The 72,089-nt window shown below is 45.5% G+C and overlaps 1 protein-coding gene across 1 annotated transcript; it reads right to left on the bottom strand.

The window, feature by feature from the left end:
* Window positions 1–30,435: 30,435 nt before the first annotated feature.
* On the bottom strand, window positions 30,436–70,056 carry LOC115085912 (oocyte zinc finger protein XlCOF6-like). The gene is made up of 3 exons (XM_029592450.1): window positions 69,759–70,056; window positions 69,263–69,389; window positions 30,436–33,074 (listed from the first exon to the last, which is right to left on the bottom strand). The coding sequence occupies exons 1-3, from the start codon at window positions 69,780–69,782 to the stop codon at window positions 31,060–31,062; spliced, it is 2,166 nt and encodes a 721-aa protein (XP_029448310.1). The 5' UTR covers window positions 69,783–70,056; the 3' UTR covers window positions 30,436–31,059.
* Window positions 70,057–72,089: the final 2,033 nt, after the last annotated feature.

Genomic DNA, 72,089 nt, shown 5'->3' with positions numbered 1-72,089 from the left:
ATCCGATATGGTTATCTACTATGAAGGTCGGTATAGAAAACTGCTAAATAAATAAATAAATAAATACTTTTAGTAAATCAGCAGTAGTGCTACAGGATGAACCAAACACTGGGTTAAAGCACCCGAAGTCAAGGCTCGTCAGATGCCAGAAAAGGTGTTGGTTAATACAGACTGCAGGACAGTGGCCATTTAAGACACAATCTGCTAAGGAACGTGTATTAACTCAGTTGATAAATCAGCTATCTACTGTACCTGACTGGAATTCATTTTGAAGTGCCCGAAAGGTAGAATCTAAGTTAAATAAATAAATACATTAGCCCTGTTCTAGAGAATCAGGCTCACACCTGGCTAATCGCTGACTACGAGAGCTGCAGGAGGACTGCTGTGGTGGGCACAGAAGCCTGGATGGAGCCATGGAAGGGGCAGATCTTGGTGAGTAGTAGCAAATATTCAATGGAGAACGTTGAAGGCCGAAGTAAGGATTCCATGTCATGAGCAGTTGAACATGGACCAGTCAGACATGAGAGATAGGCAAGTGGCAAATGGATGGTGGCCTCCTTTGCCCTTGACCCAACAGAAAGGGGGGGGGGGGGTCGGGTTCAGAACCCCAAACCCATCGTGGCAGAGACAGGCGAGGCGTTCACAGCAGCAACCTAACTGGTGAGAGCCCTGGGTAGATTTCTCTTTTGTTTGTGAAGGGCAAGACTCCCTGGAATGGGTTCCCCCCCCCCCCCCAAAAAAAAGAAAGGCCGAAGCCTCGGAAAGCATCGCGGTTCTGAAGGCAGCTGGTGAGCGCTTGCTGGTCCTTGAAAATCTGGGGAAGAGGGCGCAAATCTCATGCCAGGCCCTACACCCAATTGCAGCAGATTTCCAAGGTGCACAGTCTCTGGCATGTTAGAAGAAAGTAGATAAGGGGGAATCGCCTGGTCAAATCCGTAGCTTCAGGCTAAGGGTTGGTTCTCAAGCCTTGGGTCACTAGGGCTGAGGCATGAAGTGGTGCCATGCACCCGCCATGGCTGGATGAGGCACCGCCCATCCCCGGGGATGGTGGGAATGCGGGACGTGAGCTGGGCCCTTCCTGTGGATTGCTTGAGCTGTGGTGGGCCATCTCACCACCCTTCCCTCTCTGGGTGACTGGCAGAGTGTTTGAGACTGGTACAGCACCGACTAAATTAGAAGCAGCTAAAAAAAACCCTTTTTTTTTTTTAATAAACTCCATGGGAGCTCCAAAATACGATATCCCTCTCAGGTCAAGCCTGATGAGGATATGCAGTGCTTCCTGCACATGCTCAGAGCAGCAAAGGAAGCACCCTAAGGTACCAAGACCGGCTCGGAGCAGCAGTGGCACAGGTGACTGAAAACAGAAAAGAGTAGGGGCAAAGCAATGCAGTGAGAAGGGGTAGCTGTAAATCCCCTAAGATGTACCTCGAGGGCTGAGGTGGAGGATAGGGTGTGGCAGATGTGCAAAGCCATGGATGGCCAGGACAAAGGAAGAGCAAGAGTCATCACAGAAATGCTATGTATCATAGAGGAAGGGGAATTGTAAGGAACAACGTCGACAGAAGAGTAGGGGATTCTTGTCCCTGTCAAAAAAAGATATGTAGCTGATCCTACCAGTAGCATATGCTTCTATGAAATAGAATCAGTTCTGGTTCTATCAGTAACCTGTATAACTGGTAATTCTAGAGCTAACACATGTTGAGACAAGCTAACCTCCAATCAGGGACATTGCTAGGTACTGAAAAAAAAAAAATCCAGGTCCCAGAGCCACAGGTCCTTTCACCTGCCTCTCCCCCCCAATCAAGATTTTGATAAATACATTGAAGATTCACAATTACTTCCTCCTTCCATGCGCACTGCATGGGTTCAAAAAGCCGACAAACAAGCAGGAGAAAGGCAGGTCTCAGAGGCAGGAGCAAGCGGGTCACAGGCACAAGGGAGCCAGTGCTAGTCTTCCACCAGCTGGGGCTCACCATTAAAAATTAATCATTTACATATAAAAAGGATATTCAAAGTACAGTTTTCTGAGGTAAAAATATTACTTACAACGTGTATATCATATTTAAACTAGCCATTAAACCCGTAACAACGGGCTACATTTAAAAAAAATTTTCGGTCCATTTCCTTCCCACTCATTCTCCTTCCCACTCCCTCCCACCTCTAGTTTCCCTCCCTCTCACCTTCCCCCCTCCCCTCACTCTCCCCTCAGTCACTCCCCCCTCCCCCCTCAGTCACTCCCCCTCTCTCAATCCCCTCCCCTTTCAGCTCATCCACAACCCCTTCCCTTGGATGGCGCAGACGGAAGATCTCCGGGGGAGGGGGGAGGCGCGTCCCTCCCTCGCACGCGCCGCCACTACTGCTCCTCCCGCCACCACCACGCTACTTCTCCTCCCAGTGCCTTTTTTTTTTTCAGGCACGCTCCGCTCTGACCGACGTGCTTGCCCGTGCATGTGCGGTAGAGCTGCTCTCTACTGTGCATTTGCGGCACGTCGGTCAGGGCTCCTTTATCTAGTAGATGCCTTGCTATGGTGCAAAACTGCAAAAAAAGAAACTCTGAACACATATGGTATTAGGCCTATTTTACAGCAAGTTGGGTGTGGGCCTGGACCTCAGAAAGCTCTGAGTAAACAAATATACTATAGTAGACCTCCGATATCAAAATGTAACTAACTGCCAGAACTCAAACAGTAACAATCCTACCCATGAAAAGGCAAAACTGCAAATATTCTAGCAGGTCCTAACACACCAATAAATCTTCTGTTAGAAAAACAGAACAAGCTAGGCTGCAGATCCCTACACAGAAACTACATGCCAGAATATCTCACTTCAGTCACACATGCAGAACACAGTCAAACCCTCACCAAATACAGAAAAAAGTGATCTTATAGTTTAAATAGAAATATGCAGATAAAAACTGAACTGGAAACCACAAGAAGCCGGACTTTATATGCAATGCAACAATGGAAAAAATAGAACCATCAACATTCCTCATAACACAATAAAATAAAAATAAAAAAAAACCCAGTATAGATGCTTCTCTCTCTCTCATACACACAGGTATAGATGCTTCTCTCTCATATACACAGATATAGATGCTTCCCTCTCTCTCATACACAGATATAGATGCTCCCCAATCTCTCATACACACAGACATAGATGCTCCCCAATCTCTCATACACACAGACACACATAGATGCTTCCCTCTCTCATACACATATAGATGCGCCCCTCTCTCATACACACACATATAGATGCTTCCCAATCTCTCATACACACACACACACATAGCTGCTTCCCTCTCTCTCATTCACACAGATATAGATGGTCCCCAATTTCTCAAACACACAGACACACATAGATGCTTCCCTCTCTCTCATACACACAGACACATAGATGCTTTCCTCTCTCATACACATATATTTTCAAATCCAAATATCTCCAACTATGTCTCGTTTATACTCCCCCAGGTCTGTTAGAAAAGGATTCATTCCCCCTCATTGAATTCTTTGCTAACTCTCTATCCCTTGACGTACCCACGATTATCCTAGGAGACTTTAATTTACATGTGGATACGTCCCCGCAATCCCCCGCCTGTGAAGCTTTCCTGTCATCCCTTGAAGCAATGGGGTTCCAACAAATTGTGACCTCTCCCACACACAAAGCCGGCCATACCCTAGATCTTATTTTTATCAACTCATCCATTAACATAAGCAATCCCCCATCATGCATGGCAATACCCTGGTCCGACCACTCCCTGATTCAGACAAAACTCACCCTCCCACAATGTCCCCCCACCTTGCCCTGTCAGCCCTTATCCTTCAAATATCGCCAAACCTGTTCTGTAGATACCATTACACAAGCTTGCTCTGATATAGATAATCAAATTGACCTCTCATCCCCAGATAACGCCTTCTCCTCCTGGGTCGATCTTACAAGTACCATTGCCAATAAACATTGCCCAATAAAAATGAGACATGTCAACCCCAACCGTAGAAATAGAAAACCCTGGTACACAACTGCCCTAAGAATCCTCAAAACTCAGCTTAGAGCGGCTGAAAGGTCTTGGCGTAAACTCCAATCCCCTGCAACCAAAACTATTTATTACCAACACATGCACGAATATAGAAACTCTATCTTACAAACCAAACGTGAATACTATGCCAAAAAAATACATGGCCTCCAATATAACCCTAAGGCCCTCTTCTCCTTGGTTGCTGACCTTACCTCTCCCTCCCCCATACAACAACCAGCGATTTCATCTAAAAATCGCTCCAATGATTTAGCACATTTCTTTGAAAATAAAGTCGCCTCCATTACAGCACAGTTCTCTCATAATTTTTTCAACCTTCCTATTCCTACTTTCAACTCTGCAGTCTCCCTATCCTTTTTTGACCCCTCTTCCTCCCTGGAAGTAGAGAACATCCTAAAAAAAATGAAACCCTCATCCCATCCTTCTGAAACTATCCCCTCTAAACTCCTTCTATCTATACCTAAAGTGATCGCCAAACCCCTATCAAACATGCTTAACTGCTCCCTCGAGCATGGCACTGTTCCCAACTTTCTCAAGCGAGCGGTAGTGAAACCGCTACTTAAAAAACCCAATCTGGACCCCTCCACCTTATCAAATTACAGACCCGTTTCCAACTTACCTCTCCTAGCTAAGGTCCTTGAAAAATTAGTGAATGCTCGCCTTTCCGATCATCTTGAACAAAACAATATTCTCCCGTCCACCCAACATGGTTTCAGGAAGCATTTAAGTACTGAAACATTATTACTCTCCCTCCACGACACACTCATCAGAGGAACAGACGCAGGTTGCTCATATCTGATTGCCATGCTTGACATAACTGCTGCGTTCGACACAGTTAATCATGATACCCTCCTCAACATCCTCAGGAGTATTGGAATCACTGGCAATGCACTGGCCTGGATACAATCGTATCTACAGAACCGATTTTATACCGTCTTAGTGGATAACAATGAATCTGACCCGATCAGTCTCCCTCAAGGTGTACCCCAAGGTTCTTCCTTCTCCTCCACCCTTTTTAATATCTACATGTTACCCCTTACCACCCTCCTCACCAAACTCCACATCAAGCACTTCATTTATGCTGACGATGTGCAAATCATATTCCCCTTCTCTGACTCCCTCCAGACTGCGCTACGAAATTGGGAATCCTGTCTCTCCTCAATCAACCAACTACTCACCGATATGCACCTCGCACTAAATCCCAAAAAAACTGAACTACTTATCATCTCCAATAGGCAACCGTTCCCTGCCATCCCCCCCACATACTCATCCACGATTTTCCCCACGCACATTCGCAATTTAGGTGTCCTTATTGATAGTCATCTTACTTTTAAACCATTCATCAAATCTATCTTGAAGGAATGCTACTTTAAACTGCAAACGATAAAAAAACTTAGACCCCTTCTACACTTCTCGGATTTTCGTACTGTGCTCCAGTCTATTATACTGTCAAAAATAGACTACTGTAATGCACTCCTCCTTGGCATCCCCACATCACACATCAAGCAGTTACAGCTGCTACAAAACGCCGCCGCCCGGATACTGTCAAAGTCCAAAAAAAGAGACCATATTACTCCCACCCTCATCCAATTACACTGGCTCCCAATTCGCTCAAGAATACTTTATAAAGTACTCTCCCTCATACACAAAAGTCTGCTACACTCCAATCTCAGTTGGATCAACCCCCCCCTCCTCCCACGTACCTCCAACAGACCCACCCGCCCTGCCCTGCAAGGAACCTTACGCACACAACCCATCAAATCTCTCAAACTATCCTCCACCATAAGCAGAGCCTTCTCCCTTGCCGGACCCTCAATATGGAACTCATTGCCCTATGACATACGCATGGAGTCCTACACCCCCAAGTTCAAAAAAAAATTGAAAACCTGGCTTTTCCAGCAAGCCTACCCCCTGACACCATCCAATTCATAATTATTCAGCAACCTACGATTAAGTATGCTCCACGACCTCGACCAAGAATGCCCACGACCACCGATTTATGCCTTGACGTCTTTGACGATGACTGATGCTTTGTATATAGTTTTATGTATGTTATATTTATAGTTTCTCCCTATTTATTGACCTATTAAGTTGCATTGCCTCCTTCCCCGGTTATTTGTATTGTTATCTGTTATTTGTAAGGGCGCTGCCCATAAGTTTTTTGTTCTTTGTGAACCGATACGATGTGCGAACGGCTATCGGTATATAAGAGACGTTAAATAAATAAATAAATATAGATGCTTCCCTCTCTCTCATACACACAGATATAGATGCTTCCCTCTCTCTCATGCTGTGACGTGGTCTATGTCCCAACACAGAGATGTAGGCTAAAAACCCCGGAACCAAAAGTCCTAGAAAAGGGGGGAAGGAAAACACAGCGATACCAAGCCAAAGAAGTACCCTGGTTCCTTCCCCCGGTAACTATAGAGACAGAAAAGCCACAGGTGTGGGAAACAAAGGGTGGAGCTCCAGAAGCCAATCCTTGGCTTCAGGAGGTTGGCCAAATCGAGGGTGGGACTCCACGAGCCAATCTCTTACTAGAGGAAGAGGAATTTACTGAGTATAAAAAGGACTCTATAGCAGAGCAGTCACAGTCTCCTGCCAGGGATTGAGGAAGAAGGACCTTGCTACCAGTTTCTCTAAAAAGACTTGGACTCTGGATACTTCTACTATCGTGGGAAGAAGGACGGCCATCGTGATTTCAAAGAAGATGAGATTTCTACTTGAGTTCCAAGTGTCCAAGAGAGCCCTCTCCAAGACTGGACCCTGGAGAGGCTGAGGTTTGGAGTCTATCAGCCAGAGGAAGCATGACAAGTGTGGCAGCAGTGGGATCTTCAACAATCGCCAGGACAAGAGCTGAAGAGACTGGAGTGACCGCTGACAAGAGATGAGGACCCAAGTATCCAGCTCAAAGCTTGACCCAGCGGCCCTGGGAGGTAAGGGTACCTAAAAGGGGCACTGGAGGATTAGACAGGGCTGGAGGCTGAAACAAACCTTTAGAAAAAAAGAAAAAAGGTAGCGTATTTGGGTCTTGTTTGTTTTTCCTTTGCAGACACCATGGTATCGGAGGAACTGATGAAGTGGGCCGTTGATAAGATGCAGTCACAGCAAGCTGCTACAGCCCAGCTTGTAAAACACACGCTGGATCAGCAACATCAACAACAACAAACTATACTCCAGATGGTGGATGGACTCACTCAAGGTTTTTCCTGGCTAATGACTATTTGGGAGAAAGGAGGGTTCCCCGAGGTGAGACAAGAGCCTTTTGGGGAAAGGCGGGATGGGGACATGCATGGCTGAATCTTACAAAATTGTGTCCCCAGGATGACCTTAAGGCATTCCTAGTGACTTTTGAACAGGTGGCCGAAGCCATGGGATGGCCAAAGACTCAATGGGCCATTAGACTGGCGCCATATTTGTCAGGGGAAGCACAGGCTGCTGGAGTCAACTCAAGCTCTGGATTATGGGGCAATAAAGGCCGCCATCCTAGATAGGTTGGGACTTTCGCCTGGGGCATATCGGCGCCGCTTCAAATCCTCTACATTTCAGAAAACTGATTGGCCTAGGGCCGTAGCCCAACAATTATGCGACTGGGCTTCTCGGTGGCTCCGTCCATCAGAACATAACCCCAGTCAGCTAATACAAATGATAGTGCTGGAACAATTTATGGAAATTCAACCCCAACCCTGAAAGCAGTGGATGGCCCGACAGAATCCTGCTAATTTAAGGGAGGCCATTACACTAGCCGAAAGATATAAGGAGGCCGAAGAAGGTTGGGGTGATAAAAGAGTCGTTTATGTATGGAAAAGAAGCCATGGGGAGGAAGAGGGAGGACAGAAGGATGGAAGACCCATCGTGGGAAGTTTCTATGACTGGATTAAAAAAGGGAATAGCGACCTCCCCACTTCCCGATTGGGACAAAAAGAAACCCACCCAGGAGCCCAAGACCCATCTTCGATGTTTTAAATTTGGAGAGGTGGGACATTTTATAAGAGAATGCCCCCTGATGGAGTGCAATTTCTGTGGGGCAGGAATCATCCAACATGAAGCAGGGATTGGAGAAAAAACCCCAATTAAAAAAGCAGTTAAAATCCTGGGGAAAGTTCTTACCGCTGTTATTGATTCTGGGAGTAACTAATACCTTATGGCTGGGGTATTGGCCAGAGCACTTAAGATACCAAAACAAAAGGATAATTTTGCAGGACAAGTGGGGGGGTGCGTTGTGTACATGGGGACACTAGACAGCAACCCTCTTTTTGGATCCCTATTACTACCGAAGGGAAGACTCAGACCCTAAAGGTAGTTGTGATTGAAGCCCTACCCTACCCTTTACTTTTGGGAAGGGACTGGTTGTTTCTTCAGGAGCCTACAGAAAAGGATGCATGGGTGTCTACTCGGGCCAAAAATTACTCAGAGAGTGAGGAGGAAGAAGTGAAACTTGAGAACCTTTTTCCGTTTGCAGGCCAGGATAAATTAGAAGAACCTGGGAAAACCCAGAAAAGTAAAGCAACCCGGAGGGCCGAAAAATGGAAAGGAATCCTTCCCCGAGGGGAAGGAGTGGAACCCCTGGGAGAAGAGGTCATAAACCAGTTCCCTCAGTTTAAGCAACAACAGCAAGCAGACCCCTCCTTAAGTAACCTATGGGAACAGGCAAAAGGGGAGGATCCTATGCAAACCCAGCAAGGCACTAGCTTTGTAGTAAAAGGTGACCAGCTATTGTATAGGAGGGATAGTCCAACAGAAGGAGGAGAGAAATGGCAATTAATAATTCCCCAACCCTTTAGAGAGGCTTTGTTGAACCTAGCCCATGCACATCCGTTGGCAGGACACATGGGAGAGGCAAGCACTGGGGCTAGGCTCCTTTGAAGTTTATTTTGGCTAGGAGTATATCAGAGTATTAGGAATTTCTGCCGATCCTGTCCACAATGTCAAGTGGTCCCTCAGCGACTGCTGCCGAAAGGCCCCTTGATCCCACTACCAATAGTGGATCAGCCATTAGATAGAATAGCTATGGATATTGTAGGTCCATTAGACCGTACACCAAGGGGAAATCAATACATTCTGGTAACTTTAGATTATGTGACTCGATTCCCCTGGGCAACACCCTTAAAGATGCCCACAGCGCGAGTAATCGCGAGGGAACTGGTACACCTGTTCTGTATGGTGGGATTCCCCAGAGAAGTATTGAGATCATGATTTCAAAGAAGGTGAGATTTCTACTTGAGTTTCCAAGTGTTCAAGAGAGCCCTCTCCAAGACTGGACCCCGGAGAGGCTAAGGTTTGCAGTCTATCGCCAGAGGAAGAACATGCATACAGATATAGATGCTTCCCTCTCTCTCATATAAACACATACACACATGGCTCTAGCCTCTCACTTATGCCAGGCTTCTCTCTCTCATTGGCTGCCAACTGGATGGGCTACTTCAGCAGTCCGAGGACCTCTCTTCTTCAGCCATGGGTGGATCAGCTCTATCCCCTCCCTAGGCTCAACACCTCTAGTTACTTTCTTCCCCAAAGCAAGGCTCAAGTCTTCCAATTCACTTTCTTACCTCTCTATTTGCTCTCTTCTCCCTCCCGAGGCTTGAAAGTCCTCCCCCTCCCCCAGCTCATCTCCTTGAACCCATGAGGTGAGTGTCAAGCGTCAATGGGGATGGAAGAGAGAGCCAGTCTTCCATCGCACTCCCCCTCCTGACCTGCACAGGAAAAGAAAGTGGCTTTTACTTGTAACCCTGCATAGCTGAGCTCCCCGGAGGTGGACATTGCTCCTCTCTCCCTGCCACTGCTGCCTCCTTCCTCCTCTTGCAGCCCATGCAGGTTGACACTGCCTAATCTCTCCTCCTCTGGCCAGATTGGCCTAAAGATCCTTCTGCCTCCCTTCCTCCTCTTCCAGGTAAAGACATTTGTGTCACCCCTCTTTTGGCTCCTTTACCCATGCTGCCTCCAGCCATGGCCCACCCCTGCCACTCTCACCCTTCTTATTGACTGTGTGGCAGTGGAAGCTGTGTGAAACCAGGAAGGGGGGGAAACAATGTTTGGAGTGGGCGCATCTTAAATTTGCTTGCAGCCTCTCTCTCTCTGCCGTGACACCATGTTGACGCCGTTCCACCCTCAGGTGTGTGGCTGATACTTGGGGCATGGACCCCATGTGCCAGGCACTGATGCCCCTACCCAAAGATATCGTGTGGAGAAACACAAACAGCACAGAGACAGGAAACACCCTGAGACATGCCTCGAAGGCAGAGGTAGGAGGAAGAAAGGCAGCAAAAGCCCGAGGAGTGTTGCAGCAGGAGTGCAGAGCAACTGATTGCCAGGGCAAGAGCAAGAGTTGCCATGTACCGTAGGGAAAGGGGATGTGGAAGGAACCTCGTAGCTGTCTGGAACAGCAATTGAAGCACCCTTATGTACCAAGACTGGCTTTAAGCGGCAGCAGAGGCAGACATGGCGCTGGTGATTATTTTAAAAAACTGAAATGGTAGAAGCAGAGCAACCCAAAGAGACACGAAGAAGAGTGGCTATTAAAGCCCGAAGGTGTATGTTGAGCTGAGGTAGACGAAGAATGGTATTAAAAACCCAAGGAAGGGTGCAGCAGGTGTGCAAAGCAATGGATGGCCTCAGCTAGAGCAAGATATACCCAAGTACCACAGAGAACGGATGCTATCGAAAGCCCGAGGAGTGGTGCAGCAAGCATGCAAAGCAATGGATGTCCAGGGCAACACCACAAGTTGGCCAAGTCCTTCAAAGACAGCCGGAGCAGTGGAAGAAGCACCCTAAGGTGCGAAGACGGGCTTGGACTGCTGGCAGCAAGTAGTGGCACTGGTGATTGTTAAAACCCGAAACAGAGAAATGGGAAAACATTCTGCACACTGCTCCAGCGAAAAGAGCACTGCAAGACTAATGCGCATGGATGGGAAGAGGGACCTTGGGGTGATAGTATCCTAGTGATCTGAAGAAAACAAAACCATGGGACAAGGTGGTGGTCAACACCAGAGGGGTGCTGGGCTACACAGAGAGGGAAATAAACCAGCAGGAAAAAGGAGGCGGTGATGCCCTTGCACAGGTCTTTGATGAGGCCTCACCTGCAGTGCTGTGTTTAGTTCTGGACACCTTATCTCAAAAAGTGATAAGGAGAGGATGGAAGCAAGCAGCCCAGAGAAAGGCACCCAAAGTGGTGTGCGGTCTACAACAAAAGCCGTATGAGAAGAGACTGAAGAATCTGAATGTGTATACCCTAAGAGGAGAGGAAGGGCAGGGAGATGTGAACCAGTCCTTCAAATACACGAGAGATATATATATTTTTTTTAATTCTTTATTTTCCATTTTCAATTATACAAACAAATCAATAACATTTGCAGTTTGAAATACATGAACTGGATATATTGATTATAAATAAGGAAATTTCCTTTTATCTTCAATCTGAAGTTAAAACAATAATACTAAAACGTAAAATAAACCATAACCAGTTTCATTAAGTATTAATCATAGTTGAGAGCGTGTTGCATAGTAAAGAAAATAAGTAGGGAGTATATATCATAACACCAAAAAATTACACTTTTAAACATCATATTGACTGCTATTTTTCTATGCTCCACTAATTCGGAATTGGGGATGATGCAGGAATCCTTCTCTGTTGTAAAAATTCTTTGAGTTGTTCAGGTAGGAAAAAGATAAATACATCATTTTCTTTCCTTAATACACATTTACACGGGAACCTTAAAGTAAATGTGTAAGCCAAACCAACAACCTCTTGACGCAAAGCCAAGAAGGCTTTCCTCCTTACTTGGGTTGAATATGCAAGATCTGGAAATATCTTAATAGGCTTTTCCATAAATTGGACAGGATATTTTTGAAAGTAATTCTTCATTATTAAATTTATATCATTAAGTGAAGAGAAGTTAACCAAAAGGGTTCCCCAATCAATGATCTGAGCACTTGACTCTAGAAAATTGGTTAGGTCTCCTTGAAATAACTGTCCTGATCTATTATTTGGATCACATTTTTTTGGTATGAAGTAACAGTTTACTATCCTTATTTTTTCCCCCAGTACAGTGCCTAGTATTTCTATTAGAAAATTTTTTAGAGTGATTGAAGTTAATTCCCCTATCACTCTCGGGAAATTCAAAAATCTTAAATTATACTTTTTGGCTCTGTTCTCTAGGGACTCTAATCTTTTGGAAATCACTTCTCTGTCTTTAACGACAGCTACATGAAACTCCAAGTTTTTCTTTTGATAATTTTCTAAATCTTTTGTCCTGTCTGTTAATTCCTTAATTTGTTTCTGTGTCTGTAGTGTATCTTGTTGGGAACCAGTTATTAAAGTATCTACTTTCCTTTCCAAACCTTTTATATTTGTGAACATTCCCTCCATCATTCCCCAAAGGGCCTCACGTGTTATAACCGCAGGACGGGCGGGTAAGCCAGGACTGCTAGCCTGGGTTGATAGTTCTTTATTCCCATTCAAGGGAGTTATTATCTCCAAGAACTCTCCTCTTTCTCCTGTTCTTGGAATAGCACCCAGGGTAGCAGAAACTCCTTCACTGATAGTCTCTGCTTCAGCTCCTCCAGAGCTTATTTCCACCAGTCTTTGTGCAGGAGGAATACCGAAATTGGGGCTTAAGGAAGCCTCGTCTAAGGGCACACTCAGCCCTCCCTGGCTGGGTGGCTCAACAGAGTCTTTGGTCTTCTCTTCATTTAAAGCAGGAGAGAGTAAGAATCTACTGATTTCTTGTTGTATTGGAGATGGCAAAGGTAGTGGGGGGAACACCCGTACTTTACTTTTGCGTTTAGGAGGCATGATAGTTTAACTTGAAAACAACCAGCAGTTTCACTCAAATATGATGTCTCTTTTACTTGCAACTGTTGATCTACAGAGACTTGAACAATTACTTTAACAAGGAAATAAGAGTACCTGAAGAAAAACACACCATCCGATGTTTCTCCGACGTCCGACGAATCCGGGCGAAGCCGGGCAAAGCGATATTAATGAATTTCAAACATCAAACCTTTTCTACTGGAAAAAAAACCAAACTGTAGAATTAGGGGTCATGATATGGAACTCCAAGGGGAACGACTCAGAAGCAACATCAGGAACTATTTCTTCACAGAGAAGGTGGTGGATACATGGAAGAGGTGGTGAAGACAAGAATGGTGACGGAATTCAAAAGGGGTTGGGATAAAAACTGTGGATTTCTAGAGACTAGAAACGAAGAAATGGGGTAACCTATGTTAATTTTAGGTATAACACTTCTGCAGTGAGGTATTTATTTTAGATTTCGCTTTTTGGCACTTCAAAGCAGACTACATTCAGGTACTGGTAGGTAGAGAGGGCGTTAGTACCCTTAACAGAAGGCATGGGGGTAACCTGCACAGAGTGACGGTTACTACCAAAAGCAACTTTATGGGCAGACTGGATGGACCATCTGGTGATTATCTGCCATTATTCAATATGGGGTAGATTTTAAAAGAAGCGCGATCAGCCTACTTTTGCTTGCGCATCAGACTCAAGCAAAAGTACGCTGGATTTTAGTAGATACGCGCGGAGCCGCGCGTATCCACTAAAATCCTGGATCGGCGCGCGCAAGGCTATCGATTTTGTATAGCCTGTGCGCGCCGAGCCGCGCTGCCTCCCCCCGTTCCCTCCAAGGCTGCTCCGAAATCGGAGCGGCCTCGGAGGGAACTTTCCTTTGCCCTCCCCTCACCTTACCCTCCCTTCCCCTACCTAACCCACCCACCCGGCCCTGTCTACACCCCCCCCTTACCTTTGTCGGGGGATTTACGCCTCCCGGAGGGAGACGTAAATCCCCGCGCGCCAGCGGGCCTGCTGCGCGCCGGGCCGCGACCTGGGGGCGGGTACGGAGGGCGCGGCCACGCCCCCGGGCCGTAGCCACGCCCCCGTACCCACCCCCAAAACGCTGCCGACACGCCCCCGGAACGCCGCGACGACCGGGCCCGCCCCCCGACACGCCCCCCCTCCGAGAACCCCGGGACTTACGCGAGTCCCGGGGCGCTGCGCGCGCCGGGAGGCCTATGTAAAATGGGCTTCCCGGCGGGCAGGGCCCTGCTCGCGTAAATCCGCCCGGTTTTGGGCGGATTTACGCGAGCAGGGCTCTGAAAATCCGCCCCTATGTTTACTCTGCTTTCACCCCAGCTTTCCTTAGGGCAGTTGCTTTAGTATCCATTGCTTTATAAGTGCCAATAAATGGAACCAAAGCTGTGTAGTTAGGTTATTGTCATGTAGCATTTGGAAAACACCTCTGCAGGCAGAATGTGTAGCATTCTTAGGGATTGTTAAGTTTATTTGAGATTTCTGATCCTGATCTTTTCAATACTGTTTCTGCATGGGTGTAATATGGGACCAGAGTCATGGGACCGCATATAAAACTTTGAGAGCTGGCGTGCAGCTCCAACACCAGTCATTCTACATGCAAAGTGAGGAGTGCATGAATCGCAAACAGCACAAAGACCTAGACCGGCCCTTACAGCAAGATATTAAACCATAAAAAGAGATGAAGTGGGAGGAGAGACTTGCAATGCATTTTATTGACAAAATCAATAAAGTTGGAAGCTCGATAGCTGCTCCTGCTAAAAAAAATAAATGATGAATACTGCCCCGATAATGACGTAATGGAGTCAGACATAATTAATTCTCTCTCAAATATGAATTCTTCCTTATGCTCTCTAACTCCTTGCTCCAAGACGTTGTTGAAATCAATAAAATTCGAGAGAGCCATTTTTATTACCCAGCTGATTAATGCTTCACTCAAAGAAGGATCTATACCAAACTCTCTTAAGAGAGCAGTAGTGCGTCCTACCCTCAAAAAATGTAATGCTGATCCTACTGTTTTGACTAATTATTGCCCAATATCCTCTTTGTCGTATATAGCCAAAATCCTTGAAATATCAGCTCTTAAACAATTGAACTCTTTCATTGATTGCAATAACGTGCTGAGTCGGCATCAATTCAGTTTTCGTAACTATCACAGTACAGAATGACTCCCATTATCCAGTTCTGATATAATTAGTCGAGGCTTTAAACACGGTACATCATTCATCATGGTGCTGCTCGACATCTCTGCAGCTTTTGATACAATCGATCGTAACATATTACTATCTCGGTTGAGGGCCTTACGCTTACTGGATACGTTTTAGCATGGTTTACTTCCATTTCTTTCAAATCAGTCCATACAAATTAAGGTAGATTCCCACATCTCATCCTGGAAAATGGTAATACCACTTTGTCTGCTGAATTGTTTAATATTCATATGACACCCTTATGCAGAAGATTAGCGGATCTGGGGTTGCATTATGAAAATGTATGCAGATGACGTACAATTTTTTCCCCAGCTAATTCAACTTGGGCCCAAACTGAACAGACTCTGGCTAATCTCCTTACTGTTATCCAAAACTGGTTAAGTCAAAACAAATTAGGATGAAATGTTTAAAAAACTGAAATAATATATCTGTCAAGATTTCCTCGTTCCAATGTTCCAACTGAGCTTTCTTTCAATGGCCAAATTATTCAAATTTCAGAATCTGTACAAAGCCTCGGCATCCTAATTAATCCATCATTAAGTATGAATACGCAGGTCAAAAGTTTAATACAGACATCATATCGCAAATTAAATCTTTTATAGCACCTCAAACCGTTGCTTGATGCCAAAGACTTCTGTACAATTTTACAGGCGTTGTTTTCTAGTATGGACTACTGTAATTCATTACTTATTGGTTTGCCAAATTATGTTATTTGTCCACTACAAATCATTCCAAATTCTGCTGCTCATTTATTAACCAATGCACCGATACATGAACATGTTACCCCAGTTTTACAACTTCATTGGGTGCCAATATTGTTCCATGTTCAATATAAACTCGCTACAATCATCCACTGTCTCATTAATAATATACATTCCCAAGGATAAACGCCATCATGAAAATACACACCCTGGCAAGATCCCTCCGGTCAGCAAATCAAAATCTACTAGATATTCCCTCCCCTAAAATAGCCCAGTTAGATGAAACCAGGGAACACGCTTTCTCAGTAGCAGGTCTGACCTTTTGGAACTCACTACCAATGAAACTTAGAAATTTGAAAGATCCAAAGTGTTTAAAAAAAAATAAAAAAAAATTGAAAACGTTTCTTTTAGATAAGTGTTTGAAGATTATTTATGCTTTGGTTCTCCTTGTTTGTTTTATGCATTGTATGTTTTAATATTTACTGTAATCCAAGGGAATAGTGCAGTAAAGCAATATACTAAGAGGTTTCGATAACAAACTAAGCCATTTACTAATCCTACTAGACCTCTCCGCCGCATTCGACACAGTAGACCACAGAAGCCTAATATCAAGATTAGCAAGCATAGGTCTCTCAGACAGAACTCTAGAGTGGTTCACATCCTTCCTAAAAGACAGATATTTCAAAGTCACCATCAACAACAAATCATCTGAAGCCATCCCCCTCGAAACAGGAGTACCATAAGGGTCCACTCTCTCGGCCACACTCTTCAATATTTATCTACTCCCAACTCTGCCAGCTCATCTCAAGTCTAGGCGTAACATACTATATGTATGCCGACAATATTCAACTCCTCATACCAATAACTTCCACCATCGAAGATGCACTGACCCTAGCAGCCTCTTACCTTAAATCAATTAGAAACATGCTAAACCACCTAAAATTATGCCTCAACATGAACAAAACAGAATGCATTCTGATCGAAAGAAAAAATGCAGGATCAAAGACCAATCTCTCCATACAAATAGACAACATCAGTATCCAACTAAAATGTAACGTAAAAGACCTCGGTATATGGATTGACAGTGAACTAAACTACAAAAAGCATATAGCAACAAAAACAAAAGGCTTTCATAAACTCCAAGTACTTAAATATTTAAATCCGCTGCTTCACCACCAAGAATTCAGAACCGTCCTACAATCACTTATTTTCACCAGCCTAGACTACTGCAACTCACTCTTGATAGGACTACCAAAAACGGCCTTAAAACCTCTTCAACTACTACAGAATGCTGCAGCTAGAGTCCTATCCGGCAAAAGAAAATCAGACCACTTCACCCCACATCACCCCTGTACTCAAATTCTACACTGGCTACCGGTAGAAAAAAAGAATTGAATTCAAGATACTGACAATCTTACACAATGCAATATACAAAGCAGAGAATACTGCCCTCAACAACATAATACAGATACACAGATCTCAACGCACAACAAGAACCGCTAGTAAATTACATCTAGCCATACCATCACTCCCATTAGCTAAGCTATCAAACACAAGAAACAGAGCCATCTCCATCGCTGGACCGAAACTATGGAACTCACTACCAGACTACCTGAGCTCTCAAAGCAACATCAAATCATTTAAAAAAGAGCTCAAAACATGGATCTTCAGTCAAACTTTCAAAGATGGCATCGGTTAATGTCACTTAACTTATGGAACACGTAACACTCTCGGTTATGCAATGATAACACAATTGCAAATTAGATAATTTTATCACATTCTAATTTGTTTCCAATTTCACATATGCTCTATTTTTTTATCATTACACGGTTTGATCACAGTTATACCCTGTTTGTATCAGTTGTTGACATAATGTACTTAGTTGCTTGTATCAGTTGATGAAAAAATGTACTAAGTTGTTGTATCTGTAAACCAGAGTGAAGGCAGCTTGCTACACTTCGGTATATAAAAACTTTTAAATAAATAAATAAATAAATAAATAATTCACAGAGAGTCAAAAAATTGATGTTGTTAAATTTCTAAGTCAGTACGGCAACTCCACGATTCAGAAATTACATGACATCCAATACTTAAATAGACCCCCGACACGGTCCCGTGTTTCGCCGTGCGGCTGCATCGGGAGGGACAGCAATGAATTTAAATTTCTACAAACAAAAAGAAACTAAATTGTGGAAACGGAAGAAACATATTGGGAAACTTCTTACATGAAATTCTTTAAACATACCTTAATCACAGTTCGGTGCACAACTTAACCGGGAGTGCACCAAAGCAGTACAACAAACAGACCTTTAAAGCTGGCGAAAAGGCGCTAACCAATCAGAAAGCAGTCACTGAGACGGACCTGGCAGAAAACTATAAAAGAATGATCATGTGAATTCACCCACTCGATTTCATTATTGTGCACAGGTACTGATGTTCAATTTTTTGTATTTTTAGACTGGCTAAATCACTGTAATAGTCACCTACAATTTAATTTTGAAATTCATCGTGCATCTATTTCATTTCTGGTTTATACGTATCTCTTCTGACTCCAGAACATTTATTATATCAATTTTCAAGAAGAACACGGATTGCAACACTTTACTCTCCTTTAATAGTCACCATCCCTTAAAACTAAAAACCAATATCCTGTTTGGCCAGTTTTTAAGACTCCGCCATCTATGTTCATCAAAGTCTGATTTCATTCTTCAAGCTCAACAAATGATGGCTCAATTTAAAGTGAGGGGATACCCCTTTTCACTTTAAAAAAAAAGCCTTCAAACGCGCCCTATATGCAAACAGAGATTTGTTTTGTTTTTTTTTACCCCAATTGCATTCCTCTGAAGGCGTGATCAATTGCATTCTGCCATTTTCTACTCAAAGTACCGCCCTTAGGTCCATCACTTGCCACCATTGGCCAATACTTTCTTTACATGAGAGTTTTTCAAACCCGATTAGATTCACTTTTCATCGTGGACAAAATCTTAAGAAACCTCTTAGTACACTCGGGAGTTATCTCCGTCTAGGCTTCCTACACACACTTTTAAGGGTCATGGTCCTCGCGGATCTTGTTCCGTTTGCTCTCATTCATTGTCACTTGACACATTTAGCCATTCATCTTTGCGGGAATCTTTTCCACTACACTTTAATTCAGATTGTGGCACATCCAGAGTTATTTACATTATCATTTGCCCCTGTCAGAAAATCTATGTTGGCAAAAGTACACGTATGATTAAAACAAGAATCATTGAACATCGTTCTAGTTTAAATAACCAATGGGAGAATGCTACCTTAGTTGCTCATTGGCTTGCTTTTGCACATAATATTTCAGATCTCAAATTCTGTGATTGAAGTACTCTCTCCCTCACATCAGGAAGGAAATTTCTCAGAAATTTTAGTCTGCAGGGAACAGAAATGGATATATTTATTGCATAGTTTATCTCCAATTGGTTAAAATAATGAAATCGAGTGGGGTGATTTCACATGATCATTCTTTATAGTTTTCTGCCAGGTCCGTCTCAGTGACTGCTTTCTGATTGGTTAGCGCCTTTTCGCCAGCTTTAAAGGTCTGTTTGTTGTACTGCTTTGGTGCACTCCCGGTTAAGTTGTGCACCGAACTGTGATTAAGGTATGTTTAAAGAATTTCATGTAAGCAGTTTCCCAATATGTTTCTTCCGTTTCCACAATTTAGTTTCTTTTTGTTGTAGAAATTTAAATTCATTGCTGTCCCTCCCGATGCAGCCGCACGGCGAAACACGGGACCGTGTCAGGGGTCTATTTAAGTATTGGATGTCATGTAATTTCTGAATCGTGGAGTTGGTGTACTGACTTAGAAATTTAACAACATCAATTTTTTGACTCTGTGTGGATTCTTCATATAGCTTTACTGCACTATTCCCTTGGATTGTTGAGTATATACGTGCAGTACCTCTCCTTATTTGTCTGTGGATTAATATTTACTGTATAAATGTTTGATTTTTTTTTTCAATTATAAATGTGATATTTTACCCTGCCCTGTACATAGGAAGGGCAGGTAAGAAATATTTTAAATAAATTATATGTTTGTCTTTTTCAACATTTCTTCTGGGGTCAAAATACTCCAGTAGAACCAACAACCAAACAGGATGAGAGAACTAATCTGAGATCCAAATAGCAAACAACATGGAGGCACCAAATCTCCCAAGTTGGTACATAATAAGCATGACAGTTAGGCATATTAAGAGCAAGACTCCCAAGGTGGTATATTATGAGCTGGTAGGGAGTGATGCTAAGTGGAAGAAGGATTCCTAAAGTGAAGTATAAAGAGTATAGCAGCAAGGCAGATTGGCACTAGAGATATCTGCCTGAGAAAATACTTGCTACTTGTCAGATTTAGTACAAAAGAAAGATCTGCCTTTAGTATAAAATTAGTTTTTATTTCATTCTCTACTTGAACTTTAATCTTGCTAATTGGTAAAATTATGGGTTTCTTGTGAACTTTGCTTTTGGAATTACATTTTGTATCACATTCAGAACAGGGTAATGGTTTCTCCCTACAGTGGTTTTCCTGGTAAGTTGTAAGGTTTGTTATATTAAAAAAGGTTTTACTATATTATGTAGCTGAACACAGTCTTTTCCCTTTGTTGATTTTCACAAGTTGCTCTGTCTTCCTTCTGGAACTTTTACATTAAATGGTCTTTAATCTGCATGCATTTTCTTGTCCTTGTGACTGAGGGTTTTGTGAACAAAACACAGCAGTACAACCAACAAACAGTGAGAGAACCAAGCTGGCATTGTAGAGAGGTACAACAAAACGAAGATCCATAAAAGGGGGGAGGGAGAAACATTTCTTTTTTTGTCATTTTTTCACATTTTGTTTCTGGGGACAAAATACCCCCGTCTAATCAAGAAACAAACAGGGTGGGAGAACAAAGCTGGGATTGAGGAAGGGTTACAACGAAACAAAAAACTGTAAAACAGATGAAAGAAGAGAGACTTTTTTTATTTTTTTTCATTTTTCCCATTTTTTTTTTCTGGGGAAAAACCAACACCCTATTATAACAAACAAACTAACAACAGTAAACAAAACAGAGGCACAAAAACACCCATGCTCATACCTAATGGACAGATCAAGCAGGCAGAGAGATTACAGTCGGGTTCCTGTGGTAGCATAAGGGGCATGGCAGGCGCGCGCGCAGATAAGAGAGGTGACAGTCTGGCCCTGTGCTGGTGTACTTGGGGCATAGCCAGGGGCAGAGAGGTTACCCTCTGGCCCCTGTGGTGGTATATTTCAGGGATTGTAGGCAGGCAGGAAGAGAATTTACAGTCTGGTCCTCGTGGTGGTATATCTGGGGCATAATAGACAGGCAAAGAGGTGACAGTCTGGCCCCTGTGGTAGTATATCTGGGGCAAAGCAGGAGGGCCGAGCAGCAGGAAGGCCTTCAAAGGGTTTTCATTCATCTTGCCACTCACATGGAAATTCTGGAAACCCAAGAAAATGCAGATTGTTTTTCCCCAGAAAAAAAATCAAATACCCCAGTATAACAAACAACCTAACAGTAAACAAAACAAAGAACTCTAGCTTTTCCATCAACTGTGGCACCAGCCTTGGGCAATGAGAGCTCACTAGGCACACTGGTTGGTGGGCAGAATAGATAGCTAAGTCTAGAGGGTGGACTTGTGGGCCCAATATGCCCAAGTCCTGTGTCCATGTCCTCAATAGGCTCCATAAGATGGCACGTCACAGACATTTGTGCTGGTGTCTCCTCTGCTTGGGTGGGCCAAGAGTCCTTCTTGCCAGCTACTTTAACTATAGCCTGGGGCAGAAGAGATGATTCTTTATGGGCAACATGGCTTTGATGTCCTGAAGTGGAGGAGGAAGCACCAGCTGACAGGGTGCTATTCCTGCTTGCACTACTCTCTGAGGCGCACACCGTTTTCTCCTGTGCTACATACCTACTCTTCCTCAGGTGCTCCTGTTCACAGTCCTTTTCAGCATGCTCTTCACAAATGTCAAGACAATTGGACTGGAGGGCGAGTCTACCTTTCATACAGGGATCACAGAATGTAGCAAGCATGTATGTACGGTGTTTTGTAAGAGACTGTAGTCTCTCTCTTCCACCTGCAAGGAGTCCAGACAATCCAACTTTTCCTATAGGGAGGACATCAACCCAAGGTGACACTTCTGGCATTCGGCTCATCCAAAGTATCCTTGAAGGGTACCAGCTGATTCATGACTACCCAATCCCGATGCCCTAGGGGACACTGCAAACCTATCTCCTTTTCCAGAGCTTGATCATGAAGTGCTGGCTGCTGCTCCACTAACCTTTGCAGCATCACAGAGGTGGAATTCCAGTGAGTGCCGGTATTTTGAACGAGATGCTTGTGAGGCATCCCACAATCATCCTGCTTTTCACGGAGAAGCTGCTCCACCGTCATGCTTCCGAGGAAGTGCCCTGCTGTTTTACTGCACTTCTGTATTAACTCCTGCAGGTATTCATCTTGTTGCTTGGATTCCAGCCCCAGCGCGTACTTCGCTACCTGGTGCAGAGTGTGTGCAAAACAGCAGATATTCTTAAAGCCCCTATCTGATATTGCCTGTACCATCTTTTGATCATTTGTTTGTGACAAAGAACCCTAGCCGAAGATTCCTGGCTCTCTGGACTAGTCACCAACCCTCCAGCATCTCGATAATAGAATTGTGGCCAAGGTATGGGCATCTTCTCCGAGAACAAGCAGGATGGTAGTCCTCACACATGGGTGACATCGGATGGAGCCTGGCACAGAACTTTGTTCTCATAGAATCTAGAACTCTCAAACATGCCCTACTGAGCATGTCCCGCTATAGTCATCACCCTGCCCCCTAGGCAGAGTCCTTCAGTTTCTTTTTCCGCAAAGCCGTGTGGTTGCGGGAGCCGCGTGTGTCACACAGTTTTTGTAAGTGATTTTTTTCTAGAGCTGCAGCTGTTTTCTTTCCTTTACCTTACAATAGTTTTATTTCTTTTCCTTCTTTCCTGTCTGCCAGCTATATGGCAAGCCTTAGTCGCTGTGCAGTCTGACAGAGTCTATTTCTATCCCTTATTAAAAAAAAAATTAAAAAAATACCGCAGCAGCAGTTTAGTATCTGTGTCCTCTCCTTCCTCTGTTTTTTGTACCTTGTCAGGTGCTGGGCAGGACTGACTGAATGCAGTCCATGGGTGATCCATGTAGGCCACTGAGCCTGGGGACTCCCCTGAATTCTACCCGGGTAGGAGTTCCATGTCATTTCAGCGATCGATCGGCATCGATGGAGGTTCAGACAGTGCAGAGATTGAGGACCATACTGTTCCTGTGGGGGGGGGGGGGGGGGGAGATAACTTCCTCACCACACTGAAAGGAACTAGTCTCCAAGGGCAGGAGCCCTGGCTGACTTAGCTTCTCCTCCTACTTGCCGGATATGGCAGTGCAGTCTCCTTGTGAGAGATGGTGAGCAGAAGCCTGGGCAAGCAGCTTGTTGCCACACCTTCAGAGCCATTCCCAGTAACGGCTGCCCATGCACATCTGTGACCAGCGCACCGTTGATCGGACGCATCGATGTCAAGACCGCTTTGGAAACTAGGACTTCCATTGAGCACCATGGTCACTCTTGATGTCGTTCAGGTGCTGGAGTGCCCTTGATGCCGTAAGGGCCTTCTGTGCCATAGGCAGTTCTGGATGTGGATTCTCGATGCACAAGAGTCACTGAGCGCTTTGGGCCTCGATGTGGCAGAGTAGCAGCACCACTAGTGTCAGGGACCCGGTGTGCCATCAAGCACAAAGGTCCGCCCCCCTCAATGTTGATGCTCTCAATCCCACTGAAGTGCGTGAGTGGCCACCCTCAATGCCATCAAGGTGTGTGACCTTAATGCTGGGGCAGCCCTTGATGCCACTGAAGTGCGTGGCCTCAATGCCATCATGGTGTGGAGGTCCCCCGATGCCGAGGTGCAAGGCCACTATGGAGGCCATCGGGCGAGTTGGCCACCAATGCCTTTTGTTGCCGCTCTCAATAATGTCAAGCACCACCAATGAGGCACTGGGATTGCCATTGAGTGCCCTGGTTGTCCCCGAGGCCATCGACTGCTGGGGCTTCAGTGGCTCGAGGGCCACTAAAGTCCTCAAACTACAGGGATTTTGGCTTTGAATGGATCACCAGTTACTCAAGGCACCCTGGTACGTTGAGGCATCCAGGCACAGTGGTCAAGGGCCCTCAAGGCTCCTTGGCAGTGTCCCAATGGGGCACTGAAGGGCATTGTGCTGTCCCATCACTGGCCTATGGCTATCGAGCAACATGGAGGCCAATGATCTTGGGGGCCCTGAGCCACTGGGACTGGGGGGCATCAGAGATACCACCTGGATTTGTGCACCATCAGTGTTAATCAGCGCTAGTGAGGCTATCGTCAGCCAAAGCTGCTGCCGAGGGATGCCATTGAGCAAGCAGCATCAACATCCTCGGACAGATAGGTGAGCCGAGGGGAAGTCGATGGCAGTCATCGGTTGCTCTGGGCAGCGATGAGGCATATCAGGGCCGTATCAAGGCTGCAGAGCCTTTGCATGGAGGTGCCCCTGGCATCCTTGGTGCCTCTGGTCCATCGATGCCTTTGGGCACCAGAGTCTCTATCGGTATTGAGGTCCGCAGGCATCTGTGGCACCAGGGATGGCGCTATATACCATTCAACTGATCAAGATTCGGTCAAGCACCGAAGCCCTGTGTGCAGCGTCGTTTGATGTGAACCATCGTTGGTGAGCGCAAAAGCATTATGGGCCCTACGGGCGCCATGACCACTGTGGGCACCAGTGGACATGGTCGGATGCCACAGGACACGACTGCAGAGCACCATGGGCACTGTTGGCTGCCATGGACTTTGCTGCTCTTGTTCCATGAGGGAAATGGCAGTGAGTCATTCCCGACACAGATTCAAGGGCTGTGTCCAGCCACTTGGACTGGCATTCTCCCTGCCTGTGCAGTTTTCAGCCATCCCAGGGTTCTGCCATTGTCGCATCAAGGTCTCAGCCTCATCAGTTCTGCACCACAAAGTGCTGGGGAGCACTGGTGAGGAAGGTGTCCTCACACACTCTGTGATCTGCCACCACTGACTCTAGCAAGTGGTGCTCAGTCCTTGTTGTGCCATGGGATTCTAGCAATAAGCACGGCGAGTGGGTAGAATCCCATGTATGGGTATGTGAGTGTTTCCCTCGTGGCGAGCACTACAGGTTGTGCACCGCTGCCACAGGACTGACCTAGGACTGCATTCCTGGTCGAACCCTAAGGGGAGTAGACACCAGGAGGGTAGTGTCGGGAGTCTTCTCCTTCCTCAGAAGAGAATATGTCTTTCGACCCCTTACGTGTCACAAATCCCCTTTGTGGGGAAGCCCCTGGGGCTCCGTCTCTAGCAGGTGTATCGCTGACCCGGAGCCTCGATTCTTTGAATCGGTGCATCTACTTGTAGGCCAGGGCCAGGGGACGGCAGCAGCAGTCAGCTGACCATTTTTGCTGGGGCCTTCGGTGATTACCGTGGTGGCCTTCCACATCCGAGGGTTGCTTCTAAATCTCAGCGATTGTGTCTCAACTCTCAACTGGAAAGGTGACAGGTTTTTCGGGATGGGGGGGCCCTGATTCCCATTGTTTTCCAGTCCCTTCAGGAAGGGGGGGGGGATTCGACTGGGTTCCAGGACAACTCTTATGGGTTCCCCTCTGAACGCCTGGTTGTCCACCCCTGCAAGGGGCATCCCTCGTTCTTCGTTTCCAGGAGAAAACATGTCCCTGCTTCTGACTGGGGGTCGCTCTCGGTTCCTCGTGAAATCCAAGTGCCAGTATAGTGCTCCCCTTAGGTCATCCTAAGGCACAGGTCTATTTTGTGAGGGAGCCTTTCCAGAGTAGTTCCCCGCTGAAGATTAGGGGTTTCTCCCGTTCAGGAGTCACCTTTATATCTGCTGAGCTCATTGGGCATTTTTTGATAAGGATCACTATTGCCAGTCATTCTTGTTTCAGCTGGTTCCCAGCAGGCTGAGGGCTCTATCTCGGTGGGTAACTCCCTACTGGAATCAGCAGCGAGTTATTCGCTTGGGGTTGGGTTATACAACCTAGCGACTTGTGCTTACCCTGGCAGTCCAGCAGTCTGCCTCTTTGTGTTCATCGCTCCTTCTGACTTCCAATATCAAATACTTAGGGGCGGATTTTCAGAGCCCTGCTTGCCTAAATCCGCCTAAATCCGGGCGGATTTAGGCGAGCAGGGCCCTGCGCGCCGGTGCGCCTATGTTCAATAGGCCTACCGGCGCTCGCAGACCCCGGGACTCGCGTAAGTCCCGGGGTTTTCCGAGGGGGGCGGGCCCGAGCCGCGTGGCGTTTTGGGGGCGGGCCCGGGGGCGTGGTTACGGCCCGGGGCGGTCCGGGGGCATGGCAGCGCCCTCCGGACCCGTCCCCAGGTCGCGTCCCGGCGCGCTAGTGGCCTGCTGGCGCGCGGGGATTTACGCCTCCCTCCGGGAGGCGTAAATCCCCCGACAAAGGTAAGGAGGGGGTTTAGACAGGGCCGGGCGGGTGGGTTAGGTAGAGGAAGGGAGGGGAAGGTGAGGGGAGGGCGTTAGAGGATTCCCTCCGAGGCCGCTCCGATTTCGGAGCGGCCTCGGAGGGAACGGGGGTAGGCTGTGCGGCTCGGCGCGTGCCGGCTATACAGAATCGATAGCCTTGTGCGCGCCGATCCAGGATTTTAGCGGCTACGCGCGTATCTACTAAAATCCCGCATACTTTTGCTGGCGCCTGATGCGCCAGCAAAAGTACGCCTATTCGCGCGGTCTGAAAATCTACCCCATAATGAACAAGGGGGCAAACAGCAGAGGACACATCTTATTACACTACACACATTTTTCACAGTTGACCATCCTGGAATAATTTGATGTACACGTCATGTCAATAGGTCACTCCAAGTTTCGATATGTATTCCCATGTGCTGGTCTCTGCTGTTTGCCCCCCCTCCCCCTTTTTATGCTCCGTTCATTATGTATTCAATGTTATATTTTTTGCTCCTTTATAGACACTATGCTTAAATCTTTTAACAACGTCAGAAGGACATTTGTTTGCATGTAAGCTGTCCCTCCCAATGCAACCCATGCAAAACACTGTTCTGTGTTGGGGGACCGACTGTCAAATCAAATTTGCTACGCATGATTTTTCGAAGGCAGCCTTGCCTCCTTTTTATTCTATTCACCTACATTGTTAGGTTTATGGACCATATGCAAGTCCCTTTTGCAACACACCTGCTCTTATATCTTAGTGTATACCTACAGGGAAAGGGACACCACTTTTTCCCTATATTTTTGCCAAGCTCTGGCCAATACTGCCTTGAGCTTTTCTCACTTCGCTAGGTTGCCCAAAGGGTTTTCCTCTCACCTGAACTATCCTGTAGACAGGATGGATAGCCCTGCCCTTTCCTGGGTGCAATGTGGGTGAGCTTCAGGCCTACCGTATCTCCCTGCTCAAGGGTTTGGGCTGGTGATCCCATTCAGGGATTGCCTTTCAGCCCCTGAAACTCTTGATGCTGTCCTGCTGGTCAGCTGTGCCTGGTGCTTTGGCACATAGGATGTGTCACAGACCCTGCCATTGTTGCTGATTTATTCTTCCAAGCGTTGCTTGGGTTTTCTGCCCATTATGCTTATCAGTCAAACATGGGCACATTTCTGCAGAGACATTCGGTCCTTCGGATGTCAGTGAACTGCAGTTTCTTTCTGGGGAGTTCTCGGGCCCCAGTTGGTTTTTCGGTTCTCTTAAAACATCAAAGGAAACTGTGCGGTCTTCGTCCAAGAGCCCTTCTCTTGTTTACATCTCTAGACTTTTTCCTGTATCCAGGAGATTCTAGACCTAGTGTCGTCAGGGTTTACTGATCCGAAACCCTGCTTGTAAAGTTTTCTGTGATGTGGAGTATGTTTGTTTCTTGCTGGCACTCGCATCACTCCCCTGCCTTAGGTGCCTCTGCCTTGCACCGGGGTTTTGTGTCTCAGTCGTTTCTATGGCTTTCTCTTTATAGAACCCAACTCTTTTCCCGCCTAGATCCCTTTGTGGGTCGGCTGCCTCACAGGCAAAAGGGAGAGAGGCAGTGCTTTCCGCACAGTGCGGTTTCCTGCTTGTCCTGCTCAGATAGCCTACAGCTTGGTATTCACCCATGTGTGAGGACTACCATCCTGCTTGTCCTCTGAGAAAGCAGAATTGCTTACCTGCAACAAATGTTTTGAGGACAGCAGGACGATAGTCTTCACAAAACCCGCTCCGCCTCCCCCTGGGAGTTTGGTGTATTAGCTATAGTATGAGCTGAGGGACTCTGCCTAGGGGACAGGGGGATGACTACACCTGCACATGCCCAGTAGGGCTTAACTGAAAGTTCTAGATTCTTTGAGATCAAAGTTCCGTGCCGGGCTCCACCTGATGATGTCACCCATGTATGAGGACTGACATCCTGCTGTCTTCGGAAAACACCTGTTACAGGTAAGCAGCTCTGCTATCCCTCAAGTGGGTGTGTGGCAAAGCCTGCCTGCCTGCCCCCTGATACTTGGTCTCTGCTAGAGCTGCTGCCTGTACCTGCCTCAGCCAAAGTCCCACCAATGCACTGTCAGGGAACGGTAAGAGTGGGAAGCATTCATGATGGTCCAGATATCGCTGGTGAAATGCACACTACTCCCCTTTGCCTTAGCTAGCAGTGCCTAGATGAGACTATGACAATGGTTGTTCAGGCTAGGTATGACCTTTCCACTAAATATGGCTCTGGACTTTGTAATTTGGAGTTAACACCTGCATCAAACACTTGAAACCCACATTCTCTACTACCTGCAGGGGCTGGTCATCAAGGGCAATCATTTACTCGATGCTCCTGGTCATAACGTTTGATGCTGCCTGAACACCACCCCATTTCCTCCAAAGTAGGTTGTCGCTTCAGACCTATGGCAGTGGGCTGAGGTCCTGCCTCCTGACTACTGGAAAGAGCAGAGGGCATGGGATCAGCTTGGGGAATACTCTTCCCCTTTTCAAACAAACATTTTCCTCTGACTGGAAGAAGGGGGTCCCCTGACTAGTACTACCACCATCCCCAGCTGATAGCTGTAGGGGATGCTACATCCCAGCATTTGTAAGATGTCTCACATCCTTAGCACAATAAATGCACCGAACAAAACGCAGATCCTTTCTGACTTGTAAGGGCCTCTAGATCACCAATTTATTTCCTGATCCCTTCCCTCTACCTCCATGGGGGTAGATGATGCTGGTACTGGAGTAGAGGTAAGAGGGTGGACCCTGAGAAACAAGGCTAGGGGCATCAGTCGGCCTCTCGCCTGCTCTTCCCTCATGATCATCGCCAGTTTCCTGTCTCGCCTCCATCACTGAAGCTGAGGCTAAGATACTGGCAATTAATCCTCCAAAACTGGTGTCTTCAGCTAATAGCTGTCCAATGTCTTCCTCGGGGAATCCTTTTAAAGGGAGATTCTCCTTCAGATTCTGCTGCCAATACTGTTTCTGCCGTCTCTTCAGCACTAACTAAGGAAGAACCCGCTGCTAGGTTTGGGACTTACACTGCCCCTGCTACTGTCTGCCTTAGGCAGCTCTGCCACCTTTTCTCTCACGCCCAAAAGAGCAGGGAGAGAAACAGAGGGTGGTGGCACATCCTCCACATATTTCAATTTCTTCTGGCTTGAGCACCTGCCCCTCCTGCCATTTTGGATTTGAAAACAAATTTCCATTTTATTTTAGGTAGGGGACTCCTTGTTCTAGTACATCCTTTGCCAACATTTTGCCCTCAGCTTCTACCTTTCCCTGATAGGACATTATTTAAATTTATCACTGCAGTGCCTTCTGGGGCATTTCAATAGTTGAAATGGTCCAATTGACTGTGTGCACCACTGACTGTACAACGCCAACTTACTGTCTGATTCACTAGGGCTTTTCTCCCATTCTGTGTCTGTGGGAAAATACCTTGACGAATCAAGCTCTTAGCTGGATAACCCTTATCCATCCAAGTTGCAAGGATATTCAGCGGCAGCCATATACAAATGGGACTTAGCCTGATAATTGTTATGTGGCGAAGTCTAGACATGCTCAATAGCAGGATATGATATCCGGCTAAGTAGTGCCACCATGATCTGCTCACTGCCCACCCACTTTTAATCTGGCTAACTAGATAGCCAGATAAGTCCTACTTATCCGACTATCTGCCAGTTGAACATCGGCCCCCTAGTGAGAGCTCAAAATATCAGCAACCTTTCCAAAGAAGGTCTCAGAAGAAATGCACAGTCTTCGCACATGCTCAGATCCCCAAAACTAGAGTCACTGGATCCAGAGATTGGACAAATTAGAAAAATACTTCACTCTGCTATGTTGGCTATATGGTCTCCTTGTTGACATTGTCCTGCCCACACTATGACGAAGGCTGTGAGGTCTCACATGACTCATAGGAAAGGGCTAGTTGCTATGGATAATTTCACATGATTTCCCATTCGTTACATTAGTTCTCATAGATTTCTGTGGGGCCAAACAAATGAAACGAATATGATATGTTTCATTAATTGGATGGACTCCACTCATTTTTCTGGGACACCCGAATGAAACAAATGAGGCCCATTCATTTTGATATTTGAGGATCTTCTGTCTCTTCATAATATCCATAGAATAGTCATTTGGTTTTGATACTTCTATCAGCATGGCTGTTCTTAAATTTCTTCTTTTACCACAGAATTTTTTTTTTTTTTTTTTTTTAAGCATCCAGCATTAACTGTTGGAATGAGAATGTCCAAGTAATTACAATTTCTGGTGTTTTTCTGGTACAGTGATGATATAGCATTTACACTGTTCCAAATGATGAGCCGTGCAACATTTTTACACCTTTCAGTATAGAGGTCTTCTGACATCAATACTTGTTGCTGGATGTCAAGGGGTATAAATGTTTCTAGTTGTGTTTTACAGAATCTACATTTGTGTTAATGTTCTTTTCTATGCAGGCTGTGAAGCACTATTTCACTAATCCACAGTTTCATTCCTATGTGAACATTCAGATGGATTGTGAGTTCAGGCTTCTCATGACAGGGTTTATCACACTCCAATCATGAAAATGTTTTTTCCTCTGTGTAATTTTTGGGTGGCATGTGAACTGTGTCTTTGTAATTATACTCTTACCATGCTCAATACATGTAAATGCTTTCATTTCTGTTCAGTTTATTTGGTGTCTTGTGAGAATAATTTGCTCCATTAAGACTTTACCACATTACACTGAAAAGGCTTAACTGCCATATGACTTGTCCAGTGCTTCCTCAAACCAGATTAGCAACTGAATGCTATATCATGCTCAGTACAGGAAAAGGTTTCACTCCTGTGTGAACTGTCTGGTGGCTTACAAGGACTCTCTTTTCATTGAAACCTTTACCACACTCAGTACATGTAAATAGTTTGACTCCTGTGTGGATTATCTGGTGGCGGGTAAGATAGTTCTTATGACTAAAGGCTTTACCACACTCAATACAGTTAAATGGTTTCACACCTGTGTGGATTCTCTGATGGCTTATGAGAGCAGTCTTCCACCTGAAGCTTAAACTACACTCAGTACAAGTAAATGGTTTTACTCCGGAGTGGATTCTCTGGTGGCGTGTGAGGGCAGATTTCCAACTGAAACCTATACCACACTCATTACAAATAAATGGCTTTATTCCTGTATGGATTACTTGATGGCATATGAGTTGTCTCTTCTGATTGAATGCTTTACCGCAATCAACACATGTAAATAGTTTCACTCCAGTGTGAACTGTCTGGTGGGCTGTAAGGTCAGATTTCCAACTGAAACCTTTACCACACTCAGTACATACAAATGGTTTCACACCTGTATGGATACTTTGGTGGCAAGTGAGGTGTGTCTTCCACATGAAACTCTTACCACAGTCCATACACTGAAATGGTTTCACTCCAGTGTGTATTCTCTGGTGGCTGGTGAGGTGTGCCTTCCAAATGAAACGTATACCGCAGTCTGTACATTGAAATGGTTTTACTCCAGTATGGATTTTCTGGTGGCAGGTAAGGGCAGATTTCCAACTGAAGCCTACACCACATTCAGCACAAATAAATCGTTTTACTCCTTTGTGAATTACCTGGTGGTATGTGAGTTGCCTCTTTTGGCTGAAGACTTTACCACAATCAGTACATGTAAATAGTTTTTCTCCTGTGTGACCTGTCTGGTGTTTTTTTAGATCTGATTTCCAACTAAAGCCTGCTCCACACTCAGTACAAATAAATGGTTTCACTCCTGTGTGGGTTACTTGGTGGCATATCAGTTGTCTCTTCCGATTGAAGGCTTTATCACACTCCGTACATGTATAGAGTTTCACTCCTGTGTGGATTCTCTGATGGCTTGTGAGGGCAGATTTCCAACTGAAACCTTTACCACACTCACTACAAAGAAATGGTTTTTCTCCCGTGTGGATACTCTGATGACATGTGAGTTGTGCCTTCCAAAGGAAACTCTTACTACACTCAGTACATGCAAATGGTTTCACTCCTGTGTGAATTGTCTGGTGGCTTTTGAGTTTCCTCTTTTCACTGAAGGCTTCACCACACTCAGTACACATAAACGGTTTCACTCCAGTATGGATTCTCTGGTGACAGGTGAGGTTTGTCTTCCGATTGAAACCCTTACCACACTCAGCACATGTAAATGGTTTCATACCTGTATGCATTGGCTGTTGGCATGTGAGGGTAGATTTTGTACTAAAGTTTTTATCACAGTCTGAAAATATGAATGGCATCATTCCAGTGTGGTTTGCCTGGTGGCCTGTGAGTTCTATCTGCCAACTGAAGCCTTCACCGTACTCAGCACATTTAAATGGTTTTACAGCCATATGAGTTTTCAGGTGATTTCGGAGTAGTGTATTCTCACTGAACCCTTCACCACATTCAGTACATGTAAATAGCTTCCATTCTGTGTATGGTTTCTGTTCTCTCTTCTGAATGAAGTTTTTCCCATAGTCTGTACTTGTGGAGGGTCTTTCTTTGGTGTCAAAGCTCTGCTGTGATTTCAGAATTACAGGATCCTTGAGGAATATCATGCACACATCACATAAGCATCTTTCTTCTGTCCTCAAGTTTCTCTGCTCTTCCTCTGTAATTGTGATGTTTTGAGTACTTTGCTCACAAAGAACTGAGTTTCCTTTTGCATTTCTTTGCTTCTTTTCTAAGATGAATAGATTGCTGTAATTTTTTCTCCAGTCATAACTTCTTTCTGATAACATCTTGTTTCCTTCTACATCCTCACTGAACTCCCAGTGGCGCGTCCCAGTATTATTGTTTGTGGGATCATCATTTTCTGGATAAAAAAAGTAAATACCGGGCATTATTGTAGAAGAAAGTTTAACAAGTTCAATAATACAATAACATTTCTTTTTTTACTTCCTGTGATTCTGCTCATCTCCTGAGGAAATCATAGTGCATAACATTCACAAGCATCCTGCTATTTTCAAAGCCATTTATGCAGGTAAAGAGCAATTTAGTCATATAAATTGGCCCTCTTAGATTTGCCTTCCCTCTATAAGGCTAAAAGTGTTGCACACTGGGGATAATTTTAGCTGCATTTATAGGAATTATCAGGAACATGTTTAGGTGGAAGGAGGAAAAGAACACGTATGGATTGTATTTTCACATTTTGCACATTATTTTCATTAAAATACCCTTACCTTCACTTTTAATATTAGTGAAAAGCTTCTGGGTATAAATTAGCTGCAGACATTGTGACACTTTGAAAATTGACTCCATAGTGCACAGCAGTGGTGTGCAAACAGGGCCTTCAGTGAATCCCCAACCCTGGACCTTTTTTTTTTTGGGGGGGGGGGGGGGGGTTTCAGCTGCCCATCTGTGTGGCCAATAGAAACAGCAGCCCATGTCTGCCTGCAGGCTGCACCTCAGAGACAGCCAATAAAAAGAAGGCCCGGGCAGAGCAGTCAGGGGACCTCATGGGTGGGACCAATCATGGGGACTGGATGCAAGCACGAGGCAGCTCAGGCCTCAGCCCTGAGGTAGAAGGCGGGACTTTGCTTCGGCTGGAAGAAGGTCCCGCTTTCTAACCCATGTGAAAAACGGGTCAGCAGGGAGTGTGGGATCACTGGGATGGGACCTCTTCAAACTCAGAGCTGGCTTCTACATCCAGACTAGATTCAAGGGGTAGGTGCTAGGAGGATAAGTAAATGATGTGCGGCTATTTCTTCTGGGATCTCAGTGTCAGTATCTGAGCTGAGAAAAAGTTCAGTGAGCTATGAGTGACGGTGAGAGAGGAGAGGAGGGGAAGGGAGGCTGGAAAACAAGACAACTTGAGAATGGGAGGGGGAGGGGCTGGGAAGCAAGAATTTTGGGCCTGGGGAAAAAGTGGGCTGGAGAACAAGACTACTAGGGAATGGGGAGGGGTCTAAGGTGGGGGGAGGGGGCTGGGGGTGGAGCTGTGGAACAAGACTGCTGGGGACTAGGGGTCATTACTGGGAGTCTTGAGGGGAGAGGAGAGGGGCTGCAGAACAAGACTGCTGGTGACTGGGTAAGGAGAGGAGCTTGGGAGTATGTGTATGGGAGCAGGAGAAGAGGGTGCATTGTGTGAGAGTGTGTGTGAGTGAAATCATGTGATCATGCGTGTGTGAGAGAGGATAACGTTTGTGTCTCCCCCTTCCCCCAATCCATGACAATCTCAGGGTGACTGGGAATCAAAAATTCCCATGTATGGAGAGCAGGAGATTTTTTAATTCTTCTAAGTTTCATTATTGGATGCATGATGTGTCTGCTCTTTTGAAATATTATGCTGGGGTTTTTTTTGGAACTTTATAAACATTTTTATGAGGTTTAAATTATTGAATGTTCTATTCCTCAATTGTCTTGAAATATTTATTCTTATTAGTATAGTTTTATTATTATGATTGATGTTTTATATTTCTTGATTTGACTGTTGCTTAGTCTTCCAGTGTGACTATGGGGAAGGATTCTGCTAATGAGTAAGGGGTCTATAGCAGTCTGGTTTGTTCTGTTTTCAATAGCAGGTGTATTGGTTTTCTGTTATAATATTTGCAGCGCTGCTTTTTCCTGGGATTTGTAGTAACTGTTTAAGTCCTGGGAGTTAATGTTTTGACATGGCAGGTTTGTTTCGCAGAGTAAACTGTAAGTCTTGGCAGACTGTGATAACTTTTATTGGACTGTGTATTATCGAGAAATACTGTATGTCACCTATTGAGACAATGCAGGACCTGTTTTATGAACTTCTCTGATTTGACCATCTGAATCTGATTTGACATCTGAATTCGACATCTGTACAATATTTTTAGATGCATGTATTTTTATTTTACACACATTTTTAGGCAGACTGGCGTGTTCTGTTTTCCTAATAGTGCACTGGTGTTTAGGGGCCTGGTGTAATATTTGCAGTGTTGCCTTTTCATAGATAGGGTTGTTGCTGCTTGAGCACTGTTTTGGTATTGGAGATTTACTATATTTTAATTCCTTATTCATGCCTTTCTGAGGGGTTAGTCTACACCCAATACATGTTAAAATGGGCCTAACGATATCAAAGAGCAAAAATGTGCTGCAACGTAGTCTTAAGGTCTGGTAATTCATAGAATGACCAAAAGTCAAATATTAATACCTGAAATTTAATTCCAAAGTCAAAGGCAGCAATGCAATGTGAGACAAAATCAGTTTCTGCAGTACATTTTAATGCTCCTCTGTTCCCCGACATGGGACCATGTTTCACCAAAGCTTCACCAGGAGGAAAGCTTCTACAGAGATCATAGAAGCATTAATGCAAAGAAAATAATTTAACAAAAATACAGACCGATTAGTGGCTACAGCAAAGGGATGGAAAGATAAAAGATATAAAAAGCATACATACCTCGATAAGAGATTATTCAAATATCACAATTTATAATAAATCTGAGAAATGTGTAAAGAAGGAAATAGTAAGAGAAGGAAAGCAGTAACTCGAGTAAATTGCATAGTGAAAGATCAGAACTGCAACTGAAACCCGACCTTACTTGAAACAGAGTTCAGCGTGGTGTAAAGAGCAGCTTTGAAAGCAAGAATGCGTGGAGACAGCTAGAAGATATACTCGGGGATCTGGAAAACTGCCAAAGTGCAATGACAGCTCAGGGGCGGAGTTAACGTCACAAAATCTAAAGACTGGGAGTGTAAGAAATCACCATCCCGGAGGCACAACTTCCAAAACCAAAAAAACGAAGATCAGTGAGGGATTGGTTAAAATCCCAGACCGTGAGCGGTTAAAGGAGCTTCCGATTTAGCATGCCTAATGCATGAACAGTGCTCCAAAATTCTAGACTTTACCTTGCGGATAGTTTTTCTGACATATAACATGGGCACAGAATGACATAAATTACTCCCGCAGTGTTACAAGATGTCCGATGTAAAGTGTCATTTTTCTGGGAGGTGGGGTGCGTGAACACAGATAGGGTGAGCGACACAATTCCCTCATGGGGAATGGCCTGAGGGGATATCATCGTATGACGTTGGAGCTTTCAAAAGGGAGGTGACCAGAGTATCCTGCAAGTTTTTGCCTCTTTTAAGGGCCAATCTGGGTCAGTGTGAGAAAATCGGAATAAGGGCAAGCGTTTGCCAGAGTTTGTTAATCGAGCAGACTTCGTTTACGCGGTCAGAAAAGGGGAGGGCACATGTCATGCGGTCGCCTGGATTGGTAGTGGGGGGGAGGGGGCAAAAAGAGCCACTCACGGTGGACGCGTAGGGCACGTTTGTACGCTTTTTTTCAGAAGACTACGGGGATAACCCCTAGAGAGGAACCGGGAGAACACGGAAAAGCACAGACGAAGTCGAAGAAACTGGCCAGTTGGGATGTTCTGTCTTGAGTGGCATGGGCGATCACTGGCAAAACTTAAAAGGGTATTGGGATCAGTTGGTTTCTGGTAAATGGAGGTAACTCCTTGTCCTTCATGAAATGAAACCAAGATGTCTAAAAAAAGGTAACTGGTGATGGGAGATAGAGTGGGTGAAATGTAAATTGATGTCACAATGGTTGAGCTAGTCAAGGAAAGCGTAAAACTGGATAATGGTGCCGGGTCCATAGAAGGAGAATGTCATCAATAAAAGCACAACCAAAGGGGTATAAAAAGTTTGGAAAAATTGGAGGGGTAAATGTGCTGAGATTCCAAACGAGATGCATATAAAGGAAACTAGGTCAGGTGCCATGGTGACACCCGTGGCAGTACCATTGATTTGCTGATAATAGGTGTCTTGGGAAATGAAGAACTTTCTTGTAAGTGCGATGGAGGCAAGACGAAGTATGTAGTCAGTGGGGATACAAGTAGGACGGGGGCCAAGAATTTAAGTGAGATTCAATGATGCGGAGAGCTGTGACTGAGGTATGTTTGTATAGAAAGCCTCTATGTCGAGAGTAACCAGATCAAGAGAGTGATGAATGGGTGCAATCTGCTCTAAGCATGGAATAAAATGTGCAGAGTCTCTTATTATGAGGGGCAAATTTTCACAAGCAGCTGAAGAAATTTATCAGTAAAAATGGATAAAGGTTCCAGGATGCCAGAAACTATTGGGCAGCCAGGGGCGTTAGTCAGACTTGTGTGAATTTTGGGACGAATGTAAAAAGTAGGAACAACCGGGTGTGGTTCAACAAGAAAGTGGGCTTCACGGGGAGGTGAAGAAATATCCATCAATGCCTTCTTGGACGCATGATGTGAAGAGGGCTTTCAAATCCTCAGTGGGATCCTGCGGTAAGGGACTATAGAATCTTGTATTGGATAACTGACGGTAAACCTCGGTAGTTTCATCAGTGTTACTTAAGATGACAGTACCTCCACCCTTGTCAGCAGGTTTTATGACTACTGAAGGGTCATTGGAAAGAGATTTAAGGGCTTCCCATTCAGGACCGGATAAGTTATTATAATGGCATTGAGGAGTAGGAAGAAGAAGAGAAACCTCACGTGAATCTAGTTTTTCAAAGGTGGAAATGAGAGGGTCAGGAGGGCCGGGGAGGGACCAAGTGGACTGGGGAGTAACAATCTACATGTCGGGAGAAGAGGGATGTAAATGAAAAAAAGTGTTTAATTTTAATAGAGCGAAAAAAATCATTGGAGACATATATGGATATTAAAGAAATCAACCGGCACAGAAGGTACAAATGATAAACCAAACTGAAGAATTCGAGTTTCAGTATTTGTAAGATTACGGGATGACAAGTTAAAGACCGGAGAACTGTCTGGACTGATTGCTGGATCGTCCGGAGGAGTTGATCTCAACGCCATGGGTCGTTGTAACGTTGGGTTTGTGAACGGGTGACGCGTTGAGGACGTGGCTGATTCACATAGGGTCGAGGCTTCAGATAGGGCTGGAGCTTGAGGCCTCGGTGTGAGTCTAAAAAAAGAAGGACCAGAGAATGAAGAGGCTGATGGAGTTGAGGGGTGTAGCAATTGTTGTAAATTCTCTGGGGATGGTTCATCTCCTGAAGAATCGTCTGATGAATTGGTATCGAAGGTGACTTTTTTTTGCAGAGGGGACGGGTCGGGTTCATCCATGGATAGACGAAGCCTTTAGAGCAGGGGGTGGGCAAGTCCGGTCCTCGAGGGCTGCAAACCAGTCGGGTTTTCAGGATACCCCTAATGAATATGCATGAAATAGATATGCATACAACTGAGGCAGTGTGTATGCAGGTCTCTCTCATGCATATTCATTAAGGATATCCTGAAAACCCGACTGGTTTGCAGCCCTCGAGGACCGGACTCGCCCACCCCTGTGAGTAATCAAAATGATCTTGCTGGAATTTCTTATATTTTAATGCTTTTAAATCTGCCTGGAATTTTTCCAAATTCTGTTGAAAATCAGATAATTGTGAGGAGAAGGGCTCTGATTGTATCTGCGACTTCAACGAATCAATCTGGATGGTGACTTTCTCTTGAGAAGCAATAGCAGATTTTTTTTTTAGTGCTTTCCCACAATAAGGATCATCAGATCAAATGAGCACTTGTTCAATATTTGATTCCAGTGTGTGACGAAATCACACACCCCTAAGCTGTCATTGCACTTTGATGGCGTTTTCCAGATCCCCGAGCATATCTTCTAGCTGTCTCCACGCATTCTTCCTTTCAAAGCTGCACTTTACACCACGCTGAACTCAGTTTCAAATAAGGTCGGGTTTCAGTTGCCGTTCTGATCTTTCACTATGCAATTTACTTGAGTTACTGCTTTCCTTCTCTTACTATTTCCTTCTTTACACTTTTCTCAGATTTATTATAAATTGTGATATTTGAATAATCTCTTATCGAGGTATGTATGCTTTTTATATCTTTTATTTTTCCATCCCTTTGCTATAGCCATTAATCGGTCTGTATTTTTGTTAAATTATTTTCTTTGCATTAATGCTTCTATGATCTCTGTAAAAGCTTGGGCGAATCATAGTCCCGTGTCGGGGGTCAGAGAAGCATTAAATTGTACTGCAGAAATTGATTTTGTCTCACATTGCATTGCTGCCTTTGACTTGGGAATTAAATTTTTGGTATTAATATTTGACTTTTGGTCATTTTATGAGATACCAGCCCTTAAGACTACGTTGCAACACACTTGTGCTCTTTGATACAATTTGGTGTGTTTTGCCAATTTTCCGCATCCTTGGTGGTGTTTACCTTATTAAAATGAGCCTAATGCCATATGGGTTCCAAATATCTTCTGTGTCTTGGGGAGAAGGGTGGGAGGGATGAGACTGCAGGAGACCTGGGGGAGGGGGAACTGAACGAGAGAGACTGCTGGTAACTCGGGGTGGGGGGGGGGGGGGGGGGGGAGGTGAGACTGAATCCCCTGCTATAAATGTCACTGCACCCACTGGTGCACAGTAACAGAGTCATGATGGAGGAGTGAACATGGGAGACACGAGAGGTAACCCAGCTCAGGAAGGAATGGTACAAAAAAAAAAAAGTCAAATGTAATAAATTTTGCTCAGCAGGGATGCAAGATTTAATCTTCACTTAAATACACATCTTTTGTGTGCAAATGTTCTCCTAATGCAGCAGTTTTGCACACAAAATATGTGTGCGTGTAACTGTGTACTGCTTAGTGCCCTCACACTGAAATCTCATAAAAATGAAGGGATTAGTTATCACCCCCACCCAATGCAGAGAGGTGCACTGGCTTATCTCAGGTTTTCCTAGCGCTGGAAATGTTACTCTTCGTTAGAGATGGAGTAAAGTTTCCAGCGCTAGTGTTAGTCTAGGGGCAGAAGCTGGTGTTCTGGTGCTGGACCTGTAGTCAGGATGCTGTGCACACCGAGCATGCTTATTAATCCATAAAATATGATTTGTGCACACAAAATGGCGTGTGTGCCGAAAGCATTCTTGTGCACAGAGATTATACCTTTATGCACACTAACAAGCACAAATCATGATTTGTGCTTGTTTTAATTTTAAACTTGTGCACAGTGCAGATACTCTCCCAAATTAACGTCTTGTTCAGCCTATGCAAAAGGCATGTAGGATAACTTTCAAACATATATGCTCGTATATGGCCGCACAGAGATCTACTACAGTATTTTATAACCTGCACGTATCATGGATGCACAGACTATAAAGTATATGTATGTCTACCCCCAACCTGCACGCATATGTACGTTTTTGCACGAATGCCTGTGCAGCCCCACCCAAGGGTGCAGCCTGCATAGTAATGGATTCCCCCCTCGGTGGTTATCCCTCCAAGGTGAGCTGTCCCTGTAAACTAGCCAACACACCGAAGTAAAACAATACTGCTTTTATTATTTCAGGAGATGAATTGCATTATGAGCTCTGCATAAAAAAAGGTTAAACACATATACACACTATAGCATCTGCAAACAATTCAAATTGTTTTACTGTAACATACTCCATTTAGATCAATCAACTATGGAATTCTATAGTTTTCTAGTACCAAGGCCTGTTAATACTTTTGAATAAGCAACGAGATCACTTTATCCCCCCCAGCATATAATACTCCACTGATCACTGGACCAGGTATTATTCATGCATAATAAGCAAAACCTATTACCTCCTTCCTCCACCCTTCCCATAAGAGAGCACCGCCATATGATCCTTGATTCACAGGAGTTAGAAGCCATGTGAAACGTCCTTAACTTTCTGGGGGTGGTGGGCAATAACGTAGCAGAGATGTGTAAAAGGGGCTGTCCCTTCACCCTGGGAGTACGATGATGGGGGCCAGGAATTTTAAAAAAAAGGGTCGGCATTTAAACAACTCAGAACTCGTTTTACTTGTAAACCGAGTGTCTACAAGGGTTGCAGATAAATAACTTCCTTTCAACTATTGGGGAATGTCACAAAAGAAAAAGGCAGAAACTCAGGACTCAGCCTTCCCCTTTACTGGATCCTGGAAGCATTATTCAGCTCCTTCTGGTGGGAGAATCAGCAAACAGCCTCAGCACGGCTCTTAGCAACGCTGCCAATCGTTTGTAGCTATAAGAGGCTGTCTGTCCTGCTTTCCTTCTGCTTGCCTGCCACAAGCTGATCAGGAAACGCACTATCAAGACTGCTGGCGGACTAGAGCAGATCTCTCCCAGCACAGGCAAAGGCAGCCCTGGTTCAACTGTACGGCCAAACTTCAGCTGCTCAGCCAAGCAAGGGACTCCAGGCAACAAACGCTGCTGCAAAACCCGAGCCAGGGTCTCCTGCTTTTATGTCCCTCTCTCCAACTGACTTTCCTTCCAGCGGGCCTGGCTCTTTCCAAGTCTTTTTCCTTCCTTCACTGGCTCTTAAAAGTCAGGGGCCCTGAAGCATGGTGCAGTAATACGATGCAAAAGCAGATTAAAGCAGCCACGTACAGGAAGTTGAGAGTAGTTAAGCACCAGGGCTCTCTGCCTGTTCCTCTTCGACAGGCATACGGCATAAGGTAGAAGGGCACTACCCCTGCAATGCACGGAAAGAGCATATTTAAATGCAGTGAACGTGTAACTTTTCTACCAACTTTGGAAACATGCGCGCGTGTATATTGTGTGCAAACCCTGATTTACACATTTAAGTTGGTGTATTTGGAAACATGAGCTTGTAACGTCAATGGCCAGTTTACCCAGACCTTTTCCAGATCATCAAAGGACACTGCTACTTCTTCAGCCTCAACTCTCCCCAGTTCACCCAAATCTCCCATTCAGCCAATAATTGTCAACAGACCCATCTGCTCTCAGTTGCATGAGAGCAGCTGCAAAATTGTTCAAATAGGTTACTCCATGAGCTTTTATAAGTCTCTCATAAAATAGCAACTTACATGCCTACTTCTTGCCCTACCCCAGAACACCCATTATGAACTAATTCCAGACTAACTCAAGACAGGTTAGACTAACCTTTTTTATGCATGTAGATGTGTGCATGAAAGCGAAAATACACAGGTATTTTTGATGGTTATAAAATAGCACGTACTTAAGTGCAAGCTATTTATATGGGTACAAGCCGTTAAGCCCGTTAAAACGGGCTACATCCCTCTGTCTCTCACCTCCCCCTCATTCTCTCTCCCCTCACTCTTCACCAACCCCCTACTACTCCCTCCCTCTCACCCACTCAGTCCACCCTCCCACTCAGTCTCACTCCCTCCCTCCCCCCTCTCTCCCTCCCTCTCACTCACACTCACTCCCCTCCCCCTCAGTCCCACTCCCTCTCTCAGTCCCACTCCCTCCCTCCCTCTGTCCCACTCCCTCCCTCCCTCTCTGTCCCACTCCCTCCCTCCCCCCTCACTCAGTCCCCCTCCTCTCACCCTCTCCCCCTCTCTCCCCCCTCACTCAGTCCCCCTCCCTCTCACCCTCTCCCCCTCTCTCCCCCCCTCACTCAGTCCCCCCTCTCACTCAGTCCCACTCCCTCCCTCCCTCTCACTCCCTCCCTCTCACTCAGTCCCACTCCCTCTCTCTCCTCCCCTCTCACTCAGTCCCTCCCTCTCTCTCTCCTCCCTCGCTGCCGCCGCTGCCGCTACCACCCGACGCCGCCGCTACCACCGGACGCCGCCGCTGCCACCCGCCGCCGCTACCACCGGACGCCGCCGCCGCTGCCACCCGCCGCCGCTACCACCGGACGCCGCCGCCGCTGCCACCCGCCGCCGCCGCTGCTGCCACTCAACGCCGCCGCTGCCTCCCGACGCCGCCACTGCCACTGGACGCCGCCGCTGCCACTGGACGCCGCCATTTTTTTTTCTTTTTTTCTGGCTCAGACCGACGTGCTCGCCCGCACATGCGCGGTAGAGCTGGTTTCTACTGTGCATTTGCGGCACGTCGGTCATCCTTCGTTTATTAGGTAGGATATGCCCATTTTTACATGAAAATTCGCCTATTTCATACATTTTAACTTGGGCTTGCACACACATTGTGCAAGGAAGTACACTATTTAACACCCCCCCTCCCACCCCCTACCTAAGCATACAGCTAACGTACTGCATTGGGAGTTAACTTTTTTTTTAGCAAGCACGTTGAATTGTGTGCTGAATTTAAGGTGGCAAGACCCAAAGCAGAAAGAGTGTGTAAATAGTTCAGTAACTCTTTGGGTTCCCATGCGAATGGATCCAAGTTGTTTTGTTGACACCTTGTGGAGGAATCTTTCTCCATTTAAAACTGTAGGCTCTTCTAGTTGATGGCTCTCTGGAAGAGACTATAAATGTCCCCAACCTCTTTGGGAGGAAACGTATCGGTGACTATTGAGTGTTCAATATCCAAGTTGACAAGCTGAGGGAGAAGTCTGGATGAAACAGACAGGTATGATCCAAGAGGGACCAGAGGACTGCTGAACTGTTGTATTAGATACCCGAACCAAAACTTGTTGGCGTGATGAGGATGAGACGAGCCCGATCTCTGAACCCTGTTTTGCATTGTTCTATCAGCGGTATCAATGGAAAAGCATACATAAGATATGCATTCCACCCAAGCAGAAAAGCATTCTGGGCAAATAGGAGTTTGCTAGGAATAATGGAGCAAAACCTTTTCAGTTTTGCTTTGATGCAAACAGGTTAATGGCTGGAAATTCCCATCGACTGAAGAGGTTGTCAGCTATCGATTGCTGTAGAGACCATTCATATGGTTGAAATACTCTGCTGAGGCGATCTGCCAACATTTTGGAGATCCCTGGAAGGTAGGCTGCTTGCAGGACAGCTCGATGTTTGCACACCCATTCTCATATCTTTGTCCTTTGTTGGACAAGAAACCATAACCCTGTACCTCCTTGTTTTTTCATGTAGAGTATGGCTACTTGTTTTGAATGAGAATGCTCTATTCCTTTGAGGAAGAGAGTGAAGGTTGCTAGAGCATACCTGATTGCTCTCAATTCCTGGAGGATGATTTTAAATTGTTTTTCTATGAATGACCAAGTCTCTTGGGTTTGGAAAGGGCCTGTATGGGCTCCCCATCCCTTTGTGAAGGCCTCTGTTGCCAGCATTACTTGGTGAGGAGGTATCTGGAGTGCTGCTCCTTTCTGAAGGATGAAGGGGGTCTAGTTATTAGCATAATTCTTGTTTCATTTCTCTTGAAATCTGCACTTTGGTTGAATGAGTTGGTCCCATTGGGAATGAAGGTCCCACTGCAGGAGTCATATGTGAAGGTAGGCTAGTGGCCTGGTTTGGCCTCTGTTGGAATCAGGATGCTGGGGCTTGATGGACCTTTGGTCTGACCCAGCATGGCAATTTCTTATGTTCTTATGACTGCTGCCGTCATCTGGCCTAGAACAACCATTACCATCCTGACTGATGACTGATCTGTGTCCAATAGTTGATACATCAAGGAAATGAGAGTGTTCACACTATCCTGTTGGAAGGAAAGATTTCTCATAGAAAGAATCTAAGCTCCAATACATTTTATTTTCTGAGAGGGAATTAGAAAAGATTTTTTGACATTCACTAGGAACCCTAAAAACTGAAGTAGTTTTATTGATATTTTCAGGAGGGTTAACACACACCTTCCTGGAAATTCACTGGCACAAGCCAGTAATCCAAGTATGGGAAAACTCTGATGCTTTATCATCACAGATGCATTGCCACTACCACTAGGCATTTGGTGAATACCCTCAATGTTGTTGACAGGCCAAAGGACAGCACTCTGTACTGATAGCAGGAGTCGTCCACTATAACGCACAGGGAGCACCAATGGGAGGAATGGATAAGAATATGGGCTTATGCATCCTTTAGCTCCAGAAGGCACATTTACAGCCCTTTCTGGATGAAGAGGAAAAGCATGTGGAGGGAGTTCATTTTGAATTCATCCCAGATTACCGTATATGCTTGTTCAGGTTCCTTAAATACAGGATGGGTCTCTGTCGTCCAGATTTTTTGGGCATAAGGATGTATCAGGAGTTTAAACCCTGGCCATGTTGATGCAAAGGAACAAGTTCTATTGCCTGTTTGAGGAGCGACTCCATGTCCAAGTGACATGCATTGAATGAGATGGATCCAGACTGAAGGCAGAACAACGAGGTAGTATTGGAAGCTGAGGGGAAGCACAAGTGGTATTCAAAATCCACAATCTTGAGAACCCAGCAATCCTTGATGATATTGATGCACTACTCCTCCAGGAAGTGCTAGAACCTCCCCCATACTGGGGAGGTGTTTCCGGAGGGAGATTTTATCTTATCGGATGTGGACTCCTTTGTGAAGCCTCACCTGGAGTACTGTGATCAATTCTGGAGCCCATATCTCAAAAGGGACAGAGACAAGATAGAGGCAGTCCAGAGAAGGGCAACTAAAATGGTGGAGGGTCTCCATCACATTTCTTATGAGGCGAGGTTGAAGGCCCTAAATACGTATACCCTGGAAGAGAGGAGGTACAGGGGAGATATGATACAGGCCTTCAGATACCTGAAAGGTTTTAATGATGCACAATCATCAAACCTTTTGCGCTGGAAAGAAATCAGTAGAATTAGGGGGTCACAAAGTGAAAGTCAAGGGAGAATGACTCAGAACCAACGTCAGGAAATATTTCTTCATGGAGAGGGTGGTGGATACCTGGAATGCCCTTCTGGAGGAGGAGAAGACCAAAACAGTGAAAGAATTCAAAGGGGCATGGGATAAACACTGTGGATTTCTATAGTTAGAGAATGGAAATGTAGAAAAAAGGAGTGCATGGGGGTAACTTGCTGGTGCGGCGGTTACTACCCTTAACCAATAAGCCTTCATACTGTTGATGCAACTCCATCAGTGCTCTCTGCTTCAATGGCAGGGGGAAAAGAGGAAGAGGGGAATTGGATTCAGACAGCAACCAACAAGGATCCTGACTTTTATGGACTGGGGAAACAAATAAGCATGGGGGTAACTTGCTGATATGGTTGTTACTACCTTTAACCAATAAGCCTGATACTTTTGATGCAACTCCAACATTTCTCTCTGCTTCAATGGCAAGAGGTAACGGGGAATTGGACTCAGACAGAAACCAACAAGGGCCCTGACTTTTACAGTCTGAGAAACTGATAAGTATGGGGGTGACCTGTTTGGCACAGCAGATGCTACCATAAGCTTGCTGGGCAGACTGGATGGACCATTTGGTCCTTTCCTCCCGTCATTTCTATGTAACCTGTTGGCAGGTTCGAAGTAGAGAGATCCTGGACTCCTTTCAAGGGGCTCTACTCACACAAATGGTTATAGAGCCTACAAGTGAAGGAGCTATACTATATCCGGTACTTATGGATAGAGGAAGAATCTCTGGTGGGTTCCCATCTCAGGACTAGTGATCATTGGATATGGTTTGATATAATGGCCAAAATGAATAGAAGCCACACAAAGATCAAAGTCCTGAATTTCAAGAGAAGCGACTTTGATGAAATCAGCAAGTACCTTAAGAAGGCACTGGAAGGTTGGTAGGAGGTAGGTGAGGTGAAAGAACAGTGGGCTAAAAATGAAAGTAGCTCTAATAAGTGCACCAGATATTTATGTTGAAAAAGAAAAACCCAGCATGGTTAACCAAAGAGGTAGCTGAAAAAAAAAGTAAGGGCGAAAAATTCAGTATTCAAAATGTACAAAGGCTCTCTAACATAGGAACACAGGGAAGAATATCTGGCAAAACTGAAAGAGGTGGACAAAAAAAGGCAGGATGACAAAAGCACATATGGAAGAAAAATAGCTAAAGAGCTAAAGTGAGGTAACAAGACTTATCAGTGAAAGGAGGAAGAGCAAAAGTGGAACTGTAAGACCGCAAAAGAGGAAAAATGGGTAGAGAGAGATGAAGAAAAGCAGAAATGCTAAACAAAGAGGTCGGAGGAGTAACAGTGGTGCAGCTCCAGCCGCGAGGGCGCGTTGCAGTCTGTCTGGCAGGCTGGCCAGGAGTCCTGGCTCAAGTGGAGGGGAGCGGGCTGCCAGCACAAACCGGTAGTCAACTATCAAAGTCTCCTCAGGCCTCCATCTTAGCACTTCCCTCCATCATGCTGAGCCTGAGGCACTCGGTTATAAGTAGCTCTCCTGGTGCTAACAGCTGCCTCTACTCACTCTCATTTAAGACCCCTGTGTTTTAAGTTTGCAGCCTCCCTCTATCCCTTCAGTGAAACAGGTGGAGCTGGTCTAGGACTGCTATTAAACTACCCTCATTATCTGGGATACTGGCCTGTAAGCCTGGGCTTTTTACCTTTCACAATCATGACTCACCTTAGGTTTGTTCTGGTTGCAAACCAACACCAAAAAGAAAGCACCTCAAAACAACTCTTCTTGTATTTCCCCTACGTTTATTTGTAGTTTCCTCCTAATCACCAGTGCAGCTCAGATGCAATCCATAGCAATGTTTATTGCTCATAATCTAAAGTCATCTAAGTTAACACCAATTCAACTCCCCATAAATTCTCTCTATCCCTTTTTTACTCACAAACCTTTTCAATATTTAAGCTTGGAAAGTACAACAAAGTAACTGCTAGCTGAACAGCTTCAAGTCTCCTACATTTCTGCAATACATTTTATCTATTGCTTTCCAGGTGCTCATCAGCCAGGACTGTTGTCTTAGGGGTAGATTTTTAAAAAGTGCGCCTTCGCGTACTTTTGTTGGCGCACCAGGCGCAAACAAAAGTACGCTGGATTTTAGTAGATACGCGCGTATCTGCTAAAATCCAGGATCGGCGCGCGCAAGGCTGCCGATTTCGTGTAGCCGGCGCGCGCCGAGCAAAGTCGGACCAGGCGAATACCCAGATGGATTAATCAAAGAAGCTTCCTCCATAACTGGAAACTACTGAACCTCGAATGAAAGTGGGGTAAAACAACAAACCCCTACGTTCATGGTGTTGGCCACTGAACTAATAGCCAACAGGGGTGGAGGCCCAGCAGGGCTCAATGAGACAAAAAAGTCTTATTCTGTACAGAGGGAATACCTCCAGACATTTTGCCCAGACATACCTTGTGCATAAAACTTCTCTAAGGTTGGTTGAGAAGAGGCAAAAAGAAGGGTCTGACTGCGATGGACGCTTCGGGGCACTCCCTTTCTATTCTTCCACTTACCACGGAGTTTCAAAAAAATGCATAGGAACTCTGACAAAATCTCTTCCAAGGGGTGTGCCCCTTCGGTGCGCTGGCTTGTGAGGGATCCCCTGGCTCATCCTGACGATGTGCACAGAGAGACAGCATCGCATCAGAGAAGAATCCTGCCGCCAAAATCACCACCATGCTCCTCCCAAACTGGAAACACTGTGCAGTGGCATTTGAGGGATCCCTTGGCTTACCTTGATAGCATGTGGGGGAGACAGTATCGCACCAGAGAAGACTCCTGCCGGCAAAATCACCACGCCCCTCCCCATAGACAATTGTTCTTGAATTTTTCTTTTAAGTTTGTTTTATCTGTGTTATGCAGATTATGTTTTATTGCGATCCACAGTGAATGACTCTATCATAGCCCGTGGAAATAAAAATAAAATATACAGAAGGAAAAGTTTGCCTTTTTGAATATGCCACAAAGATACACCCTTGAAGGAGTAGACAGAATAAGAAGGGATCCAAAAACGTTTGAGAAATGGTCAAACGCTTGAGATGCCATGCCAGGAAGTACATAGCCATGCATTTGAGATGCAGAAATCTGAGGAAGAGGAAAGCAAACGTACCCTTAGCAGGAGAGAGACCTCTGACAGATCGTGTCCGATGGTCTCAAGGTAGTGAAACCACGGGAAAAGGCAGTGGCCAGACCCAGGAGGATGCTTGGGACATAGAGAAAGCCATAACCAGCAGAAGAAAGGAGGTGACAATGCCTCTGTACATGTCATTGGGAAGACGTAGCTCAAAGAGGCAAGAGAGGCTGGAAGTAGCTCAGAGAAAGCAACCAAAAATGCAGTGAGGTTTGCATCAAAGGCTTTATGAAAGTGAAGAACCTAAATATGTCTATCCTAGAGGAGAGGGGAGGAGAGACAAAAGGGACAGAATAGAGCATTTCCGTATTTCAAATAAAGAAACAGAATGTGATAAAGCCCACAGGATCCAGAGTGTCCTGATCATGGAAAGGAAGCACAGAGGAGTAACCTGCAAGGAGCGGCCGTTAAACCTCAGTGGTACAATGGCAAGAAAGCATGGGGAAGCCAATACTGTGATGGACTCTGGCCATGCTTGGGATAAATAGGAAAGGAAGGCTAGGAGTTCAGATGGAGGACCCAAGGAGAGAGCTGGGGTTGGGTTACTTTAGGAATTTTATATACACAGTTGGGACGTGCCCTGTCAGAAGTTTCATTTCAGTTCACACATTTGTTCTGTAGATCACCAAAGTTCATTTGATTCGTTTCAGATGAAATAAAATGTGTGTATCAGTTCCATTGGTTCATTTATTTCCCTTTGTAGTCAATGGCAGAAGCAATGCAGCCTATTTTGGGCTCTAAAATTGTGGGTCTCTAATGAATTATAATGAAACTTGTACGTACACATCAGCAAAAAGGGGGAAAGAGCACTCCAAGACATCAAGGACCGGGTCAAAGTGGCACCAAAAAATGGCCTGAATACACCAAGGCGTTACGGCAGGGAAAACAGGCAGCGAGGGAAGCAAAGCAGCAGCAAGGACAACAATCACACCCCAAGGTAAAGAACGTCAAAACCTTGGCATGAAAACCCCAAAGCACTGAAAGACATGTAAAGCAGCACCAAGAGCGGCATTTATAGCTCAAGGCACCATGAAGGAGGAACAAAGCACCAAAAACGGCAAAAAAAAACCCCCAAGGCATTGGTAGAGGGTCAAAGCAGCGGAAAGAGTGACAAGGAGAGGCACAGAGCAGCCACCCACAGCGGCAAGAACCCCTCGAGGCTCCAAATGAGGGGCAAAGGCCTGGCCAGGGAGAAGCTGGAGGAGGCCTGAGGTAGTTTTCCCACAGCATCAGTTGGGCGAGGCGCTGGGGGTTCAGCCTGGGGGTTGTTTTACCCCTTTGCTGTGGTATAATCTGTCAAAGGCTAAATAAGGGACAAGACCAATAGGTTAGTAAGAACCGCAAGGGAAGGGAGTTTGAAGAAAGAGTCAAAGAGGGCACGAAGCTGCTAAAAGGTAACTTGGCAAGGCCTACCTAAACCACTGGACTGTCACGGCAAGACCAGGGGTTGGCAAGCACATTAGGGGAGTTTGAATAGAAAACAGATGGGGCAGAGACAGAGCTACCCCCAAGATACCCACAGAGCTGCCACAGCACTGGCACTTAAAAAGCACAAACCACAGTGGCGGAGAAACACAGTAAGAAGAGCGGCATCGATGCCCCAAGGCTCTGAGAAGGGAGCAACGTGACCTAAATAAGGAACACAAGTTGGGCCAGACCAAGCTCCATCGAGCCCAGCGTTCTGTCTGGGTCACAAGCACCCGTCGGCTCCCCAATCGTTGATTTATTTTTTTATATCTCGCGCCCAGGGATAAGCACTGGCTTTCCCGAGACTTCCTGGCTAAATAACTGTTTATGGACTTTTACCTCTTTTGAACCCCACTATCGGGCTGATTCAGTAAAGTCCGCGGGAGAGCGGGCAAACAGGCCACTCGCCTGTGCGCGCGATTCAGTATTTAAATGAGGCCCGGCAATAGAAACGGGCAAAAGGAGGCGCTAGGGACACTAGCACATCCCTAGCGCCTCTTTTTTGACAGGAGCGGTGGCTGACAGCGGGTTTGACAGCCGACGCTCAATTTTGCCGGCGTCGGTTCTCGAGCCCGCTCACAGCCACGGGCTCGGAAACCGGACGCCGGCAAAATTGAGCATCCAGTTTTCGACCAGACAGCCGCGGACAGACTTCAAAATTTTTTTCTTTTTTTTACCCTTCGGGACCTCCGACTTAATATCGCCATGACATTAAGTCAGAGGGTGCACAGAAAACCAGTTTTTACTGCTTTTCTGTGCACTTTCCCGGTGCCGGCAGAAACTAGCGCCTGCCTTTGGGTAGGCGCTAATTTCATAAAGTAAAATGTGCAGCTTGGCTGCACATTTTACTTACTGAATCGCGCGGGAATACCTAATAGCGCCCTCAACATGCAAATGCAAATGCATGTTGATGGCCCTATTAGGTGCCACGGGTTGGACGCGCGTTTTCCGCCCCTTACTGAATAAGGGGTAAGGGAAAATGCACGTCCAATGGCGGGTTATGTACTGTAACGGCCCGTATGTTTGTTAGCTGCCTTGACCGTGCCCTCTGACAACAGATTCCACAGCCTGATTGTGCACGGAGTATAAAAAAAAAATGTACTTCCTGTGCTTGGTTTTAAATCTGCTGATTGCTAATTTCATGGCGTGTCCCCTACTCTTAGTTCTGTTTGAAAGGGTAAATAACCAATTTCCTACTTACCCATGAATGCCTCCGGTCTACCTAAAGAGGAGCACAGGGCACCAACAACAGCGACAAGAGGAGAAAAGGTACCAACAGTGGTGGCCTCAAGGCAGCGAGAAGAGTGAAGCAAAGGCAGTGGCATTGCCGGTGGCAAGGATTTGACTTTTAGCCGTTGTGTGCTATTGCGGGCACGCCTCTTTTCACTAGTCTCACATAAACACACCAGTGTGGAAGCTGTCACAAAGCAGACACACACATACACACTCACACACACACACGCACCCTTCTCCAGAACAGCGTCCCTCTTCTGAACTGCCAGTGCTAGCGAGTCCCTGCCTAATGAGTCTGGGGCTGTCTTTCCTAGTCAGACTCGCAAGTGCTGTTGCACTGCCCTGCTGTACTTTAAGAATCTCGAGTAAAAAAAAAAAAAAAGAGCTTGCACAGAGTTTGCCTTACAATGAAAATACAGTACGATTATATGCTTTGTGTTCACTTGAGATTTTTAAAACCCCAGTGCGCGAAAATCCCGGGGTTTACACGCGTGGCCGGGCCTTACGTGTGCCGGTCCATTTTTCCAAACAGGCCCGGCCACGACGCATGTAAGTGCCGGGGACAGCGTCATTCCTCGCTGTCCCCGGCTGCCGGCGAGCGCAAGTTACTTCAGGTCGGGCCCTGAGGTAACTTGAAAAATAAAAGGGAAAAACATTTTTTTTAAAAAAGGGTTTTAGAGGGTGGGGAGGAGAGGGGAAGGGAAAGGGAGGTTAGGGTAGGGGGGTAGGAAAAGTTCCCTCCCGGTCCGCTCCTAAATTGGCGTGGACTGGGAGGGAACTGGGGAAGGCCCCGATGCGTCGCCGCACGAATGTAGACAAAAAATTGACACCCCCCCTTGCGTGCGCCACCGCCAATTTTATAACACGCGTGCACCGGCGCACACGTTATAAAATCTCACATCCATGTGTGCACATCGGGTAGCGCGCGCACATGGACCCGCGCACGCATCTTCCTGCACTACCCCTTAGTGCACTCTGTAAATCACAGCAAACTTACAAAGCATACAGAGATTTTGGACACTGTAACAAAGGGTACTGTATATATTGGTGTCTGAGAAGAGGAAAGCATAGCTACTAGAGCTCACCCTTTTTTCTAATTCTAATCTCTCAGAGGTCAATATTCAGTAAGACAAGCTATCTAGTTAAAGGGTGGCCAATGTTACTACAATATATAAAAAGGGCTCCAGGGGTGATCTAGGAAACTCTAGACCGGTGAGCCTGACTTTCAGTGCCAGGAAAAATCGTGAAAACTGTTCTACAGAATAAAAAATCACAGAACACATAGATAGACATGGATTAATGAGGCACAGCCAGCATGGATTTACCCAAGGGAAGTCTTGCCTCACAAATCTGCTTCATTCTTTTGAAGGGGTTAATAAACATGTGGATAAAGGTGAACCGGTAGATGTCGTGTATTTGGATTTTCAGAAGGTGTTTGACAAAGTCCCTCATGAGAGGCTTCTACGAAAACTAAAAAGTCATGGGATAGGAGGCGATGTCCTTTCGTGGATTACAAGCTGGTTAAAAGACAGGAAACAGAGAGTAGGATTAAATGGTCAATTTTCTCAGTGGAAAAGGGTAAACAGTGGAGTGCCTCAGGGATCTGTACTTGGACCGGTGCTTTTCAATATATTTATAAATGATCTGGAAAGGAATACGACGAGTGAGGTAATCAAATTTGCAGATGATACAAAATTATTCAGAGTAGTTAAATCACAAGCAGATTGTGATTCATTACAGGAGGACCTTGCAAGACTGGAAAATTGGGCATCCAAATGGCAGATGAAATTTAATGTGGACAAGTGCAAGTTGTTGCATATAGGGAAAAATAACCCTTGCTGTAGTTACACGATGTTAGGTTCCATATTAGGAGCTACCACCCAGGAAAGAGTTCTAGGCATCATAGTGGATAATACATTGAAGTCGTCAGTTCAGTGTGCTGCAGCAGTCAAAAAAGCAATGTTAAGAAATATTAGGAAGGGAATGGTTAATAAAATGGAGAATGTCATAATGCCTCTGTATCACTCCATGGTGAGACCACACATTGAATACTGTGTGCAATTCTGGTTGCTGCAGCTCAAAAAGATATAGTTGCACTGGAGAAGATATAGAGAAGGGCGACCAAAATAACAACAGGGCATGGAAAAGCTTCCCTATGAAGAAAGGCTAAAGAGTTTAGGGCTGTTCAGCTTGGAGAAGAGATGACTGAAGCGGGATATGATAGAGGTCTTTAAAATCATAAAAGGACTTGAATGGGTAAATGTGAATCAGTTATTTACTCTTTCAGATAATAGAAGGACTAAGAGGCACTTTGTGACGTTAGCAAGTAGAACATTTAAAACAAATTGGAGAAAAATCTTTTTTACTCAATGTACAATTAAGATCTGGAATTCACTGTCAGAGGATGTGGTTAAAGCAGTCAGTGTAGCTGGGTTTAAAAAAGATTTGGATAAGTCCATAAACTATTAATTATGTTGACTTAGGGAATAGCCACTGCTATTAATTGCATCAGTAACATGAGATGTATTTAATGTTTGGGTACTTGCCAGGTTTGGCCACTGTTGGAAACAGGATGCTGGGCTTGATGGACTCTCAGTCTGACCCAGTATGTGCAATGTCTTATGTTAGCCAGATATTCAGTGGAATAAACATCCTGCTGAATGTACTCATCTAATATAATTGGTTAGGATTCTAAGTTATCTGGCCTGGTGTGGCCACAAAACACCCTGCTGGGAGCAAGGTAACTTATCTGCTCCTGGCGCTTCCAATAAGCTGCAGGGTATTTTGTGGTCTAGGGGTGGGGGGTACTGTGATTGCAGGTGGGGGAGGGGGGCAAGGCATGGAGGATTTTATAGAAAAATAACCAATGGGTCAGGAGAGAGTGGGAACGATCTGCAAACCCACCCTTCAAAATTTAACTCTTTCATTGGATTGGAGAGGTGGTGCTGCTTGGCTCGGCAGGGCCAATTTAAACATATGTGGAGGAGCTGGAATCAGGCTGCAGGCCTGCAAAAGTCTCTTTATTTAAAAGGTTTTAGACAATAAATCTTTTTTTTTTTTTAATTTAAATTTTTATTGGCACTGTCCAGTTATACAATCCACTTGCAAAAAACATCAATAAAACATATAATCAACGTACATGAACTTTGAAACTCACTCCACAAATGCCTTCTTTTTCCCAGTTTTCTTTTCCCCCCCCTTCCTCCCCCCTGTTTCCACCCTCCCCCCGTACCCAGCCCCCTCCCTCCTTCCCCGATTGCCTCATAATTCTAGTAAAGGCGTGCGGATCTACATTAATATTAATATTGCGCCGGTTCATCCCCATCCTATTCTCACAACAGGTCCCCTGGGTACCATGTCTCCCTTCCCCTGTAGTCTCCTGTAGTCTCCAATGCAATGTTTCCCACGTTCCGACCGAGGGGGCTGTGCTCATTGCCCAATGCACCCATAGTCTTACAAGTCCTTATACCAGCGCAGGTAAGGTTCCCAGATTGCAACATGTTTCTCCATCTTGTCAAGGTGCTGGGCCCGAAGGTAGTGCCAGGAGTGTATCTGCCAGAGTCTATATGACACCGTAAGCACTGTCGGCACCCATGTCGATCTCCAGTGTGCGGCGACCTCCTGCCGTGCCGCACAGAGCACTTGATGAATTAACATCCTAGTCCTCACATTCCATGTGTCCGGATAGGCAGATAACAAATACACCTCTGGCTTCAGGGCCACAAAAATACCTTTCATCTGGCATATCACGTTTTGTATTTGTTGCCAAAATGGTACAAGTTTAGGGCACGACCACCATATATGAATGAACGAACCGTCTTGCCCACATTGCCTCCAGCAGCTTGCTCCGTGAGTAGGATACATTTTATGTAATTTAACAGGGGTCAGATACCATCGGGTCAAGACTTTATAATTGGTCTCCAATATATTGGCAGATATAGAGTTTTGGACTAAAAACCCAAAACATTGTTTCCATTGTGTATTAGTCCACTGGAGGCGTAAGTCCTTATCCCATTCTCGCCTATAACGGGCCTCCAGGTTATCCCCTTCCGCTAACCAAATATAAATATTAGAGATGGTACCCTTCATCCCCGTTTGGGTACAACACATGGCCTCAAAATTCGTCTTTTTCCGAAACATATTGCCTGCGTGGGACAGATCCCGCAAGCAGTGTCGCAATTGTAAATAATAATAATTCTCCGTGTCCGGGAGTTCATATTGTCTTTGTAAGTCTCGAAAAGGTATAATTTGTTTGTCCTTTAGCAATTGTCCATACTGCCAGAGCCCCCACCTTCCCCACCGATCGGTGGGGCCTCCCTCACATGGTACCCAGTGATTATTTGCATATAATCCAATAGGTAGCAATGGTGAAATCGAACCGGATCCTGTTAATCGAGCCCTGTGTTTCTGCCAGAGGCGCAAAGTTACCTGCGTAAAAGGATTAATCACCTCCTGTACCCTTGATTTCCTGGGCATCCCCCATAATCTATGTGATAAAGGTACCCCCCCCCCCGCCATTATCTTGTTCAATCCTTACCCCCAATGTTTTCATTATGAACTTAAAAAAAAAAAAAAGAAAGTCAGTCACTGTTAATTCATATAATCCAACTAAGGCAGGCTGGATGAAAAAAATACTTCACTTTGGGCCCGATACAATAAGATGCATTCAGCAGAGCGCACAGTTCCACTCTCCATTGTACGCAGATTTGTGTGCGCGCAAATGTTAACCTCGATGCAGCAAAAGGTTTGTGCACAAAACAAATGTGCATGTAAAACTGCACCCCGCTTAGTGCAAAAGGCGGCATTGACTAAAACCCTTCCAGTGCAGAGAGGTGCGCTGGCTTAACTGAGGTGTAATTAACGCTGGAAATGTTGCTCCTGGTACAAAGTGGAGAAAAGGTTCTGGTGCTAGTATCAGTATAGGGGCTATTTATTTATTTAAACCATTTTATATACCGACAACCCGTTTGCACATCGTGTCGGTTTACAGGTAACTTACTAACCAAAGTACACATAGGCATTGCCTTTACAAAGAACAGAGAACAATAAGACGCAGTGACAAAGCAAAAGCTAGATAAATTAGTAGCAGGGATTCAACTGGGAGTAACATAGGTAGGGAGCGGGGAGAGAGCAAAAACAATAACAAACAGGAGAAGGTTATATACAGAGTTCCACGATGCATTCGTAGGTATTGCTGGTTCTTGTTTGGGGGAAAGAAGACGGGAAAAAGGGGCTAGTGAGGGTAAATGTTGGAGGTAGGTCAAAGAGGAGGAGGGTCAGTAGGCGAGGATGAGGCTTGGAGGAAGGAAGGTGAGGTAGGAGGAAGTGCCAGGTTTTGAGTTTCTTTTTGAAAATGGGTGTGGAGGTTTCAGTGCGTAGATCTAGAGGCGAGAGAAAGGGCTCTGTTGGTTGTGGAGATAAGTCTAGTAGATTTTATAGAGGGGGCTAAAGCTGGAGTTCCAGCACCAGGACCTGTAACTGGGATTTGTGTGCAGAAACTCATATTGTGTGTGAGTGAAAGACTTGGGTGTGCAAAAAATGTGATTTGTGTGCACAAAAATGCTTTCGCCACAGAAAGCACTTTTTGTGCGCACAAAGCATATTTATGTGCTGACAACGTCCTTCGTATATGCAAAGCATGATTTTCTGCACATAAACCACCTGTGAGAGACTGCCCCACCCTCCCCAGTTAAAATGTAAGATCAGCCTGTGCTGAATGCACATTTTAACTTGGGTTTCTGGACGCACTTTCCGGTGCATTTTTTTTTTTTAAACTCCGGATGCATTAGCATACCATTAGCTTACTGCATCAGGAGTTTAATTTTTTTTTTAACCTGTGTATTAAGAAATTGTGTACCTAGTTTCAGTGCACAGTTTAACCCACACGTTATTGCATCAGGCCCTTTTTGGGGTTCTGCTTCCCGATTCTTCTTTCCTTCTCCCTAGTCACCCTGGCTTCAGGAAATCTACAGTCAGGTGAGACATCACTGGTTGCTAAGCATTAGCATTATCATGCAGGCTTTAAATTGTAAACCACGAAGATCACGTGATGCTGTGAGAGAGGCGAGATGTCATTCCTTCTCTCTCGGGCCCACCTCAAGCTTGATCCACCCTCACTTAACTGAATTATCGGCAAATTTCATACCCTCAAGCAGGAGACGGTGTTAAAGACCATTCTTTTTCTCCGTTATTCACCTGGGTATGTTGGCTCGGCTAGCAAAAAAGGAAACAGAAAAAGAGAAAGGCAAGCCAGCAGAAACCAAGATGGCGGTCGGGCAGTCCGGCACAGAGCAGACCCCGAATAAGGTGGTGTGGAGATTACTGAATTAAAAATAATGGAAGTAGAAGCATTGGAGCGCCACACATTAGCTCTGTTGAGGAGTCAGCGAGTGTAGAGACCCCTCTCACTGGGGTCTCTACACTCCCTCTTATCAGGACTCTCTGTGGCCCCTCCTTCTGGGCTCTGAGCCACATCTCTGTCTGAGGCCTCCACAGTAGCGCCCCCATCTAGCTTCTCGGTAGCCCCTCTCGCTGGGGTCTCTATGCTCCCTTTCTCAAGATTCTCCGTGGACCTTTCTTCTGGACTCTAAATGACAGCACCTCCATCTGGCTTCTCTTACTGGGATCTCCATGGCCTCTGCGGCCCCTCTCATTGGGCCCCTTGGCTGCACCTCTCTCAAGCTAATCCATGCTGCTTTCCTCTGGCTACTCGTTGTGGCCCCTTTCTCGGCATTCCTTGTTGCTCTCTCCAGGGCAGACTATATGAAGCTCCACCATGAGCTTTTCTGTATCTCCCACTCAGGTAATGCAGGATCATTCCTCTGGGACTCCTCCACAGGCCCTTGCTGCTCAGGATTTGTGTGGGCTTCAGCCCCTTTCCTGCTTTCAGCCCTCCCTGGAGTGGAGTCTCTCTGAAGTGTTTGGCCACAGTCAGGTGACTCACTCGGTTGCTGTACTCCCTCCGGGCTCTCTGTGGCACCTCTCTCACGGGTCTCTGCAGCCCCTCTCTATGGGCGTCCCATGGCAGTGTCAACAACTGTAACAGTGCCCCTCGGCTCCTAAAGAGCGCATTGCCACATCTCACTTAGAACTCGGTCCATCTCTGCGGCCATCGCTGGTATTTCAGCTACCATCTTGTAGCCATTCTTCTCTCTGGGCATCTATGGGATGTGGGATTGGGTTGCCTGGCCCCACTAGCCTGGCTGGCCTTTCCATATGCTAACTTGCAGTCTCAGGTTCTCCCTCTCATCCGTCTCTTGATAATGGGGAACTCCTATCACGCAGAAGTACATGCCTGCTCACTTTTCCCAAGCAGTCTGGCTTCTTCTTTCCTTCATCTGTAGTGCAGTATACCCACTAGCTCCAGGCCATGTTTTCCATAGTACTGCCCAGGCCTCTGGCAGCTGCAGTCTCTATGGGGACCACACGCTGTTTCTACACTGCTTCTTTGCACCACTATTTTCTCTCCCTTTTTTTGTATAAAAGGTTAAAAAAAACCTCCTGCATGCCCAGCACTAACTATGCTGAGTACAAGTCCTAACTCCAGGCGGAGCTTGTCTCCTTAACCTGCTGAAAAAAACTAAACCAGACTTTCTTCCAGGCCCCACAGACCACTCTCTGTTTAAAGACAGCTTCAGCTATTTTTGTGTGTGTGCACTCTTCTTTGAGCCAGCAAGCTTTAAACTTTCAGTGCGCTGCAGTCCTAGCAGCACTTTTCTTCTGTCTCAGCCCGCTTCCTTAGGCAGTGTTACATAAACTTTTTATTACTTTTCTCTGTTTTGCTTCTGCGTGCTCCCTGAGCCACACAATTTTCAAATACTTTACACTTCTGTCCTCTTGTACAGCCTTCTAAGAGCACTGCTTTGCCTCCAACCTCTTGGCAGGCCAAACACAAAGCACACACCTTCACTTTTCTCCCTTGGAGACTTGTTTTGGTTTTTTTTTCTGTGCCAAGCTTAGAAAAAACATCTCTGTCCTGACACCGTATGCGAGGATGGCTGAGCAAAACTTCACTCTCTGGAGTTAGGAAACACGCAGGCTCCAGCGGCCGTTGTTCCATGCCCCAACTTCAAAGGAACCGGTTCCTTTGGTGGAGAGATCGTGGTGAGACAAGTCAAGTCCTACATCAATGAGGACTTAATGAAAAGAACTAGGCTGCAATATTGTATTTGATTAAGTGATCGCGGGGCTCCTGATGAAGCTGGGATGCGAAACAACAGCCGCTGTTCCGTCATGATTACTATCAAGATGTCATTAGGATATATTCAGTTTTAAATGCAAAAAGAAAATTGACTAAAAAAAATATTTTTCACAAAACGTTTTTCGCAAATGATGAAGCTGTCCAGGTGGTCTGTTTGTTAAAGGGCACGCCGTCAGACTTGCTGATGCATGATCAAAAGAGATATAATGAGTGCATAAAAGGAGTCCTTATTGCAAGACAGGATTATTAATTATTTGGTTGTCTTGGGGGGGCATTTCCTTTGCGGTAGGTATCTTGATTTATAAAAATTCTCTCTTTCACAATCAAACAAGAAATTAAGGATCCTAGGGGTTGCTAAGTGATTCTGATTGCCGAGTCATACCATAAGCCCTTGCTTCTTTGTAACATCTATGCACCTAACAACTACGATCACACCTTTTTTGTAGAAATTCACAAGCGCCTGCTTCCATATCTGGAGGAGGACACTGCGATAGGAGAAGACTTTAATCTGGTACGTACGTGACCCACTGTGCTAGATAGATCTCAGTAATCGAGGGGGGACAGGAGTAGATCAGACAAGAGGGATAATTTTTCTGGAGGAGGGGTTACAAGTGGTGGACGCTTAGAGACTCCGTCATCCCACGGAGAGGGATTTTACCCACCTTTCCAGAGCACATTCGTCTAACTCTGGAATGTATTACCTTTCAGTCTCCAAGAGCATTTTTTTTTTTAATAGAAATCAGAATCGGCCATAGAAGATATTACACGATCGGATCATGCTCCAATTTGGATTCATCTGACCAGGGATCAGGGAGATGGCTTCAACCGCCAATGGAGAGTCCCATATTTATTTGGCAGATGACTCCAAATTTTCACGACTATCTAAAATCCAAATGGCTGGATTACAAACGTAACAACGCTATTCATATTCATAACCCCATACTGTTTTGGCAAACTGCTAAGGCCATTTTAAGGGAGATGATATATCTTATATGGCAAAAAGAAGGAGAAACATTGATAAAAAAAAAAAAAAAATTAGTAGCCCTTGAGCGAAAGCTACATAAATCTAAGAGAATCTTGGTGGCCTCTTAACACAATAGAGAACAGAAAGAGACTTAGCCCTGTGAGTCGCAATGAACTCACTTGTTCATCAAAGAAACAAAAAAATCAACTACTATAAATTTATCTGTATCAATATGGTAACAAAACTGGCAAGATTATGGCAAATTTGATTAGAGCGAGTGCTGGTCCCTGGTTTACTACTACACTTAGAATTAAGGATGGTATCTCTGTTAATTCTAATAAGGAGAAACAAACAGTTGCAGACTTTCTGTACAGAGTTGTATACTGCAGAGGATGGGGACATGACTAATTGTAAAGGGTTTTTAGACAAGATACAAATCCCAAAGTTAACGGAGTCCCAAATTAGCTGGCTAAATAGGCCTATTAGCATGGAAGAGATCTTGGTGAGAATTAGGATGGCCAATCCCTTGAAAGCCCTGGGCTCAGATGGATTTAGTGAGGAATTTTACAAAATTCTGTTAAAAAAGATATCAGCACTACTTAGTTACACATATCAAGCATTGATTGATAAGGGGGGGAATATCCATCTCATGCCAACATAGCACAGATTATGGCCGTACATAAACCAGGCAAAGATTCTTCACTGTCAGCCTCCTACTACCCTATCTCCCTTATAAATTTTGATCAAAAATTATTTGCTAAGATTTTGGCTGACAGATTGGCTCTTATTCTACCTGCGATTATACAGTCTGGGCAGGTAGGTAGGCCTTGATGAACACACACCATTTATTAATGACTATGACGATAAGCACAACAAATGAAAAACTGAATGTTATATGGCAGATAAATCCTTATAAATTGTAAATAGCCATATATATGTAAGGAAAAACATTCAACTGCGTTTAAACAGACCTCATACACATTATGAGAAACTGGTAAATTCCCTTATTTTTGGTTTATGTTTTACAGCCACTTCGCGTGATTAAATGCCCATACACTATTTCTAAATCACAGGTGTCTTAGATGTAGATTTTGTGAATTTTTGTACAGTCTTGTTGGTACTTTTATAAAAGTGCATTTTGAAATACAAATTCATCGAATATAAACCTAAGACACTTATCTTAGTGCTTCGTTTGAAGATATGCTGCCCGGAGGCACTGCTGGGATAGGCAGATTTCGTTGTCTGCCTTTCTTGGTAGTCAGTTTTGATGCCAAGAAGGCGTTTGACAAGGTGGAATGGAGTTATTTGTTTTATATTCTAGATCTTATGGGATTGACGGGTTTTTGTCAACAGGCAGTGAGATTATTACATAAAGATCCAGGGGCCTATATCACAGCAAATGGCACTTATTCTGAGCGGTTTAATATAGGGAGGGGTAGCAGACAGGGCTGCTCCCTATCTCTGCTGCTGTTCTTGTTGTTTCTTGAGCCATTGCTCAGGGCCATACAAGAGGTGCAAGACGGGGAGGCAGATTTTATAAATCTGCGCACACGCGTACTTTTGTTCGCGCACCAGGCGCGAACAAGAGTACACGGGATTTCAATAGATACGCGCGTAGCTGCGCGTATCCATTAAAATCTGGGGTCGGCGCGCAGCTTGCCTCTGTTCCCTCCGAGGCCGCTCCGAAATCGGAGCGGCCTCGGAGGGAACTTTCCTTCGCCCTCCTCCCACCTTCCCCTCCCTTCCCCTACCTAACCCACCCCCCCGGCCCTATCTAAACCTCCCCCCTACCTCTATCCCGAAAGTTACGCCTGCTTCCAGCAGGCGTAACTTTGCGCGCGCCGGGCCGGCTGCCACGCTCCATGTTCCGGCCTGGGGGCTGGTCCAGGAGCCGCTGTCACGCCCCCGGGCCGGAACCACGCCCCCAGACACCCCCCCGAAACGCTGCGTCACTCCGGACACGCCCCCGAAACGCCACGTCACTCCCAACACGCCCCCCGACACGCCCCTCCATGCAAGCCCCGGGGCTTGCGCGCACCGCCGAGCCTATGCAAAATAGGCTCGGCGCACGCAGGGGGGGTTTCGGGTAGGTTTTCGGGGGGTACGCGCGTACCCCTTTGAAAATCTACCCCATAGTGGGTATGCAGTTTGGCTCAAAGACATTTAAATATGCAGTATTTGCGGATGGTATATTAGGGTTTCTGACAAACCCCCCAAAAAATCCCCTGCAGCTTTGCTTCTGTTTGAAAGTTTCGGAAAATTTCCTGGCTTTAAATTGAATGTTGACAAGTCGGAGCCAATGACCTTTTTGGACCCACTTGAACAGTGAAGGGGTAGTTTCCCCTTGACATAGGCCACAGATGCCTTTCGGTATCTAGGCATGCAACGTTCAACCAATCTGGGAAAACCAGATAACAGTGGATCTCAGTTAGTGGATTACACCAAACGGAAGTTTCAAGCTTGGCAGGGCTTGCCCCTCTCTCTCCTTAGTAGGCCGAATCAACATTTTTAAAATGGTGATATTCCCTCAATGGCTTTCTGTCATGCAAAACTTACCAGTGTGTTTGCTGGGGAAGGATTTAAAGACATCGGGTTCCTTGATATCAAAGTTCATATGGAAGGGGTGGAGGCCATGTATTCCAGTAGTTAGTTGGAAGTGGGATTGGGCTCAGGGGGCTCTAGCATTTCCAGATATAGAGGTCTATAATTTGGCCAGCTTGTTAAGACTAGTACGAGACTGAGTCTATGGCCAGTCTACCTTTGTTAATTTAGAAGGGGAAAAAATGATCGTGTGCCTTTAGATTTAAAGTGTGCTTTGCATGCCAAAGGGGTGATCCAAGTCTATTCTAATATCGCCAATTAAGTGGGCTTGGTTGCGGTAGGCAAAATTGTTCAAGAGGTCATCTCAACGCTCAAAGATGTTATCCATTCAGGAGATTTTGGACTTCCTCCCAGGTAGTCAAACAGTACATTTTCAGAGATGGGTGGTAAAGGGTATCACACAGTTACAACCGGTGCTGGAGGGAGAGAAACTTTCCAGGACTTGAAGGATGCAAGTTATTTTTCTTACATGCAACTAAAACATTATGTGGAGTCCTTCCCGTGAAAAGACCTGGATGCTTCCTTTTTGGAAGGCTTGGGAGGTCTTTTCTCTGTCTGAAATAGCTAAAATCTCCTTCACCAGAATCAACAAAGGCCATAGGAAAACATCTGCTAGAGGTCCAGCTGGAAGTCACCTTGGAATGTTGGACCCACAAGTCGGGTTTTGTGATGACCGAGCGCATGCTGCTGTGTGGTTTTAAAAACATACAAAGGAGCTTTCGGGAAACATGTACATACGAGAAAGGTTGAGAAGAGCTTAAATATCGCCAGCCCAAACATTTAAGGCGGGTGTTTCCAATACTGAGCTGAGCAATAAATGTAAGACGGATACAGGTACTTTAACTCAAATTTTGGACTTGCTCAAGGATTCCGTCGTTTTGGTCTAAAGTGCCCTCTATGTGTCTGCGGGGTTGGACTACAGGATACTGTTGACTCCGACTGCCTTATTATTGGAACACTTTCCCCCCTCTGCTATTCAAGACCGGTGGAGATAAGCTGTTCACGAGAAAGTTTGCTTACCCAATGCACAGGCCTATCTATCCTTGTGCAATGGAAAGAAGACCAAAGCCCATTCCTTCTGGCATTGGTGCTACTTATTGCATGATGCAAAGGGACAATAGGGCATCTAACGCTACTTTCAAAAAAACAACAGTTGTTTTTGAGTAATTGGGAGAAATATATTCAGATGTTAACCCCCCGAATGAGAAGTCTAAAACTGAATAGTGTTTCATGATTGTGTTCGCGTGGGGCTGGATTCTGTGGGGAGGTGATAGTAAGGAAAAAGAAGAGTAAATTATACGAGTATGCGGAATGAAGATTATTAGGGGATGGGGGTGAGGAGGGCGAGCTGGAGTGTAGGAGATTTCAGGTGTAACAGTGAGTTGGGTTTGGGATTTCAGGGAGGGAAGGGTAGGAGGTGGGTTTAACAAAAAAGGGGAAAAAATATGACTGTTTACATTTTTTCTATTACCTATGGAGTGCATAAGAAACACCGTACTTTAAAGGCTTATGTCACTGGTTTATTATTAATAAAACAGGTTTAAACTTAAATTGTAAACCACCCCCTCCATAGTTACAATTAAAACATGCATAATAATGCTGGTTCAGACAGCTGCATTTTGACTGAGCTGCAGGTGCTGGTCAAGTGTTCTGGGCAGCCCAATACATCCAGATTTCCAATAATCCAGACAGGATATTACAGAGGCCTTGATCATGGTTGCAAAGACCAGGCCATCAAAGAAGGGGTAGAGGTGGCGTGGCTGCCCTAGTTGGAACAATGTTGCTTTTAGTCCCTGAAAGTACCTGGGGCTTCAGTCGCGAGCCTAGAATTCAGGGTGAAACCAAGGCTCTGAACTTGGTCAGAAAAAGGGGAGGGTTATTCCAGCTAAGGTCACCCCCAAGCGGATATGGCTCTGGTCTTTTCCCCCGATCCATAAGACCTCTGTTTTGGGGGGTGGGGGGGTTTGGTTTAGCCAGTTCGAGACTATCCAGCCAGTTGTTGAGTCTGGAGATTACCTGATCCAGGTCTAGCGGGCACAGTAACTGTATGTCATCTGCATAGGGATGGGAGAGAATATAGAAATCTCTGCGTTGCTTGCCCAGCAGAGCCACATAGTTATTAAAAAGTGTTGCAAAGAGTACGGTGCCCTGCGGTACCCTACATAGCAGGGGCTGCAAGGATGCTTGTCCATGGGATACAGTCTGGGAGCCATCCTGGAAGAAACACGTAAGTCCTCCTAGTGCAGAGCAAGCAATGCCCACGTTTGCCTGGTGAGTAATAAGGATATCATGGGCTACGGTGTTGAATGCTGCCCAAAAGGTCTAGGAGTATGGGTTGGCAGTTTCAGGGCCGTGATAGAGGTCTGACACCAGACTGCAAGGGGGTCTAGGAGGATGGCAGCTTGTAGAAAGCTGGTAAGTTGTAGCGAGGCTGCTTTTCAATAACCTTGCTGAGGACTGGGTGGATGGAGCCTGGGCCGGAGTTGCACATGTTTGGGTCCAGGTTGGGTTTCCTCGGTGTAGGTTTTACTGCTGCCTTTTTTTTCAGGGACTTTGGCAGGTGGTCTTCTGATAATGAGGTGTTGATGATAGGCTGGAGATGGCCGAGTAGGCCCAGCTTTGGCTTGTTTGATAAGCCAGGAGGGACAGGGACCCTCTGGGCATGTTGTGGGCTTGAGATTGGTGAGGAGGAGGTGGAACACTGTGAGGGAGTGGTGGAGTGTGGATTGTTTTTCTTGAGGGTGACATTTTTTGTTAGTGGTGTCTAGTTGTGATCTGATATGGTGTAACTGATTTTATCAGTGAAAAAGTCACTATAGGCTTTGGCTGTAATGGATGGATAGAGAAGGAGCAGCGACTCCTAGGAGTTTATTGACTGTGATGAAGAGTTTCCTAGTTGAGTTTTTAGCTTGAGTGGTAGATTTGAAGAAATAATTCTTTTTTGATTCTCTAATGGCTTTGTGGTAGGTTCTCTGGTGTCTTCTACAGTTGTCTCTGTCTGACTGTGATCTGGATTTCCACCATTTGTGCTCTGGTCTTCTTCCAATTAGTTTTATCTCTTTCAGTTAAGGTGGGAACCAAGGTTGGCTTCGGGATTTCTGATGTGGATGATTTTCTTTGGGGCAAAAGTGTCTATGGTTTTAGAGAGTCCAGAATTCAAGTAATCTACAGGTGCAGTGGCAGGTATCCTGCTGGGGTTTGTGTTCATGGGTGAAAGGAGGCAGTGAGATTCCAGGTACTGAAACATTTGCAGAAAGGTTTCAGGGGTCAGGGCGAGAGCTAGGCTTTCCAATGCAGTGAGGAATTCCTTTGCTGGCGTAGAGTTTGGGTTATCAATCTGGACATTGAAGGCACCGAGGAAGAGAGAGTTCTTGGCTGGTCAGGGATGATTTTTAAAACGACGTTCATACTAGGCATCATCGTGAGTGAAACCACTTTCTGACTCAGCCTTATATATAATCATAGGTCATAGGCAAGTCCAATATCTCAATATGGAATATGCTCAAGAAAATATTTTTTTTTAAGAATTTTTTTTTTTTGTTGCAAATAAAATGGTAATTATCAACTTAGAAAATAATAAATGCTGCAGTGACTATTTGGCAGTGAACACTCGGCATGGCATACAACAATTACTCTGTTTGACTGGATACTTTCTGAAGACTTTGCAACATTGTAATCTGTTGAAAGCAATTCACACCACCTCAGAGAATCTTCAGATAAGTGGCTATACCTTTATTATTATTTTCTAAGTTAGTAATTACCATTTTATTTGCAACAAAGATAAATCCTTTTAAAAAATTATTTTCTTGAGCATATTCCATACTGAGATATTGGACTTGCCTGTGACCTATGATTATATATAAGGCTGAGTCAGAAAGTGGTTTCACTCACGATGATGCCTGGTATCATGGTTGTTAGAATTTAGCGTGTCTTTATCTGCTGTTGCATTTTTGAGACTTGACGGTATATCTTTGTTTCACTTTAGTTGTTCCACCTTCCTCTGTTTATATTTGGGACATTCGCTGAGTTTTCTTTGATTGTCAGGGATGATTTTTGCCATGGGTGTTAGGAGGACTGGGGGGGGGGGGGGTCGGCTTCATGCTGCTTCGGTGGAGGATGTTATAGCAGGAAGAAGCCCCAGTTGGGGATGGGTTTTCATCTGTAGGAATATGGATTTGGTTCTGCCCAGTTTATATGGGGGGGGGGGGGGGGGGGGGAGAGTAGGTGAGACCAAGAGTATTTCTGAAGAGTAATGTAATGCTACATCCCCCCCACAACCCACATCGCTTGTTTTGGTCAGGGGGAGAATCCATGACCTATGTCCAGGTCTTTGTCGAGCACATGATGTCCACTGCATGATCCATGAGAAGGAGATGTAGTGAAATTATTACTGTTATTTGGATGGAGCTAGTGTTGAGGAGACGTAACTTGATAAAAGTGATTTGAGAGGGGTTGGGGAGCGCCATCCTTTGAGCTTGTCTTCGCAGGGAAATACGAGTTCTCTAGGAGCTAGTATATTTGTGTGTGTGTGTGTGTGGGGGGGGGGGGGGTTGACGAGTAGTGTGGGGCATGCCGGTTTTGGCCTGTTGTTATGGGGGGAGGGGAACAGGGGGGTTTAGCCTAGGCAGGAAATGAGACAGACCTGGATTTTTCAATAGGCACCCATTATACCTGCGCCCAGGCATACATTTAGGGGCAGCAAGCTGGCTAAGAGTTGCTAACTTCCAGTTCACAGGAGGTGAGGGGGGAGATGCGTGGAAGCACTAAAAGTGCCTAGGGGTGGCAAATCCTAAATCCATCCCTAAAGTCAGGCACATATTTGAGGATGGGGAGGGTGATGTGGTGAAAGTAGCTACTGTCCTGGGGCAGGAAGGGAAAGGAAACTAATGCTTAAATCTCTTAGGGCTACTCACAAAAAACATAGCAGGCTTAGCTGCAGTGTTCATAATTTGTAGCTGGGTAGTGAAAGGATTGGGTGTTGCACGAAGGAGCACAGAAAGTGGCATGGCCCTTTGGCACAGAACTTCAGTGTTAGGCCCACCTCTGGCATGGCATCTTGGGCTAGCTGGCCTGGAACTATCAATGAGGTTGGCAGAGAAAACCAGTGGGGCAGGGAGCCCAAGGTGGCTGGCTTCACTCACCTCTTCCTCGGCTGTTCTGGTGTCTTACAGACATGTAGCCTCCAGTGTGGCCTCTAGGGCTAAGAGATCTAGCCCTTCAATGATGTCGGTGGAGGGCAGGACTGTGGGATAGGGTTCTGGTCCCTCACAGCTGCAGCTAGCAACTGGAATAGTGAATGGAGGAGCAGTGGAGCAGTGGAGCATAGAGCTTAAGGTGGTTGGTTCCTCTGACCAGGGTCTTCAGGCCTAGTCTAATCCTCTGGATGTATTTCTTGTCAAAATTTTATGTTTGATTAATTTGTAAAAATTAGATAAAATAAAAAAGAAAGGGGGAAAGAAGGAAGGAGAGAGGAAGAGGATAACAAATGCGAGAAGGAACTGGGACCGGGGAAAATTCAGGACTTGATGGGAGGGGAGAAAGGATACAGAAGCTGGAAGTAGGCGGAAAGGAAGAGAAGGGGGAAGAGAGAATAGAAGGGAGGAATTTTCCAGGATCAGAGAGTTTCAGTAACATGGATCCACGGCCCAGGGGATTGGAAGAGAGGATCCCATCTCTCATTTCTTGCCCCCCCCCACACACACACACAAATAGTGTTAATTAAATGTTCCCTCTCAGTCACATACACAAAATACCAATCCCTATTATTAACTCACTACCCCATCCTCTGGTGCTTATCTCCTCTCTTCCAACACATTTCCATTCTCACCTCACTGCCCATTGATACCCCCATATATCAACATATGTACTAATAGAAGGCAAAGTGATCTCTACAATATGCATTCATTTTTTTTTTTACCAAATAACATCAGGAAACCCTCACACTCAAAATTATCTTTAAAATATCCCAGGATTACCAATACAAACATAAAACTGTCCCTTACCCAGAGAACTCAGGATGTCATAATTCTCTTTCATCACCTCCTTGTAAAGCTCCTTCTGCCATTCTTCTAAATCCTCCCATTCCTCCTGGGAGAAATATACAGTAATGTCCTCAAAGGTTACTGGTACCTGAAATATAAATCCTTCCACACTCAGTACCATGTGTATCACATCCATCAGGAGATATCTTAACAGTAGGACTCAGCAGGACAGAGGGAGGGTTTTTTGGGTGTATGGAATTCACACTAACACACAGTCCCGGAGCAAGATTTTATCAATTATAAACCAACTACACAGGGAACCTGGTACATAACATATTACTTTGTGTGACTCCTGATCATTCTCTTTACACCCAGGAGGATCCCAAAGTTACTTTTCTAGACTACTGGTCTAATCAGGATCCTATTAAAGTCAGGGCTTACTTTGCACTATCCCAGGTTAGAAAGCTGCAGCAATGTGTATATAAAGAGGACAGGAAGTTTAAGAATATTCTCCTACCTGAGCAGAATCTCCTGCACGCATTTTCCTCTGCTTGTTCTGTTTTCAAGATCAGAAATTAACTGGGGCCTCTTTCTCTGGATGAGGAACAGCTGCTTCTTGTACTGAAGCGCGAGGGTTAGAGGCAAGAGGACGGGGAGAGAAGGTTAGAAGCTGAAATTTGGGGGGGGGGATGGAAGTTTCTAGCTTCCAGTTTTTAACCTGCCAAAAATGGAAGAAGAAAAGACTCTCCGTCTTTCTATCAGTCTTCAGCTCTGCTTCAAGCTACTGTGCAGGATCAGCTCTTCTTCCTAGTGGGAACAGGCAGATGACATCAAATAGAGAAGGGCAGAGCTTTACACAAAGGGCACAGACTGATGACATCACATAGAGGGGAAGTGGAGTTTTAGTCTGAGGGCACAGACTGATGACATCACATAGAGGGGAGGGTGGAGTTTTAGTCTGAGGGCACAGACTGATGACATCACATAGAGGGGAAGTGGAGTTTTAGTCTGAGGGCACAGACTGATGACATCACATAGAGGGGAGGGTGGAGTTTTAGTCTGAGGGCACAGACTGATGACATCACATAGAGGGGAAGTGGAGTTTAGTCTGAGGGCACAGACTGATGACATCACATAGAGGGGAAGTGGAGTTTCAGTCTGAGGGCACAGACTGATGACATCACACAGAGGCTCGAGGTTTTTACTGGGGACAGGTGGTTGTTCTTTTGTTTGTTATCTGTGAAAGCAGCAGCCTGAGGAAATACTGGAGGAGGAGCCGCACTGCACTGCAGGGTATAAATGGAAAACTGTTTTACTGCAGGAGCTAAACAGAGCTAGAAGTGAACTTGCAGCTGCCCAGCTAACAATGCTTCAGATTTAGGATTTGCCAACTGTCCAGATAAGGGGGAGTGTCTGGAAGCTCGGAAGGAGGGCTACAGTACCAGGATTTTTAGATCTCCAACTGGTTGCCTGGACAAACCCAGGCCCCTAAAACATAGTCTCTCCTCTCTCTGCTGCAGCCTGAGAGTCTCAGACCGAAGGAAATATTTCTGGCAGCCTTGTGGTTGGATTTCTAGGTTCACCTGGGAAGCCCCATCACAATTCGGATTATAACCAGGCTACTCGAATTATTTGCTGTAGTCTGCAAGAGACTCTCAGACACAGGGGTATATTTATTAAGCTGCTAAATAATTTTTAATTTATCACACATTTAAAGGAAATAGCACACGTTATCAGCAAATGAGAGAGGAATTTTTATGGAAATAAAAAAAAACACTTCACATGATAACACAATCACATGGAGCACAATTGCAATTTCTCACAATATTTTTTACTATAAAAACCAGCTTCCAACGGCTGCTGTTTTGTCAGTTCAGAGAGGAGATAAGTGAGTGCTGGTCTCAAACAGAGCTGGATTAAGAGGGCATGAACCCATAGGCAATAAGGGGAGGGGAAGTTATCATCCTCCTTCCCCTCCTCCCTGGAAGGGGTGGTGAGGGTATGATCCTTCCTGCCCAAATCCTCCTGTCAGGGCCTCTCCATTATTTTCCTGAACATACCCAGAACAGTCCAGACCAGTGGGTTTATGCATCCCTACCAGCAGATGAAGGCAGAGAACAAAACTTTGAGGCACTGCTACATAAATGAGAGTGCCACCTGCAGTTCCCTTAGTATTTCTCTGTCTCCAGCAGATGGTAGAGGTGCAGTCCTGACTGAAAGTGGAGACTTGGAAAATTTAGAGCGGGCTTCTGCTCCCCGAGGTGCTAGGTTCCGTTCCCTGGGCCATCCCTCGGGTTGTGCTGGGCGACTGAGGGGTTGGATATCCCTAGCTGCTGTGGCCCGCTGTTCCAGGCACCTAGATAGCCAGGGGTCTGGCTCTCTCTGGGTTCCCTGAAGGCCTCTCCAGAGTTCCACTGGCCCCATCCAGGAAAGTATACTTTCTTGTTCTTTGGTCTTTCTGTGAGCTGCTTAAGTTTTTTTGAAAAAAGAAAAAAAAAGAAGCAGTGAAAGGAAAGGGGCAGGAAACTCTGCTCAGAGAGCAGTGCTGAGGCGGTCAACCAGATAGGGTCCCCAGCGACACGCTGAATCAGGAGAGAGTGAGCGGCCATGTTAATTAGTTTTTTCCCCAGGGGGGGAAGCTTTTGTTGCAGTCCGCAACGTTTGTGTGGCATTTGGGCCTTTTTTCCCTAGCTTTCCTGCGTGTCGGCCTTTCGGCATGATCGTGCTTCCTGCCGGCAGCGGTCACATGGGCGGCATCTTATTGCAGTGCTGCACTAGGCCCGATTTCAGCACAGGTCTCATGGCAGATAAGCTGTGAAAGGAGGTCTGTTGGGCCTGTGGGTATGGG

This window comes from Rhinatrema bivittatum, chromosome 2 (genome assembly GCF_901001135.1).
Source record: "Rhinatrema bivittatum chromosome 2, aRhiBiv1.1, whole genome shotgun sequence".
Taxonomy (NCBI): domain Eukaryota; kingdom Metazoa; phylum Chordata; class Amphibia; order Gymnophiona; family Rhinatrematidae; genus Rhinatrema; species Rhinatrema bivittatum.
Note: the sequence above shows the minus strand (reverse complement) of the source record. Positions and strands in the feature narration are given on the sequence as shown.

Bases quoted from the DNA above. Each gene is read 5' to 3' on its own strand.
- LOC115085912 (XM_029592450.1), bottom strand. From the start codon at position 69,782: ATGCGTGCAGGAGATTCTGCTCAG. The intron at 69,390-69,758 runs GTAGGAGAATAT...TTTATATTTCAG, and splicing joins GTGCAGGAGATTCTGCTCAG to GTACCAGTAACCTTTGAGGA. The intron at 33,075-69,262 runs GTAAGGGACAGT...TTTTTTATCCAG, and splicing joins TGACATCCTGAGTTCTCTGG to AAAATGATGATCCCACAAAC.